This window comes from Zea mays, chromosome 9 (assembly GCF_902167145.1).
Source record: "Zea mays cultivar B73 chromosome 9, Zm-B73-REFERENCE-NAM-5.0, whole genome shotgun sequence".
Taxonomy (NCBI): domain Eukaryota; kingdom Viridiplantae; phylum Streptophyta; class Magnoliopsida; order Poales; family Poaceae; genus Zea; species Zea mays.
Genome location: NC_050104.1, coordinates 133,133,148 through 133,191,154, shown reverse-complemented (window position 1 = coordinate 133,191,154; position 58,007 = coordinate 133,133,148). Strand labels below are relative to the sequence as shown.

The 58,007-nt window shown below is 48.6% G+C and overlaps 2 protein-coding genes across 4 annotated transcripts in view; one reads left to right on the top strand and one right to left on the bottom strand.

Annotated features, from left to right (window-relative positions):
• The first annotated feature begins 26,301 nt into the window (after window positions 1-26,301).
• Window positions 26,302-33,665, top strand: LOC100193944 (putative pyruvate dehydrogenase kinase family protein). Of its 3 annotated transcripts, XR_004852390.1 has the most exons (7): window positions 26,302-26,845; window positions 29,465-29,726; window positions 31,230-31,410; window positions 31,831-31,978; window positions 32,331-32,476; window positions 32,679-32,883; window positions 33,268-33,620. XR_004852390.1 is itself a non-coding variant. In NM_001139013.1 (6 exon segments), coding segments are annotated over 6 exon segments (1,092 nt in total). In that variant the 5' UTR covers window positions 26,410-26,608; the 3' UTR covers window positions 33,327-33,665.
• Window positions 33,666-57,644: 23,979 nt separating this feature from the next.
• LOC100278142 (uncharacterized) overlaps window positions 57,645-58,007 on the bottom strand; it is a 1,471-nt gene continuing 1,108 nt past the window's right edge. The window contains exon 1 of the mRNA NM_001151515.3: window positions 57,645-58,007. This exon is cut by the window's right edge and continues 1,108 nt beyond it. Coding sequence (NP_001144987.1) covers window positions 57,865-58,007 — 143 coding nt within the window. The 3' untranslated portion in view covers window positions 57,645-57,864.

The window sequence follows — 58,007 nt, the reverse complement described above, 5'->3', positions numbered from 1 at the left end:
CGAAGATCTGTGAACATAATCAATACAAAATTCATTGAGCTCTGCAGCCCATTTTCCAATCCTTCCAGTAGCTTCTCGGTTTCTCATAATATCCTTCAGAGGTTGTGAAGAAGGAACAATTATGTTGTAAGCTTGAAAATAGTGCCGAAGCTTCCTGGAGGCCATCAAAACAGCATATAGTACCTTCTCCAATTCTGTATAATTTTTCTTTGATAAACTAAGAACCTCGGATACGAAATATATTGGGGCCTGCTTCTTAACTTGACCTTCAAGCTTCTCCTGGACAAGTGCTGCACTTACCGCTGAGTGCGAAGCTGCCACATATAATAACAAAGGAGCCCCTGGCGTAGGTGGAGTTAGTGTTGTTAGATCTATCAAATACTGTTTCAGCTCTTCAAAGGCCTTCTGCTGGATTGGTCCCCATTGAAAGACTTTGGCTGACTTCAGCACTTCGAAGAATGGTAAGTTTCTCTCTGCTGATCTGGATATGAATCTATTGAGAGATGCCAGCCTTCCTGTCAATCTTTGAGCCCCCTTTTTTGTACTTGGTGGCTCCATTTGAAGTATTGCTTCGATTTTGCTTGGATTAGCCTCGATTCCCTTTGTTGAGACTAGGCAACCGAGAAATTTCCCCATCTTTACTCCGAAGACACATTTTTCTGGATTCAACTTTAGACCAGCCTGTCTAAAATTAGCGAAGGTCTCCTGCAAATCAGCAATGTGATTATCTTGCTTCGTGCTTTTTACAATGATATCATCAACATAAGTTAGCACATTCCTTCCTATCTGGGAGTGAAGGACCTTCGCTGTCATCCTGCTGAAACTTCCTCCAGCATTTTTAAGCCCCTCAGGCATCCGAAGGTAGCAATATGTCCCACTAGGGGTTATGAAGCTGGTTTTTGGTTCATCTTCCTTCTTCATCCATATTTGATGATAGCCTGAATAGCAATCCAGCAAACTCATGAGCTCTGATGAAGCTGCTGCATCAACTAAGGAATCTATCCTTGGCAATGGAAACTCGTCCTTCGGACAAGCTTTATTAAGGTCAGTAAAATCGATACACATTCTCCATTTACCATTGGCCTTCTTCACCATAACATTGTTAGCCAACCATTCTGGGTATTTTACCTCTCTAATAACTCGGGCACTGAGGAGTCTTTTCACTTCATTCCGAGCACCTTCGGCCTTATCATCAGACATCTTCTGAAGCCTCTGTTTCCTAGGTCTGAAGGATGGATCAACATTGAGCGAGTGCTCAATAACATCCCTGTTAACTCCGCAAAGATCATTAACTGGCCAAGCAAAAACATCTTTATTGTTAAACAAAAACCTTATCAAGGTTTTCTCCTGCTCTTCGGACAATTGAGATCCCAATAGCACCTTCTGCTCTGCTATATCCTCACATAAGAGCATGGGTTTCGGCTGGTCAGCCGAAGCAGCTTTTTCCCTTCTGAACTTGTATTGCTCACAAGCTTCAGTTCCATCTATATTATGGATTGCTTTTAAGTCTGTCCAATTTCCTTCGGCCCTTCTGGCAGCTTCTTGACTTCCATGAATAGCAATGGGCCCTTGGTCCGAAGGTATCTTCATGCAAAGATAAGCTGGATGCAGAATTGCTTCGAAGGCATTAAGAGTACCACGACCAATGATTGCATTGTAAGGGTACTCCATGTCAACGATATCAAACATAACTTGTTAAGTCCTTGTGTTGTTGATGAATCCGAAGGCCACTGACATTGAGATTTTACCGAGTGCTACAATCTGCCTTCCTCCGAAGCCACAGAGGGGATGTGTGGCATCAAGAATTTTATCTTCGGGCTCTTGCATCTGTCTGAAGGCCTTAGCAAATATGATATCAGCTGCACTGCCTGTATCAACCAAAACATTGTGGACCAGAAATCCTTTGATAACACAAAAGATAACCATAGCATCATTGTGTGGGTAATCCTTGAGTTGAAGATCCTCTTGGGAGAAGGTAATAGGAATGTGAGACCATCTTGACTTGATGAAGGGTCCTTGCACCCCGACATGCTGTACCCTTCTCTGTGCTTCCTTCTTCTGCTTCTTGTTGGCTGGTTCTGAACATGATCCGCCTGTTATCGGGAGTACCAGCTTCGGAACCGAAGCAGCTCCAGCTTGAATATTGAATGAAGCCATCAGCTCAGAAAAGTGGTAGTGAGTTCACCGGAGGTGGGCGCCAATGTTGGGGACTCGTTCTCAAATGCTATGAATTAAGAACAAGGCAACATAAAATGTTAAATGTTAATGCCCTTCGTCCGCTGAAGCATTATTCCCTTAAGGATTTAATGAACTTCGGACGAAGATTAAGGACGGTACAATTACGAAGGTTGAATCTTCGTAATTGAATTCTAATAGATTATATAAAATAATGCAAGATATGAAGCATCAAAGACAAATAAATTATAAATAAATAACATCACTTTCATATTATATCAACTTAATGTATTCAAATATTAGATACATTTATACCTCTGCCTTGGCGAAGAACAATTCCCGAGTGATGCGATTGCAATTACAGGAATGCGTGAACAGTAAAGGAATACTGTTCACTATTTATAGGCACAGGACACAACCTGTGAGGAATTACAATCATGTCCCTCATAAAAGTTTACAACAACGACTCAAACACTTATGGACTAAAAGGTCATTCTACTTTTAAGTCGGTTTGTAATTCTGAAGCTTCATGAACAGCAACCTTCGGTCATCACGTGCAGACAGCTTCAGCCGAAGTTGTTTCTTCCTGCAGGACCTTCGGCGACGAAGCATGGTCCCAATAGGCTCCAAGCTCGATCGCAAATAGGAAGTAGTGCTCGTCGACTTTCTCCGCGCAAACGCCGACGTTTTCGCGTGGAGTCCCTCAGACATGCCCGACATACCGAGGGATGTCGCCGAGCACTCGCTGGATATCCGAGCTGGAGCCCGACCCGTGAAGCAGCCTCTGCGCCAATTCGACGAAGAAAAGCGCAGAGCCATAGGCGAGGAGATCCACAAGCTAATGGCGACAGGGTTCATCAAAGAGGTATTCCATCCCGAATGGCTTCCCAACCCTGTGCTTGTGAGAAAGAAAGGAGGGAAATGGCAGATGTGTGTAGACTACACTGGTCTAAACAAAGCATGTCTGAAAGTTCCCTACCCTCTGCCTCGCATCGATCAAATCGTGGATTCCACTGCTGGGTGTGAAACCCTGTCTTTCCTCGATGCCTACTCGGGGTATCACCAGATCAGGATGAAAGAGTCCGACCAGCTCGCGACCTCTTTCATCACACCCTTTGGCATGTACTGCTATGTTACCATGTTGTTCGGTTTGAAGAATGCGGGTGCGACGTACCAACGGTGCATGAACCATGTGTTCGACGAACACATTGGCCGAACGGTCGAGGCCTACGTCGATGACATCGTAGTCAAGACGAGGAAAGCCTCCAACCTCCTTTCCGACCTTGAAGTGACATTCCGATGTCTCAAGGCGAAAGGTGTGAAGCTCAATCCCGAGAAGTGTGTCTTTGGGGTTCCTCGAGGCATGCTCTTGGGGTTCATCATCTCCGAGCGGGGCATCGAGGCCAACCCGGAGAAGATCGCAGCCATCACCAGCATGGGGCCCATCAAGGACTTGAAAGGCGTACAGAGAGTCATGGGATGCCTTGCGGCTCTGAGCCGCTTCATCTCGCGCCTCGGTGAAAGAGGCCTGCCTCTGTACCGCCTCTTAAGGAAGGTCGAGTGCTTCACTTGGACCCCTGAGGCCGAGGAAGCCCTCGGGAACCTGAAGGCGCTCCTCACGAACGCGCCCATCCTGGTGCCCCCCGCTGCCGGAGAAGCCCTCTTAATCTACGTCGCCGCGACCACTCAGGTGGTTAGCGCCGTGATCGTAGTTGAGAGATGAGAAGAGGGGCATGCATTGCCCGTCCAAAGGCCAGTCTACTTCATCAGCGAGGTACTGTCCGAGACCAAGATCCGCTACCCACAAATTCAGAAGCTGCTATACACGGTGATCCTGACGCGGCGAAAGTTGCGACACTACTTCGAGTCTCATCCGGTAACTGTGGTGTCATCCTTCCCCCTGGGGGAGATCATCCAGTGCCGAGAGGCCTCGGGTAGAGTTGCAAAGTGGGTGGTGGAAATCATGGGCAAAACGATCTCGTTCGCCCCTCGGAAGGCCATTAAGTCCCAGGTCTTGGCGGACTTCATGGCTGAATGGGTCGACACCCAGCTCCCAACAGCTCCGATCCAACCGGAACTCTGGACCATGTTCTTCGACGGGTCGCTGATGAAGACAGGAGCAGGCGCAGGCCTGCTCTTCATCTCGCCCCTCGGGAAGCACCTACGCTACGTGCTACGCATCCACTTCCCGGCATCCAACAATGTGGCTGAGTACGAGGCTCTGGTCAACGGGTTGCGCATCGCCATCGAGCTAGGGGTTCGATGCCTCGACGCTCGCGGTGACTCGCAGCTCGTCATCGACCAAGTCATGAAGAACTCCCACTGCCGCGACCCAAAGATGGAAGCATACTACGATGAGGTTCGGCGCCTGGAAGACAAGTTCTACGGGCTCGAGCTCAACCACATCGCCCGACACTACAACGAGACTGTGGACGAGCTGGCTAAAATAGCCTCGGGGCGAACAACGGTTCCCCCGGACGTCTTCTCCCGAGACCTGCATCAACCCTCCGTCAAGACCGACGACACGCCCGAGCCCGAGAAGGCCTCGGCCCAGCCCGAGGCACCCTCGTCTCAGTCTGAGGTACCCTCGGCTCAGTCCGAGGCACCCTCGGCTCGGCCCGAGGCACACTCGGCTCAACCCGAGGCACCCTCGGCTCGGCCCGAGGTACCCTCGGCCCCCCGAGGGTGAGGCACTACGCGTCGAGGAGGAGCGAAGCGGGGTCACGCCTAATCGAAACTGGCAGACCCCGTACCTGCAATATCTCCACCGAGGAGAGCTACCCCTCGACCAAGCCGAAGCTCGGCGGTTGGCGCGACGCGCCAAGTCGTTCGTCTTGCTGGGAGATGGGAAGGAGCTCTACCACCGCAGCCCCTCGGGCATCCTCCAGCGATGCATTTCCATCGCCGAAGGTCAGGAGCTCCTACAAGAGATACACTCGGGGGCTTGCGGCCATCACGCAGCACCTCGAACCCTTGTTGGAAACGCCTTCCGACAAGGTTTCTACTGGCCGACGGTGGTGGCCGACGCCACTAGAATTGTCTGCACCTGCGAAGGGTGTCAGTTCTACGCAAGGCAGACCCACCTGCCCGCTCAGGCCCTGCAGACCAGACCCATCACCTGGTCGTTTGTTGTGTGGGGTCTGGACCTAGTCGGCCCCTTGCAGAAGGCACCCGAGGGCTACACGCACCTGTTGGTCGCCATCGACAAATTCTCCAAGTGGATCGAGGTCCGACCCCTAAACAGCATCAGGTCCGAACAGGCGGTGGCATTCTTCACCAACATCATCCATCGCTTTGGGGTCCCGAACTCCATCATCACCGACAATGGCACCCAGTTCACCGGCAGAAAGTTCCTGGACTTCTACGAGGATCACCACATCCAGGTAAACTGGGCCGCCGTGGCTCACCCCATGACGAATGGGCAAGTAGAGCGTGCCAACGGCATGATTCTACAAGGACTCAAGCCTCGGATCTACAACGACCTCAACAAATTCGGCAAGCGGTGGATGAAGGAACTCCCCTCGGTGGTCTGGAGTCTGAGGACAACGCCGAGCCGAGCCACGGGCTTCACACCATTCTTCCTAGTCTATGGGGCCAAGGCCATCTTGCCCACAGACTTAGAATACGGTTCCCCGAGGACGAGGGCCTACGCCGACCAAAGCAATCAAGCTAATCGAGAAGACTCACTGGACCAGCTGGAAGAGGCTCGGGACATGGCCTTACTACACTCGTCGCGGTACCAGCAGTCCCTGCGATGCTACCACGCCCGAGGGGTTCGGTCCCGAGACCTCCAAGTGGGCGACCTGGTGCTTCGGCTGCGACAAGACGCCCGAGGGCGGCACAAGCTCACGCCTCCCTGGGAAGGGCCGTTCGTCATTGCCAAAGTTCTGAAGCCCGGAACGTACAAGCTGGCCAATGGTCAAGACGAGGTCTACAGCAACGCTTGGAACATCCAACAGCTATGTCGCTTCTACCCTTAAGATGCTTTCAAGTTGTTCGTATACCCCGTTCCCACGCAAAATTTAGTCATCAAGGAAGGGTCAGCCTTGCCTCGGCAAAGCCCGACCCTCCCTCGGGGGCTAAAAGGGGGGAACCCCCTCTGCGTCAAAAATTTCAATCAAAAAGGCTTCCGTGTTCCCCGACTATGTCGGTAGCAGGACCCCAAGAAGCGAACGCGGGTGCATGTAAGTGGCAAGGCTGACTGAGCCGAGGGACTCCTACGCCTCTGGGTTACGGATACCTCACTCGTCACCTACCACGAAAAATGACTCCTACTTGGGCAAGCCACCCTGCTACTGACGAACGGGGCCGGACACGCAAAATGAAAGGAAAAGGAGCATGACTTTATACTACGATAATAAAGTGTTCGGGCCTCAGCGACCGCAAAAGACACACGTGCATTCAAAGGAAGCCGCTCCGGCAGAGTTAGGCGCCGCCCGGGGAAGGATCCGCGCCCTCGGCTTCGTCCCCGCCTTCGGCAAAGTCCACCCCGGCTTCGGACGATGGTGCAGGCGGGAGGATCTCTGCCTCAAAGGTGGTTGCCAGCACTGCGCTCGGGCCTGCGGCGGCCGCGTCGAGCCTCTGGACTTCAGCCAGGGCGGCTTCATCTTCGTCAGGGAGGCAATACCCCTCGCTGACCCGCTCCAGATCCACGACGTAGTGGGAAGCTGATAGTCGCCTAGAGGGGGGGTGAATAGGGCGAAACTGAAATTCTCAAAAATAATCACAACTACAAGCCGGGTTAGCGTTAGAAATATAATCGAGTCCGCGAGAGAGGGTGCAAAACAAATCGCAAGCGAATAAGGAGTGAGACACGTGGATTTGTTTTACCGAGGTTCGGTTCTTGCAAACCTACTCCCCGTTGAGGTGGTCACAAAGAACGGGTCTCTTTCAACCCTTTCCCTCTCTCAAACGATCCCTCGGACCGAGTGAGCTTTTTTTCTTCTCAATCAAACGGGAACAAAACTTCCCCGCAAGGGCCACCACACAATTGGTGCCTCTTGCCTTGGTTACAATTGAGTTTTGATCACAAGAACAAGTGAGAAAGAAAAGAAGCAATCCAAGCGCAAGAGCTCAAAAGAACACGGCAAATCTCTCTCGCTAATCACTAAAGCCTTGTGTGGATTTGGAGAGGATTTGATCACTTGGGTGTGTCTAGAATTGAATGCCTAGCTCTTGTAAGTGGTTGAGAAGTGGAAAACTTGGATACCATGAATGGTGGGTGGTTGGGGGTATTTATAGCCCCAACCACCAAACTAGCCGTTTGGTGGGGCTGACTGTCGTATGGTGCACTGGACAGTCCGGTGCACACCGGACATGTCCGGTGCGCCAGCCACGTTACCAAAGCCGTTGGGTTCCGACCGTTGGAGCTCTGTCTTCTGGGCCCGCCTGGATGTCCGGTGGCGCACCGGACATGTACTGTAGAGTGTCCGGTGCGCCAGTATGGGCATGCCTGACTTATGCGCGCGCTGGCGCGCATTTAATGCGCTGCAGGTAGCCGTTGGCGCCAAAATATCCGTTGCTCCGTTGTCACACCGGACAGTCCGGTGCACACCGGACATGTCCGGTGAATTATAGCGGACTAGCTGTTGCGAATTCCTGAAGCTGGCGAGTTCCTGAGGCGCCGTTCCTTGGAGCACCGGACACTGTCTGGTGTACACCGGACAGTCCGGTGAATTATAGCGGAGCGCCTCTGGATTTTCCCGAAGGTGGCGAGTTTGAGTTGGAGTCCTCTGGTGCACCGGACACTGTCCGGTGGTGCACCGGACACTGTCCAGTGGCACACCGGACAGTCCGGTGCGCCAGACCAGAGATGCCTTCGGTTGCCCCTTTACTCTTTTGTTGAACCCAATACTTGGTCTTTTTATTGGCTAAGTGTGAACCTTTGGCACCTGTATAACTTATACACTAGAGCAAACTGGTTAGTCCAATTAGTTGTGTTGGGCAATTCAACCACCAAAATTATTTAGGAACTAGGTGTAAGCCTAATTCCCTTTCAATCTCCCCCTTTTTGGTGATTGATGCCAACACAAACCAAAGCAAATATGGAAGTACATAATTGAACTAGTTTGCATAATGTAAGTGCAAAGGTTGCTTGGAATTGAGCCAATATAAATACTTACAAGATATGCATGGATTGTTTCTTTGTTTTTAACATTTTGGACCATGCTTGCACCACATGTTTTGTTTTTGCAAATTCTTTTCTAAATCCTTTTCAAGGTTCTTTTGCAAATAGTCAAAAGTAAATGAATAAGATTTTGCAAAGCATTTTCAAGATTTGAAATTTTCTCCCTCTGTTTCAAATGCTTTTCCTTTGACTAAACAAAACTCCCCCTTAATGAAATCCTCCTCTTAGTATTCAAGAGGGTTTTAAGATATCAATTTTGAAAATACTACTTTCTCCCCCTTTTGAACACAATGAGATACTAATTTGAAAATTTTCAATTTAAGAATCATACCAATTGAAAAACTCTTTTTAAAATTAGGTGGTGGTGCGATCCTTTTGCTTTGGGCTCTTACTCTCTCCCCCTTTGGCATGAATCGCCAAAAACGGAATCATGAGAGCCCTTTGTAATACTCTCTTCCCCTTTGGTCATAAGTAAATGAGTGAAGATTATGCCAAAGACGAAGTCCTTTTGCTTTGAACTCTCCCCCAAAAGATGGAGAGATGCGCGGAGCGACGGCGAAGGATGAGTTGCGGAGTGGAAGCCTTTGTCTTCGCCGAAGACTCCAATTTCCTTTCAATACACCTATGACTTGGTTTGAAATGTACTGGAAAACACATTAGTCATAGCATATGAAAGAGACATGATCAAAGGTATATAAATGAGCTATGTGTGCAAATCAACAAAAGAAGTTCCTAAAATCAAGAATATTTAGCTCATGCCTAAGTTTGTTCATCAAGTGGCTTGGTAAAGATATCGGCTAATTGATCTTTAGTATTAATGTAAGAAATCTCGATATCTCCCTTTTGTTGGTGATCCCTTAAAAAGTGATACCGAATGGCTATGTGTTTAGTGCGGCTATGCTCAACGGGATTATCCGCCATGCGGATTGCACTCTCATTATCACATAGAAGAGGAACTTTGGTTAATTTGTAACCATAGTCCCGCAGGGTTTGCCTCATCCAAAGCAATTGCGCGCAACAATGGCCTGCGACAATATACTCGGCTTCGGCGGTAGAAAGAGCTACCGAATTTTGCTTCTTTGAAGCCCAAGACACCAAGGATCTTCCCAAGAACTGGCAAGTCCCTGATGTGCTCTTTCTATTAATTTTACACCCCGCCCAATCGGCATCCGAATAACCAATTAAATCAAATGTGGATCCCCTAGGGTACCAAAGCCCAAACTTAGGAGTATAAACTAAATATCTCAAGATTCGTTTTACGGCCGTAAGGTGAGCTTCCTTAGGGTCGGCTTGGAATCTTGCACACATGCATACGGAAAGCATAATATCCGGTCGAGATGCACATAAATAGAGTAAAGATCCTATCATCGACCGGTATACCTTTTGATCGACGGATTTACCTCCTTCGTCGAGGTCGAGATGCCCATTGGTTCCCATGGGTGTCTTGATGGGTTTGGCATCCTTCATTCCAAACTTGCTTAGAATATCTTGAGTATACTTCGTTTGGCTTAGGAAGGTGCCCTCTTGGAGTTGCTTTACTTGAAATCCTAAGAAATACTTCAACTCCCCCATCATAGACATCTCGAACTTTTGTGTCATGATCCTACTAAATTCTTCACATGTAGACTCGTTAGTAGACCCAAATATAATATCATCAACATAAATTTGGCATACAAACAAGTCATTTTCAAGAGTTTTAGTAAATAAAGTAGGATCGGCCTTTCCGACTTTGAATCCATTAGTGATAAGGAAATCCCTAAGGCATTCATACCATGCTCTTGGGGCTTGCTTAAGCCCATAAAGCGCCTTAGAGAGTTTATAGACATGGTTAGGGTACTCACTATCTTCAAAGCCGGGAGGTTGCTCAACATAGACCTCTTCTTTGATTGGTCCATTGAGGAAGGCACTTTTCACGTCCATTTGATAAAGCTTAAAGCCATGGTAAGTAGCATAGGCTAATAATATGCGAATTGACTCAAGCCTAGCTACGGGTGCATAGGTTTCACCGAAATCTAAACCTTCGACTTGGGAGTATCCCTTGGCCACAAGTCGAGCTTTGTTCCTTGTCACCACACCATGCTTGTCTTGCTTGTTGCGGAAGACCCATTTGGTTCCTACAACATTTTGGTTAGGACGTGGAACTAAATGTCATACCTCATTCCTAGTGAAGTTGTTGAGCTCCTCTTGCATCGCCACCACCCAATCCGAATCTTGTAGTGCTTCCTCTACCCTGTGTGGCTCAATAGAGGAAACAAAAGAGTAATGCTCACAAAAATGTGCAACACGAGATCTAGTGGTTACCCCCTTATGAATGTCGCCAAGGATGGTATCGACGGGGTGATCTCGTTGGATTGCTTGGTGGACTCTTGGGTGTGGCGGCCTTGGTTCTTCATCCTCCTTGTCTTGCTCATTTTCATCTCCCCCTTGATCATTACTGTCATCTTGAGGTGGCTCATTTGCTTGATTTTCTACTTCATCAACTTGAGCTTCATCCTCATTTTGAGTCGGTGGAGATGCTTGCATGGAGGAGGATGGTTGATCTTGTGCATTTGGAGGCTCTTCGAATTCCTTAGGACACACATCCCCAATGGACATGTTCCTTAGTGCGATGCACGGAGCCTCTTCATCACCTATCTCATCAAGATCAACTTGCTCTACTTGAGAGCCGTTAGTTTCATCAAACACAACGTCACAAAAAACCTCAACTAGTCCCGAGGACTTGTTAAAGACTCTATATGCCCTTGTGTTTGAATCATACCCTAGTAAAAAGCCTTCTACTGTCTTAGGAGCAAATTTAGATTTTCTACCTCTTTTAACAAGAATAAAGCATTTGCTACCAAAGACTCTAAAATATGAAATATTGGGCTTTTTACCGGTTAGGAGTTCATAGGATGTCTTCTTGAGGATTCGGTGTAGATACAACCGATTGATGGCGTAGCAGGCGGTGTTGACCGCCTCGGCCCAAAACCGATCCGAAGTCTTGTACTCATCAAGCATGGTTCTTGCCATGTCCAATACAGTCCTATTCTTCCTCTCCACTACACCATTTTGTTGTGGCGTGTAGGGAGAGGAGAACTCATGCTTGATGCCCTCCTCCTCAAGGAAGCCTTCAATTTGAGAGTTCTTGAACTCCGTCCTGTTGTCGCTTCTTATTTTCTTGATCCTTAAGCCGAACTCATTTTGAGCCCGTCTCAAGAATCCCTTTAAGGTCTCTTGGGTTTGAGATTTTTCCTGCAAAAAGAATACCCAAGTGAAGCGAAAATAATCATCCACAATAACTAGACAGTACTTACTCCCGCCGATGCTTATGTAAGCAATCGGGCCGAATAGATCCATGTGTAGAAGCTCCAGTGGCCTGTCAGTCGTCATGATGTTCTTGTGTGGATGATGAGTACCAACTTGCTTTCCTACTTGGCATGCGCTACAAACCCTGTCTTTCTCAAAATGAACATTGGTTAGTCCTAAAATGTGTTCTCCCTTTAGAAGCTTGTGAAGATTCTTCATCCCAACATGGGCTAGTCGGCGGTGCCAGAGCCAACCCATGTTAGTCTTAGCAATTAAGCAAGTGTCGAGTTCAGCTCTATCAAAATCTACCAAGTATAGCTGACCCTCCAACACTCCCTTAAATGCTATTGAATCATCACTTCTTCTAAAGACAGTGACACCTATATCAGTGAAAAGTTGTAACCCATTCTGCATAATTGACATACAGAAAGCAAATTGTAATCTAATGAATCTACAAGAAAAACATTGGAAATAGAATGGTCAGGAGATATAGCAATTTTACCCAATCCTTTGACCAAACCTTGATTTCCATCCTTGAATGTGATAGCTCGTTGGGGATCTTGGTTTTTCTCGTAGGAGGAGAACATTTTCTTCTCCCCAGTCATGTGGTTTGTGCACCCGCTATCGATGATCCAACTTGAGCCCCCGGATGCATAAACCTACAAAACAAGTTTAGTTCTTGACTTTAGGTACCCAAACGGTTTTGGGTCCTTTGGCATTAGAAACAAGAACTTTGGGTACCCAAACACAAGTCTTGGAGCCCTTGTGTTTGCCCCCAACAAACTTGGCAACTACCTTGCCGGATTTGTTAGTTAAAACATATGATGCATCAAAAGTTTTGAATGAAATGTCATGATCATTTGATGCATTAGGAGTTCTCTTCTTAGACAACTTAGCATGGGTTGGTTGCCTAGAACTAGATGTCTCACCCTTATACATAAAAGCATGATTTGGGCCAGAGTGAGACTTCCTAGAGTGAATTCTCCTAATCTTGCTCTCGGGATAACCGGCATGGTACAAAATGTAACCCTCGTTATCCTGAGGCATGGGAGCCTTGCCCTTAACAAAATTAGACAATCTTTTAGGAGGAGCATTAAGTTTGACATTGTCTCCCCTTTGGAAGCCAATGCCATCCTTGATGCCAGGGCGTCTCCCATTATAAAGCATACTACGAGCAAATTTAAAATTTTCATTCTCTAAGTTATGCTCGGCAATTTTAGCATCTAATTTTGCTATATGATCATTTTGTTGTTTAATTAAAGACATGTGATCATGAATAGCATTAACATCAACATCTCTACATCTAGTACAAATAGAAGTGTGCTCAATGGTAGATGTAGAGGGTTTGCAAGATTTTAATTCTATAACCTTAGCATGTAATATGTCATTTTCACTTCTAAGGTTAGAAATAGTAACATTGCAAACATCAAAGTCTTTAGCCTTAGCAAGCAATTTCTCATTTTCAATTTTAAGGCTAGCAAGAGTAATGTTCAATTCTTCAATTTTAGCAAGTAAATCATTATTATCATTTCTAAGATTGGGAATTGAAACATTACAAGCAATAGAATCAACCCTAGCTAATAGATTGGCATTCTCATTTCTAAGGTTGTCTATAGTCTCATGGCAAGTGCTTAGCTCACTAGATAATTTTTCACATTTCTCAACTTCTAGAGCATAAGCATTTTTAACTTTAACATGCTTTTTGTTTTCCTTGATTAGGAAGTCCTCTTGGGAGTCCAAGAGATCATCCTTCTCATGGATGGCACTAATCAATTCATTTAATTTCTCTTTTTGTTGCATGTTTAAGTTGGCAAAAAGAGTGCGTAGGTTATCTTCCTCATCACTAGCATTTTCATCACTAGAGGACTCATATCTAGTGGAGGATTTAGATTTAACCTTCTTCTTTTTGCCGTCCTTTGCCATGAGGCACTTGTGGCCGACGTTGGGGAAGAGAAGGCCCTTGGTGACGGCGATGTTGGCGGCGTCCTCGTCGTCGGAGGAGTCGCTAGAGCTTTCGTCGGAGTCCCACTCCCGACAAACGTGGGCATCGCCGTCCTTCTTCTTGTAGTACCTTTTCTTTTCTCTTCTTCTCCCCTTCTTGTCATCGCCCCTGTCACTATCACTGGATAATGGACATTTAGCAATAAAATGACCGGGCTTACCACATTTGTAGCATACTTTCTTGGAGGGGGTTTGTAGTCTTTCCCCCTCCTTTGCTTGAGGATTTGGCGGAAGCTCTTGATGATGAGCGCCATCTCCTCGTTGTCGAGCTTGGAGGCGTCGATGGGTGTTCGACTTGGAGTAGCCTCCTCCTTCTTTTCTTCTGTTGCCTTGAATGCGATGGGTTGTGCTTCGGGCGTGGAGGAGGTGCCTTGCTCGATGATTTTCTTTGAGCCTTTAATCATTAGCTCAAAGCTCACAAATTTTCCTATAACCTCCTCGGGAGACATTAGTTTATATCTAGGATCACCTCGAATTAATTGAACTTGTGTAGGGTTAAGAAATACGAGGGATCTAAGAATAACCTTGACCATTTCATGGTCATCCCATTTTTCGCTCCCGAGGTTGCGCACTTGGTTTACCAAGGTCTTCAAGCGGTTGTACATAGCTTGTGGATCCTCCCCTTGGTGGAGCATGAAGCGACCGAGCTCCCCCTCGATCGTCTCCCGTTTGGTGATCTTTGTCACCTCGTCTCCCTCATGCGCGGTCTTGAGTACGTCCCAAATTTCCTTCGCACTTTTTAACCCTTGCACCTTGTTATACTCCTCTCGACTTAGAGAGGTGAGGAGTATAGTGGTGGCTTGGGAGTTAAAGTGGTGAATTTGGGCCACCTCGTCCGAGTCGTAGTCTTCATCCCCTACAGATGGTACCTGTACACCAAACTCAACAATATTCCATATGCTTGTGTGGAGTGAGGTTAGATGATGCCTCATTTTGTCACTCCACATATTATAATCTTCACTGTCAAAAACCGGTGGTTTGCCTAATGGAACGGAAAGTAATGGAGTATGTCTAGAAGTACGAGGATAATGTAAGGGAATCTTACTAAACTTCTTGCGCTCATGGCACTTAGAAGTTATGGAGGGCGCGTCGGAGCCGGAGGTAGAAGGTGATGAAGTGTCGGTCTCGTAGTAGACCACCTTCCTCATCTTCTTAATTTTGTCGCCACTCCGATGCGACTTGTGGGAAGAAGTTTTCTTTTCCTTCTTCTTCTCCTTCCTCTTCTCCTTGTTGCGGGACTCTCCCGATAGAGCTTTCTCGTTGCTTGTAGTGGGCTTTTCGCCGGTCTCCATCTCCTTCTTGGCGTGGTCTCCCGATATCACTTCGAGCGGTTAGGCTCTAATGAAGCACCGGGCTCCGATACCAATTGATAGTCGCCTAGAGGGGGGTGAATAGGGCGAAACTGAAATTCTCAAAAATAATCACAACTACAAGCCGGGTTAGCGTTAGAAATATAATCGAGTCCGCGAGAGAGGGTGCAAAACAAATCGCAAGCGAATAAGGAGTGAGACACGTGGATTTGTTTTACCGAGGTTCGGTTCTTGCAAACCTACTCCCCGTTGAGGTGGTCACAAAGACCGGGTCTCTTTCAACCCTTTCCCTCTCTCAAACGATCCCTCGGACCGAGTGAGCTTTTTTCTTCTCAATCAAACGGGAACAAAACTTCCCCGCAAGGGCCACCACACAATTGGTGCCTCTTGCCTTGGTTACAATTGAGTTTTGATCACAAGAACAAGTGAGAAAGAAAAGAAGCAATCCAAGCGCAAGAGCTCAAAAGAACACGACAAATCTCTCTCGCTAATCACTAAAGCCCTTGTGTGGATTTGGAAAGGATTTGATCACTTGGGTGTGTCTAGAATTGAATGCCTAGCTCTTGTAAGTGGTTGAGAAGTGGAAAACTTGGATACCATGAATGGTGGGTGGTTGGGGGTATTTATAGCCCCAACCACCAAACTAGCCGTTTGGTGGAGCTGACTGTCGTATGGTGCACCGGACAGTCCGGTGCACACCGGACATGTCCGGTGCGCCAGCCACGTTACCAAAGTCGTTGGGTTCCGACCGTTGGAGCTCTGTCTTCTGGGCCCGCCTGGATGTCCGGTGGCGCACCGGACATGTACTGTAGAGTGTCCGGTGCGCCAGTATGGGCGTGCCTGACTTCTGCGTGCGCTGGCACGCATTTAATGCGCTGCAGGTAGCCGTTGGCGTCGAAATATTCGTTGCTCCGTTGTCACACCGGACAGTCCGGTGCACACCGGACATGTCCGGTGAATTATAGCGGACTAGCCGTTGCGAATTCCCGAAGCTGGCGAGTTCCTGAGGCGCCGTTCCTTGCAGCACCAGACACTGTTCGGTGTACACCGGGCAGTCCGATGAATTATAGCGGAGCGCCTCTAGATTTTCCCGAAGGTGGCGAGTTTGAGTTGGAGTCCTCTGGTGCACCGGACACTGTCCGGGGGTGCACCGGACACTATCCGGTGGCACACCGGACAGTCCGGTGCGCCAGACCAGAGATGCCTTCGGTTGCCCCTTTGCTCTTTTGTTGAACCCAATACTTGGTCTTTTTATTGGCTAAGTGTGAACCTTTGGCACCTGTATAACTTATACACTAGAGCAAACTAGTTAGTCCAATTAGTTGTGTTGGGCAATTCAACCACCAAAATTATTTAGGAACTAGGTGTAAGCCTAATTCCCTTTCAGAAGCAAGCACGGCGAAGGCCCGCCTGACGTCGTGGTGTAGCGCCTCGCGGAGACTACCACGCACGTGGTCACCCAAGGCCTGCAGTCGACTTTGAGGGGAGCTTCCTGAGGGGACGTCGCCGAAGCCAAAGACCCGGCAGAAGTCCGAGATGGCCTCGGACATGGCCGCGTGGTCGGCCTCCCTCTGCTCGGCCGCTTGGGCAAGCGCCCTGGTGGACTCATCAAGGGCAGACTCGAGCTCTGCGAACAGCCAGAGCGCAAGGCCTCAAACACAAGTGGAGGAAACGAGCTGAAACGAAAACCGAGAACAGCCAGGACATACCTCCGGCTCGGGCACGCTGCTCCGAGGCTGCGGCTTGGGCTACGGCTAGGTCTGCTGCAAGGGCTCCGGCCCAGCTTTTGGCCTCGGCGGCCTGGCCCCGAGATTGATCCCGCTCATCGGCGACCTGGTCGAACTCCGACTGCCGTCGCTGCACCTCTGCGCGTGCCGCTGCCGCCTGTGCTCTCAGATCGGCGCAGAGCAACCGAAGGTCCGCCACCTCGGCGCCCTGCTGGGAGAGGCGCGCGGTAGCCCTGGCAAGCGAGGTCCTCAGGGATCGCAGCGAGCCCCAGACATCGACCTCGCGGCGGATGAACGACGACTTGGCGACGCTCAGGTCCGTCAGATCCTGAGGGAAGGAAGCGGGGCATCACAAAGGACGCCTTGATCACAGAAAAAAGAGGTATGCCTGAAGTCATTACCTGGAGGATCTTGGGGACGTCCCTGCAAAAGACGTCCAAGGATGACCGGAGCGACCCCACCGTTGCCTCGGCACACTCGCGGAGCTCGTCCCAAGACTGCTCCTCCCGCTCATCGTCAAGAACGAAGAAGGGATCCGAAGCCTCACGGGTCCGGAACCGGAGCAACTGGCGCCGCCCCTCGGAGCTCCGCCGCGCAGGGAAAAGGCTGCCGCTCGACGGGACGGGTCGCGTTTCCACGCCCCCTCCTCTGAGGCACCAAGAAGCGACGCCTCGGCCATCTCAGCGTCGGCGGCGACAGGTCGCTCCACGACCAGGACGACAGCAGCTTCGGCAGCGGCTGGCGCTAGCGCCGACGACATGTCTGGTGGGCCCGAGGCCACGTCCGCGCCAGCCGCCTCCCCCAGCGCGACGGCCACCTCGACAGAAGGGCCAGCCTCGGGAACTCGCTCCACGGCAACTGGAGCCGCCTGAGCCCCCCGCTGTGGGGCATATTGCGAGAAGGTCAGCTGAACGGCGAGGCCCGGCGCGACACCGGCTGTGGAAGCCGACACCGTCTTGAGGACTTTCCGGGGAGCCAGATCGGTCAGGCCATGGCTCCGCTTGCTGAGAAGGAAAGGAAAGTCGCGGTCGGGACATACAAATGAGGAGCCAGGACGAAGACGTTCTAAGGTACTTACCCGCTCCGGGCCATGATCAATCGTGCCTGTGGGGAGGTCTCTCGGATCTCGACCCCCGAAGGTACCGCCGAGGTCTGCCTCGCCGCCGGCCTCGGTACCATCCTCGCCTTGGGCACCTTGGGCGCCCGGGAGACGGACTGCCCAGGCGCTGCCACGGCGACCTGAGGGTCGCTCTCCTGCGCTGCCAGCATGGGCGACGGTTTTCGGGGAACAGGCACCTCGACCTGACTCCCCGGAGTCACCTCAACTTCCCCAGCCGAGGGGTCGAGTACCCCCTCGGTCTGCCCCCGCTCTTCGGGCCGGGACCTCGGCGTCCCGACCCCGGGAACTGACGGCGCCAGCCCGCTCGGGGGCTGGCTTGACGAATCCTGGTCTAGCCTCAAGCCCGGGCTGAGGCCAAGGCGGGCAGCCATGTCGTCAACCTCGTCTTCGTCATCGTCGTCGTCGTCAGGCGTTTCCGGTGACGGCTCCCTCGGGAGTCCGTCCCTTTCCTGCCGACGACGGAGCTTTTCCAAGGCGTCCCGGGCCCGCGTCCGCTCGCGGGCCCGAGCCTTCTTCGCGTCCTTTTTCTTCTTCTTCTCTGCGGCAACCCGCCGCGCTGCTCGGTCCACCGCGTCCTCCGGGACCCGTGGCCGGGAAGGCTTGTGACACCCCACCTCCTAGAGACAGATGAAAAGCCTCGGCCGTAAGGACCAAGGGTGATCCGACGCGAGGAGAAAGAAGGAGCGGACACTCACCAGGGACACACACCCGCGGTCGGGACGCATCAAGGGCTGAGAGAGGGCGCTGGCGTCCGGTTTCCCCAACGCGACGACCACCCGCCCGTGAAGAACGTCGACGGGAAGGGGATCCGAGGACATCCGCGACCCCTCCAAGTCGGCCTCTGGCGTCATCTCCCAAGGCGGCAACCACCGCTCCACCAAGGGAAGCACCCTCCGGCGATGAATGGCGGCAATCACTCCCGCAGCGGTGAGCCCTCCTATCCGTAACACCTCCAGGGCCTTGAGAAGGGGCTCGAGGTTCTTCTGTCTGTCGTGCGGGGTCCCGTAGCGCCAAGCGTCGACGGCGACAGTGACCACCCGCTGAGAAAACGATGGGAGCCTCCCGTCGTCATTCCGGAGATAGAACCACCGACGCTGCCACCCTTTATTCGAGGACGCAAGGATGATGTGAATATACTGCAACGCCCGTGACTGCCTCAGCTGGAGGATGCAGCCGCCGGCCCGCACTGCCGTGCGGACCCTTCTCTCCCCCGGCGGCAAAGCAAAAAGCTCCGCGGAGAAGAAATGAGTCCACAGGTCCCAGTGGGGGTCGATCCCCAAATATCCTTTGCAAACCGCTGCGAAGATGGCGGCTTGCGAGATGGAGTTGGGGCTGAGGTTGTGCAGCTCCACCTCGTAGTTGTGCAGGATCGCCCGCATGAAGCGACTTGCCGGCACTCCAAATCCCCGCTCGTGGAAGGAGACGAAGCTCACGACGTACCCCGACGGCGGGGACGGGGCGGCTCCGCTCGGGGGGGGGGGTCCACTCCGACTGCCTCTCATCAGAGAGAGGGCGAAGTAAACCCTCGGCAACGAGGTCCTCCAGGTCATCCGCCGTGAATGTGGAGAAAGGCCATGGGTCGCGCGGCGGAGTAATGGTCACCCGGTCGGCCATCACCAAGCAGAGGAGGTGGCGGCGGAAAGGATTGGGTGGGCGGATTCCTTTTCTCTGGCTAATCCCTTAGGCCGTGAAAACCTAAGAAGGAGGCGAGTAGCAGAGCAAGGAACCGTCACCGGGCTCTCCCCCGAGTATATAAAGACCCCGGCGAGACCCGTTCAACGCGTCGCCCGAACCCGTCGCAGGATTCAAAACTCAAAGCGAAACGGCCGTTCCTCGAACGGCTCGCGCACGTGCAACGGCTGCCCCGCGAACCACTCGCCCCGTCGCATTAACTCCGCGGCGGGACAGGTGGCGCCTTTGGCAGGAGAAGCGAGCAACGCTTCGCCTTCGCCATAATGATCGCGTCAAAAAAGGTACGCCACGTCATCCGATTTCGTATCCTTTTCCTTTTCCTCTTTCTCTCTCTTACAACAAGGACCGGGAAAGGGGGATACCCCGAAAAGGATCCTTCTCCGTGAAGGAAACAGGCCCCGAGACACCCTACTGATCAGAGGTTCAAAGGCTGGCCCCTCGGAGGGGTTTAACAGTCGCCTCAGAGCGCTTGGGCTCCGCGCCCACTACTGGTCAGAGGTTCGAAGGCCGGCCCCTCGAAAGGGTTCAATGGCCGCCTCAGGCCACTCGGGCTCCGCACCCACTACTGATCAGGGGTTCGTAGGCTGGCCCTCGAAGGGTTCACAACCGCCTCAGACACAGAGCGAGGGATGACCCTGGGTACGTTCGATACATAACCAAGGCTCGGGCTACGCTCCCGAGGTACCCTAGGACATTTCTGAGACCAGCGGGAACGATCTTGTAACAGAATCCCATCAGAGGGAGTCATAGAGCCCTCGGACCCCGTCAAAAGGGGACCGGGTCCGGCAGATCACCCGCAGGTACTTTTGGAGCGCGCCTCCGGGCCTCTAGCCGACCCCTAACAAATGGGGCACGGGCGTCCACTCGGATTACCCGTCAGCAGCTCACTGGAGACACCATGTTCGGCGCCCTCCGAGGGCAACATGGCGCTTTCCCCCCTCCTCCTTGCGAAAAGGCGACGCAGGGGTGTATGTAAAAAAGTCGAGTATGTCCTTGACCGTCCTCTCGCCCTGTGTAGAGGCTCGGGGGCTGCTCTCGCAAACCCGGCTCCGGCCAAACCGTTGACAACGTCAACATACCAGCCCGAGAACTTGGGACCCGACCGTGCACCTGGGCTATGACCAGCTCGCATAAGGGAACAACCAGACCAACCGAAGTGTTGCGAAACGCATTAAGACCTCGAAGAAGTCAAATCACTCCTCCGAGGCCTCGGGGGCTACACCCGGCGGGTGCGCTCGCGCGCACCCACTGGAACAAAACGCAACCAAGAAAGGCTGGTCCCCTTGCAAAAAAGTGTGACAAAAGCCTCCAAGCGAGTATTAACACTCCCTTCGAGGCTCGGGGGCTACTTTCGGGGACCATAATTAGGGGTACCCTTAAGGCTCCTAAATCTCAGCTGGTAACCCCCATCAGCACAAAGCTGCAAAGGCCTGATGGGTGCGACTAAGTCAGGGATCGGTCCATTCGAGGGACACGATCACGCCTCGCCCGAGCCCAGCCTTGGGCAAGGGCAGCCGACCCCGGAGGATCTACGTCTCGCCCGAGGCCCCCCTCCAGCAACGGACACACCTTCGGCTCGCCCGAGGCCCAGTCTTCACCAAGAAGCAACCTTGGCCAAATCGCCACGCCAACCAACCAAATCGCAGGGGCATTTAATGCAAAGGTGGCCTGACACCTTTATCCTGACGCACGCCCTCCAGTCGACAGAGCCGAAGTGACCGCAGTCACTTCGCCGCTCCACTGTCCGGTCTGACAAGAGGACAGCGCCGCCTGCGCGCTCTGACTGTTGTGCCACTCGACAGAGTGAGGCTGACAGCAGCCAAGTCTGGCCCTAGGCGCCATGGGAAACTCCGCTTCGCCCGACCCCAGGGCTTGGACTCGGGCTCAGCCCCGGAAGACGACAAACTCCGCTTCGCCCGACCCCAGGGCTCGGACTCGGGCTCAGCCCCGGAAGACGACGAACTCCGCTTCGCCCGACCCTAGGGCTCAGACTCGGGCTCAGCCCCGGAAGACGACGAACTCCACTTCGCCCGACCCCAGGGCTCGGACTCGGGCTCAGCCCCAGAAGACGACGAACTCCGCTTCGCCCGACCCCAGGGCTCGGACTTAGGCTCAGCCCCGGAAGACGACGAACTCCGCTTTGCCCGACCCCAGGGCTCGGACTCAGGCTCAGCCCCGAAAGACGACGAACTCCGCTTCGCCCGACCCTAGGGCTCAGACTCGGGCTCAGCCCCGGAAGACGACGAACTCCGCTTCGCCCGACCCAGGGCTCGGACTCGGGCTCAGCCCCGGAAGACGACGAACTCTGCTTCGCCCGACCCCAGGGCTCGGACTCAGCCCTGGCCTCAGCCGACGGTCTCCGCCTCGCCCGACCCGGGGCTCAGACTCGACCTCGGCCTTGGAAGACAGACTCGACCTCGACCTCGGAGGAGCCTCCACCTCGCCTAACCCAGGGCACGGACCGACCACGTCAACTGGAGGCGCCATCATTACCCTGCCCCAAGCTGACTCAGGCTACGGGGAACAAGACTGGCGTCCCATCTGGCTCGCTCCACTACACGAGTAATGATGGCGCCCCGCACGCTCTATGACGACGGCGGCTCTCAGCCCCCTTACGAAAGCAAAGGACGTCAGCAAGGACTCGACAACCCCGACAGTTGTCCTGCCGCCAGGCTCCGGCTCTCCTCCGACGGCCACGACATCACACGAATCGGGTGCCAAAACCTCTCCGGCTGCCACGATGGCATGTACTTAGGGCGCTAGCTCTCCTCCGCTAGACACGTTAGCACACTGCTACACCCCCATTGTACACCTGGATCCTTTCCTTACGCCTATAAAAGGAAGATCCAGGGCCCTCTTACGAGGGTGGGTCGCGCGGGGAAGGACGGGACGGCGCTCGCGTGAGGTCGCTCGCTCCCTCCCGCGTGGACGCTTGTAACCCCCTACTGCAAGCGCACCCGACCTAGGCACGAGACAAACACGAAGGCCGCGGCATTTCACCTCTCATGCCCGTCTCCCTCCGGCTTCTTCCCCCCTTCGCGCCGACCCATCTGGGCTGGGGCACGCGGCGATAATTTACTCGTCGGTCCAGGGACCCCCCGGGTTCGAAACGCCGACAACATCTAACTCATACAAGACTATTCAACGATTCATGTCTTTACCCTCTGCTATTGTAACACCCCGTCCAATCCCTGGACCAACGATACTTACTCCTGGTAGCTCTCTAGGATCATATATCGTCCCCACAGACCAACACAAGTCTTTTGCGCGCATTTTGTCCTCACTCATGCGCACCCGAAAAAACTTCCCGGTCGGTCACCCATCCCAAATTGCTCCAAGCCAAGCACACTTAACCTGTAGTTTTTTCGAGATATGCTTCCGAAAAAGAAGATGCACCTTGTTGGTACGAATACTCGATATCACCATCCCAGTGGCCAGGATATCACAACTATACTTTTTACCGAATGTATCACATATAGAGAAGTCTTTTTTAAGTCTTATAGAGGTTGGATGATCATTTCTCATGTTTCACTCTTAGAGTCGATGCACTCAAACGTAGTGGTTTCTTCACCCACCAAAAATGCACCCACCATCCTTCGCATGTTTGCCTATGGTCTTTAAAGCTCGCTTTCATATTCTAGCTAGCTTATGTTGTTCTTTTTTCCCATCAAGTACTCAGTGTAATCATGCTTGTATATATCATTTTGTACAACATGATCATTAAGGACGAACATGGTCGATATGGAAAAATCTTGAGATAGCTGAGTCATCACTTCTAAGCACCCATAACCTTTGTAGCCATCATTCAACGTGAGGTTGCAATATATGATAGTCCGACCCATTATGAGCTCCAAAAAATAAATAGAGCATATATGGGGATCTGAACCATAACAATTATACTTTTATTTATGAATTATGTAGCTTTTTAGCTTTATGAATTATGTAGTTTTTATTTTTGTTTTACAAATTATATACTTTTTTTATTATGAAATTAGATATATTTTGATTTCAATAAAATGAGGTGTTTCGTTTCACTGATGGAGGTAGCGGGTGGGGCTCGAGCCCCCCTATCTCTCCCGAGTCTATAAAGCCCCGCTGAAGCATATTCTAAAATTTAAAACGTACACAATACAGTGTAGAAAGGCCTCACATAATGTAGCGGTTTAGTTAGCTCCTCCTAAATTTTTTTTAGTTCCATCCTATTTTGTTGTAACTAAAAGTCTATAAAATAGAAATTGATGTGATGCTAAGATGGTTATATCCTAAAGTCAAAGGCTATACATTAGGACACTATATACATAAGTGCTGACAAAAATCAATAGCATGAGTTGACGTGAGGTAACGTGTGTTCATGCTCTCTAGCTTTCGGGCATTCTCAACGGGAGTTTCATGACAATTAAATAGGTTGCCATGTCAGTGTTTTTGATGTGGTAAAGGATGGATCAACATTGAGCAAGTGCTCAATAACATCCCTGTTAACTCCGCAAAGATCATTAGCTGACCAAGCAAAAATATCTTTATTGTTGAACAAAAACCTTATCAAGGTTTTCTCCTGTTCTTCGGACAATTGAGATCCCAATAGCACCTTCTGCTCTGCTATGTCCTCACATAAGAGCATGGGCTTCGGCTGGTCAGCCGAAGCAGCTTTTCCCCTTCTGAACTTGTATTTCTCACAAGCTTCAGCTCCATCTATATTATGGATTGCTTTTGAGTCTGTCCACTTTCCTTCGGCCCTTCTGACAGCTTCCTGACTTCCATGAATAGCAATGGGCCCTTGGTCCAAAGGTATCTTCATGCAAAGATAAGCTGGATGAAGAATTGCTTCGAAGGCATTGAGAGTACCACGACCAATGATTGCATTGTAAGGGTATTCCATGTCAACAATATCAAACACAACTTGTTCAGTCCTTGTGTTGTTGATAAATCTGAAGGTCACTGGCATTGTGATTTTGCCGAGTGCTACAATCTGCCTTCCTCTGAAGCCGCAAAGGGGATGTGTGGCATCATGAATTTTGTCTTCGGGCTCTTGCATCTGTCTGAAGGCCTTAGCAAATATGATATCAGCTGCGCTGCCTGTATCAACCAAAACATTATGGACCAGAAATCCTTTGATCACACAAGAGATAACCATAGCATCGTTGTGTGGGTAATCCTTGAGTTGAAGATCCTCTTGGGAGAAGGTAATTGGAATGTGAGACCATCTTGACTTGATGAAGGGTCCTTGCACCCCGACATGCTGTACCCTTCTCTGTGCCTCCTCCTTCTGCTTCTTGTTGGCTGGCTCTGAGCATGAACCGCCTGTTATCGGGAGTACCAGCTTCGAAGCCGAAGCAGCTCCAGCTTGAATGTTGAACGAAGCCATCAGCTCAAAAAAGTGGAAGTGAGTTCACCGGAGGTGGGCGCCAATGTTGGGGACTTGTTCTCAAATGCTATGAATTAAGAACAAGGCAACATAAAATATTAAATATTAATGCCCTTCGTCCACCGGAGCATTATTTCCACAAGGATTTAATGAACCTCGGACGAAGGTCTCGGGCATAATGCTATGAAGGTTTTCACCTTCGTAAGTGAACTTATAAAAATAATACAAAGTAAGGTAAAGCATGAAATATTAAAGTTAAATACATTGAAAATAAACGACATCATTCACATATCTTATTAAATGAATTTTGAATATCTGAACACAATGTTTAGGTACATTTATACCTTTGCCTTGACAAACAATAATTCCCGAGTGATGCGTTAGCAATTACAGGAATGCGTGAACAGTAAAGGAATACTGTTCACTATTTATAGGCACAGAACACAGCCTGTGAGGAATTACAATCATGTCCCTCATAAAAGTTTACCACAATGACTCAGACCCCTATGGGCTAAAAGGTCATTCTATCTTTAAGTCGGTTCGACCCTTCATCTTCGAATATATTATGGTACCGAAGCTTCATGAATGATGCCTTCGACGTCACGTACGAGCAGCTTCGGCCGAAGTTGTTTTTTTTGCAGGACCTTCGGCGACGAAGCATGGTCCCAACAAAAGCGATAAAATAAGTTTTATGGAGATGAGACCATGTACATTGTTTCTGAGATGTTTGTGTCTTGCATGCTATAAAAAACAACAAAGATAAAAGTATGCATTGGATGAGATTATTTCATCATAGTTTCAAACTTTTTAGGTTCTGTTTGGTTCCAGTAGTCCTAGAACTAAAGTTTAGTGAGGAACTAAACTTTAGTCCCTATCATGTTTAGGGCTTAGGGACTAAACAAATTCTAAATACATTAAATGCAACACGTAAAGACCGAATACCTCTTTTCTTGTCTCCACACCAGTTTTTAAGGGCGATTGAAATAAATGTTGCCCTTTAGTCTCTTATAACAACCATACGAGGGACTAGAGACTAAAGTCATTCTATTTGGTAAAATAGAGACTAAACATGACTAAAAATTAGAGACTATAAATTAGTCTCTCTAACCAAACAGGACCTTAGATAATGAGCCTTAGACGATGTAATGTCTATTTCCGCTGAGAATGACCTTTCTTTGTATTTTTTTAAAACAAATGAGTTTCTATAAAATTTCTGTATGATTTTTTTAAATTTCTACGTTCTAAAGGACCTAAAAGTTTGCACCAAAATTCAAAAGGCAGGCACGAAAACGGCACAGCCGCGCGCGGACGATCGTCCTATACTCCTATCGAACGAACGTCCATCTCCCAGCATTTCCGTTTCCCAAAACGCCTACGCACGGACGGTAATCAGGACCACAGGTCATCAAGAATTCCGTGCTCCCGTGCACCGTTGCCGCCGCACCGCCCGGCTCGGCCACTCCTCGGCGCGCCACGCTGCAGGGGGACGCTGACACGCATGGCCCACATCCCGGTGACTCTACACTCGGCTCCGCTCCACCACCGCGCTCGCCCTCTTCGTCGTTGCCGTCCGTCTCCACAGTCCCCACCCATATTCCATTTTGGTTATCCTCTTGCGTCACACCTCCTCCCTCCTGGCCTCCTCCTGCGGCCCACTTATATATACCACCACGTCGATGCGCTGCTCCGCCGGCATCTCCATCGCCGTCGCGCCGCCGTAGATGGCCTGACATTTTTCACTTCATTTGTCATCCCAATTCCACAAACCTCGCGCGCGGCGGCGGAGGGAAACAAAAAAAAAAAGGAAGGATGGCGTTGGAGCCGGTGGCGCGGGCGGTGGCGGAGGAGGTGGCGCGCTGGGGCGCGATGCGCCAGACCGGGGTCAGCTTGCGCTACATGATGGAGTTCGGGGTGCGCCCCACGGAGCGGACCCTCCTGCTCGCCGCACAGTTCCTGCACAAGGAGCTCCCCATCCGCATCGCGCGACGGGCGCTCGACCTCGACTCGCTCCCCTTCGGCCTCTCCACCAAGCCCGCCATCCTCAAGGTTGTTTTCGTTTCCTGCCTTCTACCTCTTCCTCATCTCTCCCTGTGAATTCGGTGCTTGTCCGGGTGGTTAGCTTAACTCTGTGCGCACCTTCTTCCTATATATTCCTCCTGCGCTCAAAATGTTGGGGGGAGTGGTTTCTCTCCTCGTCTCTTCAGATTGATTGAAATTTAAGGTTCGGCAACGATTTGCTTCAGTTTAAATAGCGTCAGCTGCACATCTTAGCGCCATGCACCCCCTCCCCCACCATACAAATTTGATAACAATCAGTTTAGGAAACGCTGTTTCGTTTTTCACTAGTAATACGCCGCTTTATCTCCTAGGACGTTCACAATATTATAATAGTTCTTTTACACTGAGAGCATCTCCAACGCTGCCTCAAACTAGTATTTCAAATTGAAATATAAGGCTCTACGTAGGAAAACAACTCAAAAAATGTCTCATTTCATAAAATTTGGTCAAAAAACTATAGAGCATCCTCTCAAGTGCCTCAAATATACCATATAATCTAGATTTGAAACTTTACTGTTGGAGCGGAATGTTTTATTGGTGCCCTAAATTCTATAAAAATATACTCATTTTTAAATTATAGGGCATTTTTATAAGTCACGTTGTTGGAGATGCTCTGATACAGTGCTCGCACTTATATTATTTTATACAATAATGTGCCCGTTCCATTTTTATATCGGTTGCGAGTTCTTGCCTTTTTTTCTCCAAGGAGAATGTGTATCATTATTGTTGGTGCTTTTTGACCAAACACTAACGATTCCTAGGCCGTTCTCGTAGTGAGTTCGAGCCTTAGGGATGATCCCTAGGTTTTGCCCACGGAGGGTCGAGACCCTAATAACACTATCTTGAATACCGTCTTGAAAGAAAAACTTGGAACCAAGGGGGTGATTACTTGATTTACCTAAGATGGTTATCCTGAAGGTGGGACACCACCTATATGATGGTTACCACCTATTTGGGACCAAACAACAACGAACCCTAGGACCTTCTCGTGATGAGCAATATATTGGGTTTATCTCTGCGAGGTGGACGACACGGCGGTCCGTGACGGGTCGTCAGGCCGCCTGGCGATGCTCGCTGCAGCGGCGCGGACTGTTCGTGGCTCTGGGCCAGATGGTCCGCGACCCTGCTGCAGGAGCAAGTCTTCTCTGCGCGTTATTCGGACGACCCGCACTCTAGGTCGGACGGTCTGCAATGGTGCAGGGCCGTCTTCTTCTCCTCGTAGGACCTAGATCCCCCCTAGGGTGCTCTGGGTCAGCAGGTCACCCGGGGCGTCCACAGACGACGTAGAGTCGCCTAGGAATTAAGAGATCAAGTCAGGAAGAGATCTTGAGTGAACTAGACGAAGTAGATCTTGCTTGTAGGAGGGTTAAGATCCTAGGTTTGTCTTGGGGTCGATAGGCCACCACAGGACGGATTTAGACGACGTAGAGTTGAATAGGGGTGGATGTGTATGTGGAAAGCTACAACTAAAGCTACGTTACATCTACTCCTAGGACGAAAAGTAAATAAAGTAGATAGGTTCGATTGGAATATGTCCGGGGTTCTCAATCTGTCGTACCCCTTTATGTTTATAGGTGAGGAGGTCTGGACCTGTTTCTAGGCGATAACCAACAGATCTCACGTGATTAGATGGATAACCATGCACAAGATAAGGATAATCGCCTGAGTTAATCTGATCGCGGGGCGAGCGGACTGTTCGGGCCCAATGGCCGGACCTTCTGCCACTTTTGGTGCTCAACAATTATATTAATAAGAAAAAATAAGATAAAAAGAGAAACCTCATGCAACTCCACACACTCTAGATTAGATGTAAAATTACAAAAAATAGATAGCTGGGCCCATGGCCATGAAGACCCGAAAAACAAAGATCACCGATTGGTATGCTGGAGCGCAAGGATGCTAGAAAATCCATGGGCTCCAGCACTACACCAAAGGTGAGACTCCTCCTTGACCCAATTGATGACCATGCTAGAACTAGGTTGCACATTGTTGAAAACACAGCGGTTACGGTGATTCCATATGGCCCAAGCTCCAAGAATGATCAAATATCATCTAGTTCTTGCCTTATCGGGGAAGAATAACTTAATAACATGGATGGTGACGGCTATTATTGTGGAGATGGTCCCGTTCCTAGATACTAGTCTATTGCTTATCCTGAATTACCTGCCTTTTGCAACTTTTTGAGTCTAAGATATCTGTGAACTATAAACGATTGTATTAGTCCTGGTTAACATGGTAGTTGTCATGTCATTTTCGATCTCTCCGTTTCACTAAAATACACCATCAAATCATCATTTTCAATTCCAACCAGCTTCTTTTGAAAAATAATTGTTACTTTGGCTCTTGTAGTTGCGCCATAGTTATAGCCTAGTATAATGAGGAACTTTGGAACGTTCTTACCTCTCAAATTTTCCTCGTAGTTTCATTTGAGTCTTCTAATCCTATTGGCTTTTTGAACATTGTGCTTCGAAAATCAGAAACACCTAAATTCGCATTTTGCCAGTTTTTTTAAAGTGGGTATTTACAGTTCTGAACAAGCTAGAACATTCTTGCATGTTAAAGCATCCGCTTACAGGACTAATTTTTGGTCTATTTGCGTCTGCAAAGGTGAGAGATTGGTATGTGGAGTCATTCCGTGACATCCGGTCCTTCCCAGAGGTGAAGAACCAGGAAGATGAACTCGCCTTCACCCAGATGATCAAAATGATCAAGGTGCGGCACACCAATGTGGTGCCTGCGGTTGCATTGGGTGTGCAGCAGCTGAAGAAGGACTTGGGTGGTCCAAAGGCGTTCCCACCTGGAATCCATGAGATCCATCAGTTCCTTGATCGCTTCTACATGTCAAGGATTGGGATCCGGATGCTGATAGGTTAGTGAGCTTAGCACTCCCATCTCATGTCCAGTTTTCTGAAAGGTGTTTGGTCAGTCTTGGTAAGATTAGCAGTTAGCACTTTAGGTATTAACACACTGTTGATAAAAAAAGCAATATGTCTACAGCCCTAATTTAGTTATCTGTTACCTATGGAAAGTTCCCTTGCTGCTACTGCTTTCTTTCTTGCCCAAAGAAGACAGGGCTCCTGAGGCTTTTGAGCCTAGAACAAATCTAAATTTCAGGGCGCGTTTTATATAAACATGACAATACTATTACTTAATATATATGTAAACAAATGTTATCAATAAAAAATAACTGCATGTAAAAGTAATATTCATATCAAATAATCCAAACAAACTTAAAAATTTCTTCTACCATTTCTCGACATTGAGTCATTGATGATGCCAATATCAGCTTCATCCAACAATCGTTTCTCAATACATAATGTTTCCAAACCATTTAACCTCTCTTGAAACATTGTAGATTTCAAATAGTTCTTCAATAATTTTATTTTTCAGAAGCTTCTTTCAGCTGATTAAATTAAATTAATTCCTAATTTTCACAAGACAATTTACAAAATGACAAGAATAAATAAATTATAATTTTCTGTGGGATCCGCTGTAGTAGACTACTAGTAGTATGCCTGTTAGCCTGTAGCCTTGTGCAGATGTACCTTGTATGCCTGGACTGCTGGAGAATCGGAGACTCGGAGTTCCTAGATGGCCGCTGGACGCTTACATGGAATTGAGGATTTGGTCGTGCTCGTGTACATCCGTACATGCCTACGTCCGCCAACCGGCCCGGACAGCAACTGCGTTTGATACTATGGCGTCTCACATCTGGCGTGCGGCATCGCGCTCGGCTGCTCGCGTGATGCTGTAATCGCTGATTCGAGTCCCCGCCACCACTGCTGTTGTGTTGTCGAAGCCAGAAGTCGAGGCGACGGGTGACCGGTGTCTAGCCTCTTGGGGCCAGGGAATGGAAGAGATCATTGATCAGGCCTTGGAGTCAAATTGTGTGGGCGTGGCCTGCTCCTGCTCGTATTAGAGTTCTGCTAATACGATATACCGGGGGTGGGACCCTTGGTTTGGGGGGCTAAGATGTCTATTCCATTCGCCTGCCTCTAGGGCTGGCCCTGAAAGAACATCTGAACCTGTCATTCTGTCCGATAGATTTTTAAATGACTTTTCCGCCCTCATTTATTTGGAAACTTCAGTTCAGGTGCAAACATATAGGCATCATATTTTTTTGACATAATTTTATTGTTATAATAGTCAGGAAATAAAAAAACTGTAATTCTTGGCTGGACACCAGAAGTAACTGTTGTAATGTTCCTCAAGATCTAGTGGTCAATGTATAACTAATCATATTACTCCTTCATTTTAAACAAAAAACATTGCCATACTGTTAATTTTATGACATAAATTCAAAAAAAAGGAAAAAAAGCATTTGTGCTTCTGCTTTTGTCCTCATATGGAGTATCTGGTTTGCTTGATTCAGGGCAGCACGTCGCTTTGCATGACCCTGATCCAGAGCCTGGTGTGATAGGGCTTATAAACACAAAAATGTCACCCATGACAGTAGCTCGAATTGCTAGTGAAGATGCACGTGCTATTTGCATGCGGGAGTATGGATCATCTCCTAATGTCGACATATATGGTGATCCGGGGTTTACATTCCCGTAAGTCCCTATACTGAAGGCTTGCTCCCTGCATTTGCTTTAATTAGATGCCATCATACTTTAGTTCAGGATTCAAGTGTATCTCTTGACACATTTGAGTTTTCTGCTTCCCCATCTTTTTTTGTGATCATATTGCTTGGCTTGTTTGTATCTGACATTTAAATTGGTATTCATGTCTTATTATTGTGTACTGTTAACCATCCTACTTGTACTTTACCTTCTGCAGAACAATCTTTGGCTGAACTGTAATAACCTAGAGCCTGTAACTGCTGTGAACACCCGTATGTCCTGTTTGCAATGCATGATGGACAGGGGTCTTGTTGGCCCCGGAACTCTAAAAGATCTTTTGTCCAACAGAAAAGTAAACCGTGGAGTATTTCTAAATGATATTCTGATCTATTCTTGAACTCTTGATCGCAGATATGTTACACCACATCTACATCTCATGATTTTTGAGCTGGTGAAGAACTCCCTTCGCGCAGTACAGGAACGGTATATGGATTCTGATAAGCTTGCACCTCCGGTTCGAATCATAGTTGCTGATGGAGCAGAGGACGTGACTATTAAGGTGTAACTCTACCTAAGATTCACATTACCTTTTCTTATTGGAAGTTTGTAATCTCAAACATGGTGCTGATTTTTTTTTAAAAAAAAATACAAGCTTGCAGTTCCATTAATTTTTATGTGTATGTTAATTTATTCTTCGTGGTACTTGTGGTAGGCAAACAAAACAAAAGTAATTCTAGAGAACTGAAGTTGTGAGCTGTCTTTAAATCTGAGTGATGTTGACCCAGTCTTATATGTGCCTGGAAGACAAATAGACATTGATGTCGTGCGAAGTAGTTTCATTTTTACAGCTGACCTTGATCCTGATGCTGGACTTTTCTTGTATTTGCATGGTTCGATGGTGGTACTGATAGCCAAAGGAGTAAAAGAGATTTAAGGGAAGTTCACTCTATTTATTTCTTGCTGGCCTGAGGAGACAAGACCCGTATTAATAGTCATCCAGCAATGTCAGCTGACTTTTTTTTTCTTCTGGTTACAGCCAAATGCAACTAGCAGAAATGTAAATAAACGCCCTTTATGATGCTAACAGATAGCCAATCCAACTAACTGGCTAACGCCTTTTGTTAGAATTTTCTCATTAATTGTGATATTCAACCGACAAACTTGTATCTTCTGCACCTATGTTAGCAAAAATCAATAGCTTCGATTATTCATGATCTGGTATGAAGTATGAACTGTTTGACTAAACCATACTTTTGCAGATTACTGATGAAGGTGGTGGAATACCAAGGAGTGGTCTCTCAAGAATTTTTACGTATCTCTATAGTACAGCAGAAAACCCTCCTGATCTTGATGTACATAATGAAGGAGTAACTATGGCTGGATATGGTTATGGGATTCCTATTAGTCGTCTTTATGCTCGATATTTCGGCGGGGACTTGCAGATCATCTCTATGGAAGGATATGGTGTGTACATACTTAACGTTTTATATTCAGAAATTAAGCACACTGAAGAATGTGGCTGTATTCATCTCTCTATGATTTTCATAAGTCAGTAAGAAGTTTGGACTTTATGAATGCTGATTACTCCTATTTTGTGAAGCACAAGTAAAGGTTAAAATATTGACACACAAACCCTGGGAAGTTAAGCATATATGCCAATTCTTCCACATTATTTTTAGCTTTCCGAATTTGCTACGGGAACTTATAACTCCTGAGATATTCCATTAGCATCGAATATTCGGATCACAAATACTATATTGCTGCATCAGTTTCTATCTTGCAGAAGTGCAGCAAAGTAACACTCTTGTCATTCAATTGATCGCTATTTTTTTTTATGTTTTCTCGTAGGAACTGATGCATACCTCCACTTATCACGGCTGGGAGATTCGGAGGAACCCTTGACTTAATCGATTCATAAGAAGCCATTCCTCATTCCTGTAGTTAGGACTCTATTGCTTTCTCAATTACCGTGCTGGTATGCAAATATTGTTCTGAAGGCCAGTCACCTATTAGTTCAGCTGTCCATGCCCTATTTGTTATCTTTGTTGTTCATTCATCATCTCGATGGAATGTGATCATAATTCAGAATAGTTTTGCTTCTGGTTTGTACTGTCATTATAATTGTTCAACCTCCAATAATGGTATCTGTCGAGCACCCGAGGCATTGAATTTGAGTAATGGAATTCACCATAATTGTTCAACCTCCAATAAAGTCTGTAACTCCAATTCTTCAAAGCATGTTTTTTAGTTCGACCACCTTGTTCGATACAATATGAGGAATGATGTGTTAGAATACTTGTTTATTTCTGCTGTTGTATTGGATTTTATTCCAGCTTATGTACTGTTAGGTTCAACACATATATAGAACAGCACACCCTAATCAGGGTGGGTTTTTCAATTCCAACATAGGTGTCACACCAATAAGCGAAGGCAGTGGAGACGCCTTCGGCGTGGCGGGTCTGGAGCCGACGACGGCATGACTTGGGATATATTTTATTGGGATAATCTGTTTAGATTATATAATTTAACTTATGTTGAAATTACACTTAAGGGTTATTTGTATGAGATTATAATCTATATATATATTATATAATCTAACTTATTTTGAATTAAGCATTTAAGCGTTAGTTTGAAATAAGACCCCGTTAGGTAGAATTCCACTGTCTGATATTTTAATTTTTAACTCTGCTCCCTGATCCTGATTCTCGATAGAGTGATTCCAGTGGATTTCAAGAGGGACCAGGGTTGGGAGTTGATGAGAATTGATCCCCACCATAATATAACAGGAAGCAGGATTAAGCAGTGTTTTTTAGCTCCCAGCTTCTAGTGTAAATGTAGAAGTGATTCTTATCTGCTCCCCGCTTAAATCTACGTGAGATTTAGCTGTTTGGCTTAGGAGTGATTCTCATGGAGAATCACTTACAAGGAGGCCTATCAAATGGCACCTAAGTTAGATTATATAATCTAAGCAGAATATAACCCTAAACAAATAAGCATTTAGTTTAAGATAAGTTAGATTATACTCTGTTCCAATTTATAATTTGTTTAATTTTTTACCACAAGTTTGATCAGCTCGTTTTATTCAAAAAAAATTCATAATTATTGTTAATTTTTACTGTGATATAGTCTACTATATAATATACTTTAAGTATGACTTTGATTTTTTTAATTTTCTTGCAATTTTTTTGAATAAGATAAGCATGTCAAACTCGAGGAAACTTGGGGAGGGAGTATAATCTAGGCAGATTATAATTTTAAACAAACAACCCCTTAGGGCTAGTTTGAAAACGTAAATCTCTTTGTGATCCCTCTCATTTTCTAGGGTGAGAAACCTCTTTAAGTGACATTTAAATAAGACATTTAGTTATTTATTGTAGGGTTTTTCTTTGGGTTTAGCCCACTTCTTCCCAAACCGATCCTTAAGGAAGAGGAGGCCGCATAGTTGTGTATTCTCTCTGCTGAACAGAGTCAACGGTGCGGAAGTGATGCCACTTCGCGGTTGGCCCATGTTGGCAGGCCGCAACTGCTTCCAGCAGTTTGTTCATATGATCACCCAAAATACTATTTTTCATTATAAATTGCACAGTTTATAAAGTTAGTTTGAAATGAATAATGAAGATGCGTAAGCTGTTGTCTAACCGCGACAGGAAGATTGACAAGTTGACATAGCCGAACAATTTTTTATATAAAAAATAGATTTAGAAATATTTTTAAAAAGTTGAAAAACAATAAAAAGGTTAAAATTTCTCGATTTGGATGCAGGGTATGTCGGTCCTGTCACGATAGCTGCCTACTGGCTACTGCGACACTGTCCGGGTCCCCACGCCTGTTTTGGCACGCAGGTAGCGCTCTCCGCCGTCGGCAGGCATCTGCCTCAAACCACGCCCCCGTCGGCCGCCGGTAGATTCTCCCCTTCTTGGTCTCAAGCCCACTACCGCCTAGTTGAATTCGTGCAGGGAGCAAAGACACCAGCGAGAAGAGGATGCTTGTCGACATGTTGTCCTGGGCATTCAACAATCCTCCACCAGGCAAGGACAACTACTTGCTTTCCTCAGTGGGTAGGATCTCTCTGATCTCCTTCACAGTCTTAGGATAGAACTCTCTGGTATCTTGCTAGTACGTGCATCATCTCCCGATGCTTCATCTTGGAAACATAAATCTCTTCGTGACCCCTCTCATTTTCTAGTGTGAGAAACCTCTTTGAGTGACATTTAAATAAGCCATTTAGTTATTTATTGTAGGTTTTTTCTTTGGGTTTAGCCCCCTTCTTCCCAAACCAATCCTTAAGAAAGAGGAGGCCACTGTATTCCCTCCGCTGAACTACTGAACAAAGTAGGAGACGTGTCTGATTCGACGGTGCGGAAGGGATGCCACTTCATGGTTGACCCATGTTGGCAGGCCGCGACTGCCTCCGGCAGTTTACTTATATGGTCACCCAAAACATTATTTTTCATTATAAACTGCACAGTTTATAAAGTTAGTTTGAAATAAATAATGAAGATGCGTAAGCTGCTGTCTAACCGTGACTGGAAGGTTGACAAGTTGACATTGCCAAACACTTTTTTTATAAAAAAATTAATTTAGAAATATTTAAAAAGGTTAAAATTTTCTTTGTTTGGCTGCGGGGTACGTCGGTCCCGCCACGATAGCTGCCTACTGGCTACTGCGACGCTGCCCGGGTCCCCACGCCTGTCTTGGCACTCTTGCAGCGCTCTCCACCACCAGCAGGCATCTACCTCAAACCACGTCCCCATCGGCCGCCGATATAGTCTCCCTTCCTGGTCTGAAGCCTACTGCCGCCTAGTTGAATTCGCGCTGCTAATAGAATCCCTTTCACCTAGCGATTGGTAGGGAGCTGTTGACGCCTTTTCGGAGCGCCAAACACTCAACAAGAACCGTGGCGGTGCTCTCTGGTCAGGCGCGGACGGTCCACGGCCAGGGGCCGGACGGTCCGCGACCTGGCGCAGGGGCTAGGGTTCTCTGCCTGATGGCCGGACGGTCCGCGTGTGCGCAGGGGCGGCGGAGGATCGCCGGCGGCGCCTGGATCTCGCTCCCGGGAGGGACCCCGTTGGGGGAGGAGAGATCCTAGGAGTTGTCTAGGCTCGGATAGACCGACCTAGACTACTCTAATCGACGTAGAGTCGAAGAGAAGCGGATGATTTGGGGATTGGAAGACTAAACCTAAACTAGACTAGAACTACTCCTAGGATAAAATGTAAATTATATTGATTGATGGTTCGATTCGTTCATCAAATCGGTCGTATACCTCTCTATTTATAGAGGAGGGGGGCTGAACCCGTTATAAACAAATTTTCGAGTTTATCCCGAGATTCTCGCCAACAAACATAGCAAGAAACTCGGAACCCTAATCTGTTCTGCGCCTGCGCGGACCGTCCGGCCCACAGGCGCGGACTGTCCGGACCGTCCGGCCTTCTCATTTTGGTGCCCAACATATGCCCCCCTGGCTTTTGGTGGAGCTGAGCAAACCAAAAGCATTTAACTCGATGTGATTACATCGGTTTTGTTAAGCATCTTGCCACATACTAGGATGTTACTGCTTGAGGAAACGCCCATTCAAAGCCTTAGGTAAATCCTTGCCTTGTAATGTTTGTAGTAAATAGGCGTTACTAGACATTACCTGTTTTACTTTATAAGGACCCTCCCAGCTTGGCGACCATTTCCCAAACTTTCGGTCTTTGTTCCTTAGCGGCAGGATGGTCTTCCACACCAGGTCCCCTACTTGAAATGACTTTGCTTTGACCTTCTTGTTGTAGGCTGTAACATCCCAAATTCCCAACCCAGGTTTGAAACCCTAACCCCCCCCTAATTCCCCCCCTTTTGTTTTATTCTCCTCCCTAACCCTACCCCTAGGTCACCCAATCACTTGCATATACTTAAAATGATTTGAAGCACCTCACATAGACCATATTTATCACCAAGTTCATTTAGAGAATTTTTGGTTAAGAGAAAAAGGAGCAAAAAGACACAAAAGTAGAAAAGAAAAAGAAAAAGAAATAGAATAAGAAAAAGAAAAGGAAAAACCCTTCCCTCCCTCGGCTGGGCCGGCTTCCAGCCCAGCTCGCGCGCACCAGCCACCCTCCCCTCTCCTTCCGGCCCAGGCGGCCCAAACCGCGCGCCACTCCCGCCCGCTGACAGCCCGACCCCACCCGTCAGCGCCCCGCCCCTCTCTCTCTCGCGCGGACCTCTCTCACTGGCAGCCCAACCCCACCTGTCAGCTCCTTCTCCCTCGCCCATCCCTCACCGGCGCGCTCGCCGCCGAGCGCTGCACGCCCCGTCGCCTCGCCATAAAGGCTCGCCCCGAATCCCGCGACCGTCCCGCCCCTGTGCCCGAGCCGTCCCCTCGTCCTCAGCCTGCCCGAGCCGTCTCGTCGCCGTTTGCTCCATGCCCGCCATCATGGAAGCTCGTCGGAGCTCGCCGTCCCCTCCATCCCTCTCCCCCTCCCGGGCGCCTATAAAAGGGACAGCCAAGCCCGAGCCCTCCACACCAGCCCCGGCCATCTCCTCCACCCCTCCCCGAGCTCAATTGAGCTAGCAGCGCCGCCGTGCTTCCTTCCACCGCTCCGGTAAGCTCCCCTCTCCCTCCCTGGCGACTTTCCGTTCAATTAAATAGTGCCAAGAGTTTCGCCATACTCCCACGTCCACGACACGCCACCTCCCCCACTCTATTTCGGCCGGAAAACTCACCGGCGGCTTCGCCACCGCGGACGCCCGCCACCGTGCCGCGGACCGGCCACCCTAGGCCCCCGCAGGCGAAATTCGCCCCGCCCCTGTGATCCTCATCTACCACCCATGCTCCGCCACCACCTCCCCATCGCAAAACCGGACCGGCGGCGGAGAACCGCCGCGGATCCCCACCGCCGGTCGAACCCCGGTCGAGCCCCTCTCCCCCTCCGTTATCGCCAACGCCGTCAGCCCCCTCCCCTCTCCCTGGCTGGTGGGCCCGCACCTCCGCGCCGTCCCCCGCCGTCTCCCCCGCACAGCTGGGCCAGCTGGGCCGCCAGCCTCGCCCGCGCGAGCGCCGCGCCCAAGTGGGCCGAAATTCCCCCCCCCCGGCCCGCAGGGAAAGGAAATCCTTTTCCTTTTCTTTTTCCAATTTCTTTTCCCATTTTCTCATATATACTTATATGCTGATATTTTATGCACCAAAAATAGTTTAAATAAATTAGTAGGGCACAAAAATAATAAAATATAAAAGTTTGCACACCCCACAAAGGTCACTATGTTGATGTATTGTTTTTATCTGTGTTTAAATTAGCGGAAGAGGGATCCGATCCTCCGGAACTCTTAGCTCCGGAAGAAGGGCAGGAACTCGACCCCTCCGAGATTAACCTTTTGTGCCAGGAAAGCTTCGACGAAGGCAAGTCCATCCTTCCCTTGATGCATTATTTACCTACTTCTCTCTACCACTGCCTAAGCCTGGATTATGGGATGGGAATCAAATTGCATGGTAAGCATGAGAGAGCCCGCATTAACTATTACTTCGATTAAAAGATATGGGACGAGTAAAAAGGGGTACAAGTGAAATGTTTTCCAAAAAGAGTGCGATGAAGGGTACTCACCCTCATCACCTGGTGAAGTAGGATGATCAGGGACTCCCTGGTTTAGGGGAGGGCCTAAGGTGTTGGCTCAGCTGGTTTAGGCGTGAGCAGAAGGATCGTCCTCTCATATAAGGACCGGTTTGTCATCTTTCATTACCTGTACTCTCAAAAAGTACAACCACTCGAGGCTGTGTGGGCAGCCACTCAATCTGAACTCGTACGGTCCCACCCCAGGGTTATGAAGGCTGGGGTAGCACCGGGAGGATAAGGAAGGGGAATGTTTTGTCCGGTTTGGACATGGTGGTGGCCTGACTCCTTCCGGTATAACCGTTAAGGTTCGGACGTACAAGGAAAGAAAGAGTTTCGGATTCGGGTCTCATTGGCCATGAGATCGCAGAGCCGGACTAGTGGGTAAAGTGTACCCCTCTGCGCAGAGTCTAAACCTATTCAAATAGTCCGTGTCCACTGGTATGGACGAGTCTGGTATGGTATGACAATTAGTATTTCTACTACAACTGGGAACAGGGAAATGTGTGTGTGTGTTCTGGAAAGAAAGTAGTACCACGGGAGCGGGAAGCTCAGTGGTGGTTAAGCAAGTGTTACTTCTATTGTTGTTGGGAAAACCCTAACTATCAAGGACTGCCTTTCTCTGAAAAAGTATGAGTGACTTCAACTCCACCATAATAAGCATGTACAATATAGGTCACTTTCTCTTTATGGGAGCCGGGTGGGCTTGCGGAATACCTAGTGTATTCACCCAGATTTATTTATGTTTTTCAGCAGCTGAAGACTTCTTTTCTGCTATGCTTGATTGATGGGGCTGTGTCTTCACCCAGTTCTGCCTGTGGCCTGGGCTATTTTATCTTCCACTGCGCTTTATGTTTTGCGGCTCACTTTCGAGCTTGTATCCCCGGTATTGTAATAATATTATTCAGACTCTATACTATTTGAAGTAATGAATGTGATTACTAGCCTCCTGGGACTAGTAATTGTATCACATTTGAGTCCCAAAGGATCGGGACGCTTCAGGTGGTATCAGAGCCTATAGGACTGGCCGTAGACCACAGCCCTGACCTTAAAAGTTGCCTTAACAAGAAAACACCTCTTACCTCCAAGAAACACTCTTTCCCCTTTTCCCCGATATTAATAGACCTTTCTTTTCGTCTACCAGATAGAAAACCCCTGGGTGATTAGGACTTCCTATTGCTCAGAGGAGGAAGGCTTTCCTCACCTTCTTCGAAGCTGCGCACTGCGCTTGGGGATCCGCAAGAAGCCCAAATATGTCTGGAAGGAGTACCGTGAAAATGGAATGGAAAAGTGCTCTATGGCGGTCTACTTGGGAGAAAGCCGGAACTACCCAAACCACCCTCCTTTCCAAATTACCTTCATCGGGCACCGCTTCCCAGACACATGCCAGACTGTTGCTCGAAAAGCCCTCAAACAACTATGCCAAAACTATAGCCGAGAGACCTTTGAGACTCCCCTCCGATATTTCCCACCCAGCAACAAAAACACCCCCACCTGGAAGAAAAGACTCCAGGCTCTGTCAGAAGGAGATCCCATAGAAGATGATCCCACTATCGTCTACATGGTCGGATACCTCCACACCCTCGACAACCACTACGATGAGCTCTCCTCCCATTATACCCACCTAAACTCCCGAGTGGAAAGCCTAGAGCAGCAAGTCAAAGAGCTTACGCAAGAGAAGGTATCCCTCCAGGAGAGTCTCAGCATAGCGGAAGGCGAGGAAGCCAACACCCGTGAGGCCTATCGGACCTTGAAGATAGACTTTGACAAGAAGCTAAAGGCACTCGCCCCCAAAAGGAAGATCCAGAAGAAGACCACTAACCAAGGATGCCAGACAGAGAAGAAGAAGAAGAAGGCCCCTCTAGCCCTACCTCCCCCCAGAATCGATGACTGGTCTGACGAAGAAGATGTATCCCTAGCCAGCCTCGATCTTCTCAAGGCATTTGGGGACACCTTAGACAAGGAACTCGCTAGCACCTCGAAGAACGCCCTCGTGTAGTCTTCCTCTGTAGTAGTCTTATGCTTGTAATGTGATGGTGTAATGAATAAAATAACTTGGTTGAGAACAATTTGCATGTGCATAATAGTGACTCTCTTCCCTGGCAGATGGCTTCGGATAAAACCACGCCTACCGCCTCAGGGATTGGAGCAGGTTTCCCCCGAAGAGCTGAAGGGGAAGTCGTTAGAGAGGAAAGTGAAACCCACCTCCCCGCACCTCCACCCCTACCCTTAGACCTAGCCCAAGTTCTAGCCAATCAGACCCGACTCATCGAGGTCCTCACTCGAAATCTGGAAAATCAACGACCGAATGGTGGAAGACCACAAGACAGAATGGGAGACTTCCTGAGACTCAAACCTCCCACGTTCGCCGGATCAAGCAACCCCCTCGATGCAGACGATTGGATGCGCACGATCAAAAGGAAGCTAGAAGCCATTGGTTGCCCAGAAAACCAGCGTGTTCAACTGGCTGCCCACCAACTTTCTGGGATGGCCTTAGCCTGGTGGGACACCTTCAACGTCACCATCAGAGATGCTACCTGGGCGGAATTTGAAGCAGCTTTCCGGGAGCACCATGTGCCCCAAGGATTGGTACAGCTTAAGGAGGACGAGTTCCGAGATTTGACTCAAGACGGAAGATCTGTCAGCGAATATGTGCACAAGTTCACGGAGTTAGCTCGCTACGCGCCAGATGATGTCAATACTGAGAGCAAGAAGATGGCCTGTTTCCTCAAGGGACTCAGGCCAGAACTCAAGACAATTCTGGCTAGCCAAGACTTCCTCAACTTCTCTCACCTTTCCAACAAGGCCATGCAAGTTGAAAGAGCTAAGGAGGAAGAAAAAGGACATCTCAAAAGGAAGTTCCAGGTTCTCCGGGCACAACAGCAGGACCGGCACCAGAAGACTCGATCATTTGGGTTTCCACCCAAGGGGCCCAGCTTCAGTAGGCCAGCTGGACCCACCCCGTCACGGTTCAGCCAGCAGAGTCAGAACTCTTTCCATTCTCCCTCGGTGGCAAGCAACCAACCTCCAGCAAATGCATGTTGGCACTGCGGTGATCCAAGTCACTTCAAGAACAACTGTCCGCAACTGAAGCCACAGGGACCCGCCTACTCCAACTCGGTGAATGGCCCCAAGAATACCTCGGCACCCGCCCCCAAGGCGCCCTCCGCTGTCAGCCAGCAAAATAAGACTCCGTACCAAGGAAGGGCACGTGTAAATCACGTCGATGCCCAGGAAGCTTAGCAGGCTCCGGGAGTAGTACTCGGTGAGTTCCTTGTTGAATTTACTCCCGCTACCGTGCTTTTCAATTCTGGAGCATCCCACTCTTTCATAGCCACTAGCTTTGTGGAAAAATATGGCATTCCCTCTACTCCCCTAGAGATTCCCTTGGTCACCCGAACCCCAGGGTCCGACCTCCTATGCCAGCTAAAATGTTCCCAAGTCAGAATCCTTTTAAGTGGGGTAGTATTCCTGGCAGACTTAACTGTCTTGCCATCCAAGGGAATTGATGTAATCCTAGGGATGGATTGGCTAACTAAACACAGAGGCATCATCAGTTGCGCAGACAAGACAGTCCTCCTCACCGACCAGCAGGGAAAGTCAGTCTCTTGTCAGGCACAGCCACCCGCCAGTGACCCAATGATGTTCAATATAACAACGGAAAGTATGTCAGTAGTGGAAGAATTCATGGACGTATTTCCAGAAGAATTGCCCGGAATGCCACCAGAAAGAGAAGTGGAGTTCTACATAGATCTAATTCCTGGAACAGCACCCATCGCAAAGAGACCATATCGCATGGCTCCAACTGAGTTAGCAGAACTAAAACTTCAAATCTCAGATCTTCAGCAAAAAGGGTACATTCGTCCCAGCTCATCACCTTGGGGAGCACCAGTCCTGTTTGTCTCCAAGAAGGATGGAAGCATGAGAATGTGTATTGATTACCGATCATTAAATGAGGTTACCATCAAGAACAAGTATCCACTTCCTCGGATCGACGACCTCTTCGATCAGCTTCAAGGAGCCAAGTACTTCTCCAAGATAGACCTGAGGTCTGGTTACCACCAATTGAGGATCAAGGAAGCAGACATCCAAAAGACTGCATTTGTCACCCGGTACGGGCAATATGAATTCACAGTAATGCCATTCGGACTGACAAACGCACCCGCCTTTTTCATGAACCTCATGAATAAAGTGTTTATGGAAGAGCTGGATAAGTTTGTCGTAGTCTTCATCGACGACATCCTTATTTACTCCAAGAACCGCGAAGACCATAAGCATCACCTTCGGATCGTCCTTGGGAAACTTAGAGCACACCAACTTTTTGCCAAACTCAGTAAGTGTGAATTTTGGTTGGAAAAGATAGCCTTCCTTGGGCATATCTTAACCGCAGAAGGAATAGAAGTGGACCCCTCCAAGGTAGAAGCAGTGTCAAAATGGAGGCAACCAACCAACGTCAGTGAAGTGCGAAGCTTCCTAGGAATGGCAGGGTATTACAGCCGCTTCATCAAAGGGTTCTCCAGCATAGCGAGACCAATGACAGAACTTCTCAAGAAAGATCACAAATTTGTGTGGACCCCAAAATGTGAAGAAAGTTTCCAAATCATAAAAGAGAAACTCACAACGGCACCCGTTCTATCTCTGCCAGATATTCATCAAGATTTTGTCGTCTTCTGTGATGCCTCAAGGCAAGGCTTAGGGTGTGTGCTAATGCAGAACGAGAGAGTCATTGCTTACGCATCACGCCTACTCAAGCCGCACGAGCAGAATTACCCCACCCATGATCTGGAATTGGCAGCCATAGTGCATGCCTTAAAGATATGGAGGCATTACCTAATCGGAAACAAATGCCATATTTTCACCGATCACAAGAGTCTGAGGTACATATTCACTCAACCTGATCTCAACCTCCGTCAGCGAAGATGGTTAGAGCTGATCAAGGATTATGACCTAGAAATTCACTATCACCCCGGGAAGGCCAATGTGGTGGCCGACGCCCTCAGTCGAAAGCCATTCGGAATTAAAGGGACCAACTTTCTAGAAGACTAGAAGAAAGAATCTGCACAACTAAATGCATGTCTGGGAAACAACGACAGTCTCGAAGTAAAGCCAATGCTAGAAGACCTCATCTGCAAAGCTCAACATCTAGACCCAGAGACGGCAAGGCTTGTGGAGAAAGCCCGCAAGGAACAGCTCCCGGACCTCAGGACAGATAACCAAGGAGTCCTTTGGTTCAAACACCGTCTGTGTGTACCAAAAGGAGAGGCCCGAGAAGTCCTACCCAAGGAAGCTCACGACTCGGCCTACTCCATCCACCCCGGAACTACTAAGATGTACCTGGACCTCAAGACCAGATACTGGTGGAAGGGGATGAAGAATGAAATAGCTCAGTATGTGGCCCGATGTGACGTCTGCCAACGGACGAAGGCCGAACACCAAAAACCTGCTGGCCTATTACAACCCCTCCCGATACCTGAATGGAAGTGGGAAGAAATAGGCATGGATTTTGTAACCGGACTACCCCGGACGCAAAAAGGGAATGATTCCATCTGGGTAATAATAGATTGCCTCACCAAGGTAGCCCATTTCATTCCAGTGAAAACCACTTTTGGAGGAGCCACCCTTGCCCGGATTTACCTCAAAGAGATAGTCAGACTCCATGGCATCCCAAGGAAGATAGTATCAGACAGAGGAACCCAGTTCACATCCAAATTCTGGACAAGCCTTCAGAAAGCTATGGGCACCAAGCTAGACTTCAGCACCGCGTACCACCCTCAGACAGATGGGCAGACAGAAAGGGTCAACAAAGTCCTTGAAGATCTGTTAAGAGCATGTGTGTTAGCTTTTGATAGAAGTTGGGAGTCCAGTCTACCTTACGCAGAGTTCTCCTACAACAATAGCTATCAGTCCAGCATCAAGATGTCACCATTCGAAGCACTGTATGGACGAAAATGCCAGACCCCTCTCATGTGGTCCAACGTGGGGGAAAAAGCACTAGAAGGACCTGCCTTTGTCAAGGAGGCAGAGGAGAAAGTTGCACTGATCCGCAGAAGGTTGCTTGAAGCTCAGAGTCGACAGAAGAGTTACGTAGACAACAGGCGGAGGGAACTCCGATTTGAGGAAGGAGACTTTGTCTACCTTAAGGTTTCTCCAATGCGTGGTGTCAGGAGGTTCCAAGTCAAAGGGAAGCTAGCCCCACGTTTTGTAGGTCCCTATCCCATCATTGGCAAGGTAGGACCCGCAGCATACCGCCTGGAACTACCAGAATCCATGTCCGACGTCCACAATGTGTTCCACGTGTCCCAGCTCCGCAAATGCCTGCAAGCACCAGAAAGTCACCTCGAAGAAGAGGCAGTGCAGATTCAGAAAGATCTTCAATATCGCGAGAAACCAGTAAAGATTCTTGATTCAGCAGTCAGAAAGACCCGCACCTCAGAAGTAAAGCTCTGTAAAGTTCAGTGGAGCAGAGAAGGAGAAGAGGAAGCCACCTGGGAGAGTGAGGACTTCTTGAGGAGGGAATACCCTTACCTTTTCCCAAATCCAGTCTAAATCTCGAGGGCGAGATTCCTTTAAGTGGGTAGGTTTGTAACATCCCAAATTCCCAACCCAGGTTTGAAACCCTAACCCCCCCTAATTTCCCCCCCTTTTGTTTTATTCTCCTCCCTAACCCTACCCCTAGGTCACCCAATCATTTGCATATACTTAAAATGATTTGAAGCACCTCACATAGACCATATTTATCACCAAGTTCATTTAGAGAATTTTTGGTTAAGAGAAAAAGGAGCAAAAAGACACAAAAGGAGAAAAGAAAAAGAAAAAGAAATAGAATAAGAAAAAGAAAAGGAAAACCCTTCCCTCCCTCGGCTGGGCCGGCTTCCAGCCCAGCTCGCGCGCACCAGCCACCCTCCCCTCTCCTTTCGGCCCAGGCGGCCCAAACCGCGCGCCACTCCCGCCCGCTGACAGCCCGACCCCGCCCGTCAGCGCCCCGCCCCTCTCTCTCTCTCTCTCTCGCGCGGACCTCTCTCACTGGCAGCCCGACCCCACCTGTCAGCTCCTTCTCCCTCGCCCATCCCTCACCGGCGCGCTCGCCGCCGAGCGCTGCACGCCCCGTCGCCTCGCCATAAAGGCTCGCCCCGAATCCCGCGACCGTCCCGCCCCTGTGCCCGAGCCGTCCCCTCGTCCTCAGCCTGCCCGAGCCGTCTCGTCGCCGTTTGCTCCATGCCCGCCATCATGGAAGCTCGTCGGAGCTCGCCGTCCCCTCCATCCCTCTCCCCCTCCCGGGCGCCTATAAAAGGGACAGCCAAGCCCGAGCCCTCCACACCAGCCCCGGCCATCTCCTCCACCCCTCCCCGAGCTCAATTGAGCTAGCAGCGCCGCCGTGCTTCCTTCCACCGCTCCGGTAAGCTCCCCTCTCCCTCCCTGGCGACTTTCCGTTCAATTAAATAGTGCCAAGAGTTTCGCCATACTCCCACGTCCACGACACGCCACCTCCCCCACTCTATTTCGGCCGGAAAACTCACCGGCGGCTTCGCCACCGCGGACGCCCGCCACCGTGCCGCGGACCAGCCGCCCTAGGCCCCCGCAGGCGAAATTCGCCCCGCCCCTGTGATCCTCATCTACCACCCATGCTCCGCCACCACCTCCCCGTCGCAAAACCGGACCGGCGGCGGAGAACCGCCGCGGATCCCCACCGCCGATCGAACCCCGGTCGAGCCCCTCTCCCCCTCCGTTATCGCCAACGCCGTCAGCCCCCTCCCCTCTCCCTGGCTGGTGGGCCCGCACCTCCGCGCCGTCCCCCGCCGTCTCCCCCGCACAGCTGGGCCAGCTGGGCCGCCAGCCTCGCCCGCGCGAGCGCCGCGCCCAAGTGGGCCGAAATTCCCCCCCCGGCCCGCAGGGAAAGGAAATCCTTTTCCTTTTCTTTTTCCAATTTCTTTTCCCATTTTCTCATATATACTTATATGCTGATATTTTATGCACCAAAAATAATTTAAATAAATTAGTAGGGCACAAAAATAATAAAATATAAAAGTTTGCACACCCCACAAAGGTCACTATGTTGATGTATTGTTTTTATCTGTGTTTAAATTAGCGGAAGAGGGATCCGATCCTCCGGAACTCTTAGCTCCGGAAGAAGGGCAGGAACCCGACCCCTCCGAGATTAACCTTTTGTGCCAGGAAAGCTTCGACGAAGGCAAGTCCATCCTTCCCTTGATGCATTATTTACCTACTTCTCTCTACCACTGCCTAAGCCTGGATTATGGGATGGGAATCAAATTGCATGGTAAGCATGAGAGAGCCCGCATTAACTATTACTTCGATTAAAAGATATGGGACGAGTAAAAAGGGGTACAAGTGAAATGTTTTCCAAAAAGAGTGCGATGAAGGGTACTCACCCTCATCACCTGGTGAAGTAGGATGATCAGGGACTCCCTGGTTTAGGGGAGGGCCTAAGGTGTTGGCTCAGCTGGTTTAGGCGTGAGCAGAAGGATCGTCCTCTCATATAAGGACCGGTTTGTCATCTTTCATTACCTGTACTCTCAAAAAGTACAACCACTTGAGGCTGTGTGGGCAGCCACTCAATCTGAACTCGTACGGTCCCACCCCAGGGTTATGAAGGCTGGGGTAGCACCGGGAGGATAAGGAAGGGGAATGTTTTGTCCGGTTTGGACATGGTGGTGGCCTGACTCCTTCCGGTATAACCGTTAAGGTTCGGACGTACAAGGAAAGAAAGAGTTTCGGATTCGGGTCTCATTGGCCATGAGATCGCAGAGCCGGACTAGTGGGTAAAGTGTACCCCTCTGCGCAGAGTCTAAACCTATTCGAATAGTCCGTGTCCACTGGTATGGACGAGTCTGGTATGGTATGACAATTAGTATTTCTACTACAACTGGGAACAGGGAAATGTGTGTGTGTGTTCTGGAAAGAAAGTAGTACCACGGGAGCGGGAAGCTCAGTGGTGGTTAAGCAAGTGTTACTTCTATTGTTGTTGGGAAAACCCTAACTATCAAGGACTGCCTTTCTCTGAAAAAGTATGAGTGACTTCAACTCCACCATAATAAGCATGTACAATATAGGTCACTTTCTCTTTATGGGAGCCGGGTGGGCTTGCGGAATACCTAGTGTATTCACCCAGATTTATTTATGTTTTTCAGCAGCTGAAGACTTCTTTTCTGCTATGCTTGATTGATGGGGCTGTGTCTTCACCCAGTTCTGCTTGTGGCCTGGGCTATTTTATCTTCCACTGCGCTTTATGTTTTGCGGCTCACTTTCGAGCTTGTATCCCCGTTATTGTAATAATATTATTCAGACTCTGTACTATTTGAAGTAATGAATGTGATTACTAGCCTCCTGGGACTAGTAATTGTATCACATTTGAGTCCCAAAGGATCGGGACGCTTCATAGGCCCTGGCTACCATGATCTTGTCCTTTTCTATTGCTCCCAAAGCTATCACCCTCTTGTCGGTCACCTCATCAATATTATCCATCATTGAATTATAATAATCAATGACAGTTAGATCATTTTGCCTGGCGAACCTGACAGCATTTAAACTTATTTCCATAGGCAACACTGTTTCCTGCCCATAGACAAGCTCAAAAGGAGACACTTTAGTAGCACTATGTTTAGATATTCTGTGAGCCCATAAAGCTTCGGACAAAATCTTATGCCAATGCTTAGGATTATCGGATATCTTCTTTTTTATCAAGTTAATCAATGTCCTATTACTAGACTTGGCCTGTCCATTGGCCTGAGCATAATATGGAGATGAATTAAGCAACTTAATTCTATATAATTCAGCAAATTCACGTACCTCCTTCGATATAAAAGAAGTTCCTTGATCTGTAGTCAAGGTCTGGGGAATGCCGAATCTATGAATAATATGCTCAGTTATGAACTCAATTACCTCCTGGTGTGTCATGTTCTTCAGAGCAACGACTTCAGTCCATTTGGTAAAGTAGTTAGTGGCAACTAACACGAACCGATGCCCCTTTGATGATGAAGGATGAATTTCTCCAATAAAGTCTAATCCCCATCCTCTGAAAGGCCAAGGCTTGATGATGGGATGTAATTCGGCTGCAGGGACCAACTGTAGGTCGCCGAATTTTTGACACACTTGGCATCCTTTGTAGTACTTGAAACAATCAGCTATCATGTTAGGCCAATAAAAACCAGACCTTCGCAACAACCACTTCATCTTTGGAGCCGATTGATGGGTACCACAAATTTCTTCATGTACTTCGACCATGGCTAATATAGCATCATCTGGGCCCAAGCACTTAAGCAGGACGTCGTCGACTATTCGGTGGTAGAGTTCATCACTCATCAAAACATACTTAAAAGTTGTACGACGAATGTTCTTATCTGTCCTGATACTGGGATTTCATAAATAATTAGCTATAGGCGTCCTCCAATCACTTGTATCGGCTTCATTATCAGCCGAATCAATTAGGAGAACTCTCCTGGTAACCCCGGACGGTCCGGCGTCTTCACGCGGACGGTCCACGACATGGGAAATTGGCTCTGCACCGGTTATCAGATTTTCAGCGTTGTGAAATCTCCCTCACTTTATCCGATAACCTGATGCATCTTGTGCCAAATTGTTAGCTCTATGATTCTCAACTCTAGAGATATGCCGAATACTGAATTCGTCAAAAGAATGGATTATGCTCCAACATTTTTCTAGGTAACTATTTAGAGTCCCATCAAAACATTGATATTCTTCTAACACTTGTTGGACGACCAGTTGAGAATCACCAAATGCCTTCATATGTTTTACTCCCATATAATTTAAAAGTTCCAAGCCGAACAAAAGGGCCTCATATTCGGCTTGCTTGTTAGTGCAATAAGTTTTCAATCGACTAGAGAAGTCGAAGGAGACATTACTCGGTGAAACAAGTACGATGCCAATTCCTTGCCCTTCATTGCAAACCGATCCATCAAAATATAAAGTCCAAGGAGTAATAGTGAGGTATGACATATCTAGTTTATGAGTATCATTAATCTGATGTTCTACAATAAAATCTGCTACGACCTGGCCTTTCATAGATTTCAATGGTTCATAGGCCAAGTCATACTCTATGAGTGCATAAGCCCACTTACCAATTCTACCACTCATAATTTGGTTATGCAACATGTATTTGATCACATCGGCTTGACCAGAAACAGTGCAATGACTAGACAATAAATAACATCTACACTTGGTACATGCATAAAACAAGCATAAACATAACTTCTCAATAAAAGTGTACCTCTTTTCAGCATCCACCAACCTCCGACTTAGATATGTCACCACATGCTCCTTTCCTTCAGTTTCTTGTGTCAGAACAGCCCCAATAACCTTATCTTCAGCTGCAATATATAATCTGAATGGTACTCCTGCTTGTGGTGCTTTTAATACGGGAGCCGAAGACAAGTATTTTTTTAATGAGATCAAATGCTTCCTGCTATTCTGCCCCCAAGCGAATTTGGCATCATTTTTAAGCCGAACGATAGGGGTGAAGGCATCGATCTTCCCAGCTAGGTTAGAAATAAACCTCCGTAAATAATTCACCTTGCCAAGAAACTTCTGCACTTCGACCTTACAGGTTGGAGGTCCCACATTCTGAATAGACTTGATTCGGTCAGGGTCTATCTCTATACCATGTTCATGGATGACAAATCCTAAAAACTTACCAGCCGACACTCCAAAAGCACATTTACGTGGGTTCATTTTCAACCCATACCGACGTATTTTATCAAAGGCTTTGCGCAAATCAGCTACATGAGAACTAAACTCAGCCGATTTGACTACAATATCATCAATGTAGACTTCTACAGTGTTTCCTAACAACTCATGAAAGATCAAATTCATAGCCCTCTAATAAAAAGCACCAACATTTTTTAGACCAAATGTCAATGACAACCCACTCAAATAAACCAATGAAGCCTGGACATATAAAGGCCGTTTTAGACGCATCTTCTTCGGCCATAAAAATCTGATTATATCCGGCATTACCATCAAGAAAGCTAATAATTCTATTTCCTGACGCATTATTGATTAATGTATCGGCTATGGGCATGGGATATTCATCTTTAGGAGTGGCTCTATTTAAATTGCGAAAATCAATGCATACTCTAAGCTTACCTGACTCCTTCTCCACCGGCACAATATTGGAGACCCACTCTGCGTATCTGCAAGGTCTAATAAAATTAGCTTCTAGCAGCTGGTGGATTTCGTCCTTGATTCGTGGGAGGAGATCTGGACGAAATGTTCTAGCTCTCTGCTTGAAAGGTCTGAAACCGGACTTAATGGACAGCCGATGCTCTACGATCTCTCAGCTCAGTCCCGGTATCTCAGTGTAATTCCAAGCAAAGCAATCCAAATATTCTTTCAATAGACCGATCATCTCACTTCTAGAATCGGTCTCCAGGGTCTTGTTTATAAAAGTCGGCCTTGGAGTTTTACCATCTCCTATGTCGATCTCCTCCAAAGGATCGGCCGATGTGAACCCCTGTCCTAGTTTATCGAGATCTCTGAATTCCTCTATCATGTCCCCCACAGAGGAATCAGATGTTCTTTGTGTGGTGGCGGACTCTCCGATCTCGGGGGTCAGATCATCCGTAATACCGTCTTTACGCTGTGGTAGATGTTCGGTCTTAAAGTCCGAACTGTTTGGTGAAAGACCAGACGATCCAGCTTTAGAAACCAAACTGTCCGTGACCAAGGACTCATAAATTTTGTGTGTACTCATCATTTAAACTTTACTTAGGATTTAGCCAATTCTCCATCGGCTCTAGCATTACAGGAATGAAACCCTTCTTATCTATACTTATGAACTGGTAATCAGAAAAATCTACTCCTGTGAGACATGTAGCAGTCTCATAAGTCTAGAGTACAGGGGCATCGGCCACAGCGATACAGGCCGATACATCAGCATGTACCTGTTCTACATCATCGCCTACCCATTGTATTAACATTTGATGTAATGTAGAAGGTATACATTGGTTGGCATGAATCCAATCTCTACCTAGGATTAGACTGTAATTTCCTTCCACATCAACGACGAAGAATGCAGCAGCAAGGGTCTTAGTCCCGATGGTTAATTCAATGGACGTGACTCCCCTGGCTTTGATCGAACTATCAGTTCCAACACCGCTGGGGGTCATGTTGGTCTTGACAAGTTCGTCATCTTGTTTACCTAATTTTCTGTATAATGAATAAGGCATTAGATTTACAGCCGCCCCTCCATCTACCAACATTTTAGCAATCGGTATCCCATCAATGTGACCGCGCACGAAGAGCGGCTTCAAATGATTTACTGATTCCTTTGGTTTAGTAAAGGCGACTTCTTTAGAACCAAAATCAAACTGGGCAACAACAGGTTTGTCGTCGCCGACAATAGTACAATCGGCGGAAAACGTAATAACATTTACATCCATACCTGGGCGCTCTGGAGAAGTCTCGTAGTCGACCAGGTCTTCTCCCAGTAGGTCGTCCTCTTCCATTGATGTTGGCATGTCGTTGGAGGCTTCTTGGTGTGGTGCGGACAGTCCGGACTCCGGGAGCGGACGGTCCGCGCCTGTTGCAGATTGTCTGGCCTTGTTGGCCAGGCTATCTGCCATACCTGTAGGGTGCTGCACAAGTGTTGTTTTATTTTCTATTTTTGTGGCCGTTTGTTTTTCTTCAACGGCCTTTGGTCTCCATTTCTTTTGCGGTGGCGGGTACTGTGGATGTGTGTCATTGAATATCTTTTTCGTCTCCTTTTCCTGGCTCTCTTTTGCTCTTAGGCGCTGTAATTTCCGCTTTTGGGACCGTGTCAATCCTGCTGGGCACCATCGATGCATGGAGTATTTCGGATCGGCTGTTTTGATGGTAGTCGTATCTTCTTTTTTGATTGTGTTGGCCGATTCACCAAAAATCATCAACCCTTTATTATCTTCCTGTATGACAACATCTGCAGTACCTATTTTGATGACGTCCTTTTTTGTTGTCCTTTCGGTTGCTGCAGGTATATGCCCCCCTGCCGGATTGGTCGGCCTTCGAGGCCGAGTACTCCAGCACTCTTGTTGGGTCTGTGCCTGATGACCGGATTGAGCGACGCTCAATCGGTCTTGTACTGGAGGTGCCAACCTATCAAATACAGATGTTTGGGGTGCCCCCCAAGCAGGGTACTGTGGCATCCTAAATGGATATGTTGGCATGCCCCACATTTGGTTTGGGACATATGGTGGAGGTAAATATGTGTATGGATATAGCATAGACGGATAAGGTGGAGGTGTCCATGCAGGTATGTTAGGTCTCAGTTGCACAGTATGACCTTTCATTTCTTCCGATTGGTGAGGTGGTCCAATCGGTCTTACCTGACGTTGCTCATAATTGGGTGAGCGGGGTCGCTTTGCTGGCCGGTCACTGGGGCCGACCTTTTTTTACATATTTAGACAATAATTGATCGACAGTCAGGCCAGTTTTGACCAACCAACCAGCTGCCTTGAATGTATTTGTTTTCCACGTACCTATCTCTGGTCGTCGTGGTTTGAAAGTACGTGGCCGTTGCGAGTCTTGAGCATGGCCGGACCGTCCGCTGGAGTTCTCCGGACCGTCCGGCGGGGTCCCGAACTGTCCGCGCCTATGTATCGGACCGTCCGGGGTGCGCAGCACGGGTTCCTGCTCCTTGGTCCGTGCTTGCCCCCCAGTACCGGAGGTCGTGATGGTCACCTTAAGAGTTTCCCCTCCATCAGGAGTCTTTTCTGCCACCACTTTCCTGCAAGAAATTTTATGATTCTCATCGGCCTCTCTTGCGTTGCCGATGACTATCTCCTTGCCTTTGCCTTTATTGGTTGTGTTTGGCCGAACCAGGACTTTCTTGCCCTCGAAGTCGATCATGTTCATTGGAAAGAGCTCTGTATCCACCTGCATTTCCTGAAATTTCAATCGTCCCTCGTTAATGGCTGATTGAATCTGTTGACAGAATACATTACAATCATTAGTGGCATGAGAAAATGAGTTATGCCACTTGCAGTATACCCGACGTTTTAGCTCGTCGGCGGATGGAACAGTGTGATTTATTTTAATGTTGCCATTCTTGAGTAATTCATCAAATATTTTATCACATTTACCAACATTAAATGTAAACTTAACCTCCTCTTGCCGTTTCTTTTGAACCGGCTGCAAGGAAGAACAAGCCGAAGATTTGGCCTGCTTTGGCCAAACCATTTCAGCAGCATAAATTTCTGTTGATTCGTCGTTCGAGCTACTTTGGTCACATTCTACTATATGGACATTGTGACGAATAGTTTTGGCAGTCTCTTTGCTTCGGCTTTCACAGGCCAAAGCTCTTTGGTGTAATTGTGCTAGCGTGAAAAATTGAATGCCTTCTAATCTTTTCTTTAAATAATATCGCAATCCATTAAAAGCTAGTCCTGCTAACTGTTTTCTGCCAAATGAATTTGGAAGCATCGGTTTCTGGTATCTCGAAATCTCTGGATATAGTCATTAACCGATTCGTCCTTCCCCTGTCGCAAGGCCACTAGGTCTACCAAATCTAACTCATAGTCACCAGAGAAAAAGTGGTCATGGAATCTTTGTTCTAAATCCCCCATGACGAAATAGAATTAGGAGGTAATGTACCATACCATGCGAACGCGGTTCCTGTTAAAGATAATGAAAATAAACGTACGCGAAATGCTTATATGTCGGCCAATTCCCCTAATTGCGCTAAGAACTGGCCTATGTGTTCGCGCGTGTTTTTTCCTTGGTCACCCGAAAATTTCGCAAATTCGGGTATCCTGGTTCCCTGTGGGTGTGGGTGGTGATCAAATCGGTTGTCATATGGTTTCCGATATGATTGCCCCCCAGGAACCATGCTTACTCCGAGTTTATCTCGGAACGCCCCAGCTATCTCTTCCCTCACTATATCAATGGCAGCCGGTGCGAGACCACCGGCTCTCTGGTCAAACATAGGTGAGGTCGGTTGGATATTAGCATGTGTCTTCCCCCCATTGGTTTGAGCTATGTGGCGCATTGGCGTTTGCCCTATATGGCTCATAGGATTGATCGCTCCTTTCCGGCCTTCTAGGCGGGGCCGGAAAGCTTTCCTGGGCTCTGAATTTTGTATTATTGGGCTGATGCATCGCATAGTGTGATGGGAAGTGTTGCTGGGACGGGTGAGAATTCAGGTAACAACCCTCCTGAAAAAGGTCATGTGCGGACTGTCCGGACATTGACCTGGACCGTCCGTGATTATATGCGGACCGTCCGTCGTGGTATGCGGACCGTTCGACTGGGTAGTTTGAATTTTGCGTAAAACGATGTGGCTCGGGCACATGTGTTGGTAATTCATTAAAAATGGGCCCGACCGTTGCTGGCCCGGACAGTCCGTGCTCGCGTGCGGACGGTCCGGGCATGTGCAGATCGGCTGATTTGCTGCCGATTTGCGCTTGCTCAGGGTATGTGTCCATCGACATCCCATAAAGGGGTTGTGACTGGTCGTGACAACCTGTAGCCGATGTATTACGCGTGTTACCCCCTAATTCAACATCGTGCGAAGGAAAATTTGCGATATTAGATTTATCAAATGTACGTACTAGTCTCCTATAATCGTTTTGCATACCCCCTATGATATTTTGCATTTGTTCACGTTGTTCATCTACATAATTCTTAAGAGATTGCAGCTCGTTTGTATTACTTACATTGGGGATATCTGGTGTGGGTCGGAGCGAAGCTGGATCCGTCGCCCGATGTCGGACGACCTTGTTGTTCCTGTCCACTTTGAAGTTGGCCAAGAACTTTGCTTTTGCCTCCTAGATCATCTGCTCCTTGTGCTCTTCGAACTGGAACTGTTCGTCAGCCGGCAAGGTCTCCCAAGTTGGCTCTATGATGTTGTTTGGGAAAATATCAGAGCCATCCCTTGAACCGGTCATTGAGGGCCGATTTGATAAGTCTATATTTGTTGTCCCCAGCGGAGTCGCCAGAAAGTATGTTGACGCCTTTTCGGAGCGCCAAACACTCAACAAGAACCGTGGCGGTGCTCTCTGGTCAGGCGCGGACGGTCCGCGGCCAGGGGCTGGACGGTCCGCGACCTGGCGCAGGGGCTAGGGTTCCCTGCCTGACGGCCGGACGGTCCGCGCCTTAGGGCCGGATGGTCCGCGCCCTAGGGCCGGACGGTCCGCGCGTGCGCATGGGCGGCGGAGGATCGCCGGCGGCGCCTGGATCTCGCTCCCGGGAGGGACCCCGTCGGGGAGGAGAGATCCTAGGAGTTGTCTAGGCTCGGGTAGACCGACCTAGACTCCTCTAATCGACGTAGAGTCGAAGAGAAGCGGAGGATTTGGGGATTGGAAGACTAAACCTAAACTAGACTAGAACTACTCCTAGGATAAAAATGTAAATTGTATTGATTGAAGGTTCGATTCGTTCATCAAATCGGCCGTATACCTCTCTATTTATAGAGGAGGGGGGCTGAACCCGTTACAAACAAATTTCCGAGTTTATCCCGAGATTCTCGCCAAAAAACATAGGAAGAAACTCGGAACCCTAATCTGTTCTGCGCTTGCGTGAACCGTCCGGCCCATAGGCGCGGACTGTCCGGACCGCGGACCGTCCGCCCTTCTCATTTTGGTGCCCAACAGGAGCAAAGACACCGGCGAGAAGAGGACGCTTGTCAACATGTTGTCATAGGCATTCAACAATCCTCCACCGGGCAAGGTCAACTACTTACTTTTCTAGTGGGGCATAACCTCTCTGATCTCCTTCGCAGTCTTAGGAATGGAACTCTCTGATATCCTGCTAGTACAACCTCCCAATGCATCATCTCGGGCGCTTGCTGCTGCAGCTAAGATGGTCGGTCTAGCTCTGGGAAAACCTTACAGCAGGAGAGCTGCTGCTACCAGAGCCGCCGCCTGCAAGAAGTGTGCTAGGTTGCAAGCTGCATCTGAACAGTTCAGATACCTTGAAGAGCTCACATAGCAGCAGGGTTCGTTTCGATTATGGTATGTGTGACTGTAAAAATGATAGGCTCTCAATGCCGGAGGCCTCCACATGAGTGGGCTCTGGAGGAGAGATAAAAGCAGAGATAAAAGTGTTAAGTCTTCTCCCAAATACAGAAAGACTGCTTTGAACCTGTGATCTGTTGATTCAGCGAGAACTCCTACCATTGCACCAGACCTGCTCTTCTAGACCAAGAAATGCAACACTTAAGTTTGGTGCCAGTAATGGTCAATGTAGTCAAATGTCTCAGAATTTCAGATGATCTGAAGCACATAATAAGCTTCATTCTGAGTTTACAACAGGCAGTAACAAGGGAAATGCAGCCAATTGACATGGGTTGAAGCCACTTCAGATGTATGTACAGAAGACACGTCCACATTTGGTTGGTTCTGCAAAGACTACAGCTTCTGCTCATTCATCAGCTCAAAGGCCTACAGCTTCTGCTCATTTGCATCAAGTGAAAGCACCACATGAGTCCATCCATGGTAAGGACTAGGTTTGCTGAACACGACGATGCTCCGACTCCGAGGACCAAAGTATGGCTTCGTTTTTTCGTCAGTCTTCAGACAGTATCATGTACTCATGTGATGTGACTGTTACAACTGTTTGCAAAGTGCAATACCTCATCTCACATTCTTTTGTATATAAATTTTAAATAGGATAAATAGGGCACGATAGGAAGCTCTTTATACCAGTTGCTCTATATAAATAAGAACGACGACGCGCGGCTAGTCTGCAGCGCAGACAGAAAATCAGGATTACAGACGAAAACACCTTGTTCTACTGCTGCTCGAGCCTAGAGAAACCTACCAGTAAGATGACCCTTTCTTTCTAATGGTTATGGACGATGCGCTATCTGCAAGAAGACGCGACGCTGGAGGAGCTGCTGAACCCAAGACAATCAAGTGTTCATGCCCCCGGCGTGCGGCGCGGACCTGAGTTCCTCCAGCGCCGCCCTGGCCTGGTCCTGCAGCAGGTCCATCCGACGCAGGTACACCTCCAGCTCCCGGATCCGCTGCTGCCGCCACTTCTCCCCTTCCATCG